General features: G+C 36.9%; 3 protein-coding genes across 5 annotated transcripts in view; 1 reads left to right on the top strand and 2 right to left on the bottom strand.

Moving 5' to 3' along the window:
* The window catches only part of CYSB (cystatin B), a 7,989-nt gene extending 6,231 nt beyond the window's left edge, over positions 1-1,758 (bottom strand). For both annotated transcript variants that reach the window (XM_006836159.4, XM_011622416.3), the window contains exons 1-2: positions 1,599-1,758; positions 375-591 (exon numbers count right to left, since the gene is read on the bottom strand). In XM_006836159.4, coding sequence (XP_006836222.3) covers positions 375-591; positions 1,599-1,703 — 322 coding nt within the window. In that variant the 5' untranslated portion in view covers positions 1,704-1,758. The remainder of the gene's footprint in view (positions 1-374; positions 592-1,598) is intronic.
* A 10,334-nt stretch (positions 1,759-12,092) lies between these two features.
* LOC18427102 (protein transport protein SEC13 homolog B) lies at positions 12,093-38,450 on the top strand. Of its 2 annotated transcripts, XR_016048846.1 has the most exons (3): positions 12,093-13,202; positions 30,211-30,392; positions 38,176-38,450. XR_016048846.1 is itself a non-coding variant. In XM_006836158.4 (2 exons), the coding sequence occupies exon 1, from the start codon at positions 12,288-12,290 to the stop codon at positions 13,194-13,196; it is 909 nt and encodes a 302-aa protein (XP_006836221.1). In that variant the 5' UTR covers positions 12,093-12,287; the 3' UTR covers positions 13,197-13,202; positions 38,176-38,450. The 2 variants fall into 2 exon arrangements, 1 of the variants encoding a protein (XP_006836221.1); XM_006836158.4 differs by lacking the exon at positions 30,211-30,392.
* Positions 38,451-42,113: 3,663 nt separating this feature from the next.
* Positions 42,114-59,464, bottom strand: LOC18427100 (SNF1-related protein kinase catalytic subunit alpha KIN10). Its single transcript, XM_088857401.1, has 11 exons — positions 59,258-59,464; positions 56,563-56,753; positions 52,487-52,671; positions 52,146-52,328; positions 51,242-51,373; positions 50,645-50,830; positions 47,837-47,926; positions 47,670-47,753; positions 45,036-45,176; positions 44,280-44,516; positions 42,114-42,533 (listed from the first exon to the last, which is right to left on the bottom strand). The coding sequence occupies exons 2-11, from the start codon at positions 56,744-56,746 to the stop codon at positions 42,420-42,422; spliced, it is 1,536 nt and encodes a 511-aa protein (XP_088713527.1). The 5' UTR covers positions 56,747-56,753; positions 59,258-59,464; the 3' UTR covers positions 42,114-42,419.
* Positions 59,465-67,580: the final 8,116 nt, after the last annotated feature.

The following is a 67,580-nucleotide window of genomic DNA, read 5'->3' as shown; positions in this document are numbered from 1 at the left end:
CTTGACTTTTCTAGAGATTTGTACCAAATTTAATGGTGATCCTTTGGGTCCTACACACATGGGTGTGGGAGGGTCTCACAAGGTCATTTCCCTATATATATATATATATATATATATATATATATATATATATATATATATATATATATATATATATATATATATATATATCTCTCACAAGGTCATTTCCCTATATATATATATATATATATATATATATAACATGCACGCACACACAATGAAAACTAAATCGATAAATAGAAAATTATCATAAACAGAAGTATAATAAAAATTCAACAGAAAAAGGGAACTCAACTAAAAACCAAATGATATGATGGAAGAGACAAGAAAATAGAATCAGATTCGGTAATCACCTCTCTTAGCCCCCAGATCAGAGCTGGTAAGAGAGGAATCACCAACATGATTGAATTCTTTGAGCTCCTTGAAATTCTCCCATGGCTTCAGCCAGACCTTAGCCTCATAGAGCTTATTCTTCCCAGCGTCAATGGCCTCCAAGGTAAGATGGTACAGAGTACCAGCCACCACTTGCTCTTTCGCCTTTACAACTCTTGCAAACTCGAGAAGAGAATTCTGCACAACACAAAACATCAATGTAAAAGGCAAACGCCTTTAAACCTACACTTTCTGCAAATTCAATAAAAGCCTAATGCACTGATAAAACCAAACAAGGAACAAAAGCAACTGGAAAAAAAAATTGAAGAGGCAAGGACACGGAAATGGAATTGATTTCAATACTAATAGCATTAACCAAATTACAAAGAAAAAAAGATATGACCCAGTAACAAGACTAGGTGGAACAATGGATCACCATATAAAACTGAATGAAACATAACGAAATTACTTAAAATTGGAAAAATAAGGGTAGAAAACCCAGAGAAAACCACCGTTAAAATTGAAAAAAAAAACCTCGCCTTCCCGTTTTTCCCTTCTCAATTAGTTGATGGTGCAAAATCAAAATAAATGACGAGGAAAAACAAGAACCATCAATAAGTTTCCAATCAAGGATCTGAACTTGAGAGAGAGAGAAGGAGATAATACGCAAAAAAATGACAGCAGATCCGGGATATACAAGGAAATCACTTTAACAATGGAGACAAAGGAGAGAGAGAAGGAAAAACCCCAACAGATAGAGAGAGATCGAAATGAATAATGCAGATGGAGACCGATCATGGATGAATGACATGGATCAATAATGCAGATGGAGACCGATCATGGATGAATGACATGGAAAAAAGAGAGAAGAGAGAGCGAGAGCGAGAGCGAGAGCGAGAGCGAGAGCGAGAGCGAGAGCGAGAGCGAGAGCGAGAGAGAGAGAGAGAGAGAGAGTCATGGATGCAAGCAAAAAGAAGATACAGGACGAAGAAACCCAGATGAAATACCAAATAACATAATTCATAAGAGAACAAATTTGTAAACCCTAGACACAGGAACCCAAGAGAGATATACAGATCCCCAAACTCAAAAAGAGAAACTACAAGCGAAATAGACGCACGAGAAAACCAGACCACGAAGCCAGAACATGAAGAAGAAAGCAAAAAAAACCCAAAACAAAATATGTAGAGAGAGAGAGAGAGGACCGATTTCTTGTTGTGCTCCTGAACAGCGAATCGAGCAAGCTCTTCGATCTCAGCACTGTTCTGATTGCTACCCGTCACGTCCTTCAAGCCTCCAAGCGTAGACATGGCTCCCAAACTCTGCAACAAAATCACAACAACAACAGAAAAGGCAATCGATCTCATCTCTCTCTCTCTCTTCTCCCCCTTTTATGCCTTATGCCCCTCTCTCTCTGACTCTTCTTCCCCTTCTCTACCTCTCTTTCTCTCTCTACCACTTAAGATTCCACACCGTGTATTATTATTGCCTCTTCTCCGTAATCACTCTCTCTCTCTCTCTAGACTTCTATTCTCTCTCTAACTTTAAATCACTCTTTATTTTCTCTCTCTGTTCAGCTTCATGAATGAATAATCAAATCCCTTTTTATCTCTAAAAAACTAAACGTTTATTGATCACTCTCAATAAGTCTCAGAAATAATTACAAGCATCCACTCTCTCTCTAAAACTCTCCCTCTATCTCTCTCTCTTGTGTTTTCTCTCTCTAAAAACTCTCTCTCTCTCTAGCTTTGTGTGATCTTTCTCTCTAAAACATTAATGAAACCTTACCTTGCTTTGTCAATTTCCTCTACAATATTCAATTTTATCCAATCTACTTTATTTTTTTGGCTTGGTTTGTACGCATGGCCGCCACATGGATTCGTTATTAATTGTTAACTTTATCTTAGACGTTTTGAGTTTCTCACCTTTCTTGGGAAATAAAAATAAATTTTATTAAATTTTGTAAAAAATAATTTTTAAAAAATTTGGCATTAATTAAATATCAAGTTTTTATATGGCTTAGGCTATTTGAAAACTAAATAAAGCCTCACCTTAAATTTTCGTCTAAAAAACACTTTTGGTCACAAAAATAAGTATTGATGACTCTAAACTCAATTTCCAACACCAACAATAAAAATTTGAAACTCATATAATTGTACCGATCTTGTGAATCTTTGAATACTTATTTTTAGGGTAAAATTGATAACTTAGATAAATTGTTATAAAATATATATTATTTTTAGAGTTTAAAATCCCAATTTTAACACTTTTGGTCATAGAAATCTTTATGATGTCTCTAAAATCAATTTTCAACATTGACAATAATATTTGAAACTATAAATATATAATGATTTTGCAAAATTATGAACACTTATATTTAGGACGAAATGAACTATCTAGATAACTTGTTACAATACAGTATTTTCAGAACTTGAAATCCAAATTTTTTTCATAATCATAACGTTCAAGCATCGATGATCGATGTAAAGCTTTTCCAATGTTCAAACTGCAATTTTTGATGAGTTATGATGTGAGGCTTTACTTAATTTGAAAGGGTTGCAGCCCCATCAGACCATTTTCCTTAATTAAATGATACGTTTCAAATCCAATATTTATTGGTTGGATCGTCGAGGTCAAAATTGGATTCCATATTGTCGGATCCATACGAATTTAGGATCACATAAATATTAAAAAAAATTAAAATAGGGGTTTATGGTCCTAGTAATTTAGAAGACCTAATAAAATATTATATCAAATTAATAATAGTAAAAAAAAAGAAATGGGGGTTATAGAGGGGAGTAGGTCAATATTAATACCTTCTCGTAATTAGTTTGGCCCCAACTGATTCCTGATCAGGATTGGCGATACATGATCTAGAGCATTGGAATTTGAAATATTATTAAATACTAAATGGTATTAGTATATGCCGTATTCGAAAACCCCTACTCGGCCCATGTCCAATCCAAGTACTTGGCCCGAGTATGAGTAGCATATTGTCTCTAATATTATCACAATAAAACATAGTATGTGTGAGTTATTGACCTTAAACAATTAAAGTAGAATACGGTCTGTACAAGATTTTAACATTAACTAATCAAAGTAAGGTTCACACTTGATAATTGTTGAAGAGTGCATTTTCAGTGTTGGAAACCCTAAGGAAGCCTTGAAATCTATTTTCAATCCTAATTATAAAATCAATGGTGCAAAAATGGGTTGAATGAGCAAATTTATAAAGACTCGAAAGCCTTTAAAATAGACGGTCTATGTAATGTATTACAAGATGCATTATATCCAATACTTTAAATCTTTTTTTTCTGTTTTTCAAATCTATACATCTCGAGATCGAGATGATGAATTGGACGGTCCAGATACATCCATCTCTCTATGTTTCCCCACTAAGATATCTAGTAAATGGGGACATTGTGACATTAAAAGATTGCAAGACCTAGAAAGTTTGCTTTGACAATTAGTTATAAAAAGATGGCTATATCCCCCAACGATAAGATATTTTGACTTCCTTTCTTGAATAATAATAATAATAATAATAATAATAATAATAATAATAATAAGTTTAGATATTAACCACGGTTGACATCATTCCGAAAATTTTGTAGAGGCATTGGGCGCCATTATATATTTTTGAGAGAGAGTTTAATTAATTTACCAATAGTAGGGTCCTATAAAATTATCGTATTAAGGATAATTTATTCAAATATCAAAAATGAACTATTCAATATTCTACTCATTTTTTATTGCATGGTTTCTAAATACCAATCATATAATGGGTGGAAAAGCTGCAACGCTCTTCTAGGTACGAACGAGTGTACTATGGTCCCTGGGGAGCACGTACTGTACACTTACTCCCTTGGGTGTAGAAAATTAATTTGGGATTTTTTTTAAAAAGAAAAAATTAGGGAACTACCTACTTTTTATATATAGTTTTATATCACTTAGATATCATCATTCAAAACAATCATTAATAACATTTCAAGGGCTACTTTTTCTTGCTTGTTTCACTTAGGTACCAACTTAAATAAATTTTAAAAAATCCTAAGCAGCCATTGTGTTTGCATTGAAAATGAGGAACAATCAGGTATTTCAGCAATTTGACCTTCCAAGAGGCCCCAACGTAATAACAAAAAATGTCCATTATTGTTCCTTATACAAATAAATAACACACTAGCAATAAAATTAAGTATAGCATGAAGTTGCATCCCAAAATTTGGGTCTTAAAACACCCATAAATCGAGTTTTACTCAAGGGAGTAAATGGATGGTATACACGAGTATAAATATTAAAATAAAATTCTTAATTATTATAAATAGATATTAAGTTTGGCTTATTTTATTTATGAAAAAAATTTATATAAGGTTGCAACCTTAAAATGTATAATTATATATACATCTCAAAAATCCATCGGAAAAGGTTGTTTGATCTTTAAATAATTTATAATTGATCATCTCGACATCGAGATGTATGAATATGAAAAAAAAAAAAAAAAAAAAGATTTTGAGTCCTAAAAATAATGCATATCCCATTATCTAGACCGTCCATTTTCAAGATTTTCATATGGATATATATCTATTTGATTTTAACCATTTTTTAAATTTAAAATCTTGATAACCATTTTTAGATTTTGAGATAATCCTAATAACTTTTGTCACCAAAATTATATGTTATTATACAATTTGGAGGTATGCCTGGATCGTTTACTCTTGCAACCTTATAGAAACCACAAACTTATTTATTAGCAAAGCATGTAAGGCACATACTTCGTAGCCAAGGAAAAGACTTTTTGACTATGAGCCGCATGTGGGCCACGAGTAAGAAGCCACTACCATTGGCCGCACAAGGGAAGTAGCATAAGAGAATTTTTTGAGCCAAAAGATTTCATATTCCCTCAGTCGTCTATATTGTTCATTTATTCCCTTGGACAAAACACATGCTAAAATTATTTTCCGGATCCCAAAATTTGGAGATGGAATATCTAGAACCCATTGATCAACCTCATAGAAAAATTAATAAAACTATCACTTTTTAAGTGACTAAAAGAAATGACATTCTAAGATTGCCAAGGAACTGTCCAATTTTTTGTGGGAAATTCTAGAGTTCAATAACTCAAAATTTAATTATTTTTCTTTAAAAATAATCATCAAGTGATGTTTAGATGGATGCCAAAATTTTGAATAAAAATAATTTGTTTTGTTGGAGAGAGTGTTTATACAGTATAATCCTACACGAGCATGCGATACAACGCTCATTTAATAAAACCACTTATTTTGGTAGGAGTTATAATCATACAGCCCATTGGATATGCAATCATGCAGCTAGGGATGTCTCACTGACCAAGCTGCTTAAATTATTTTGAGAAAAATAAGAAAAAATATATCTGTGCACTTTATTTTGAGGTTCCTTTTCCAAACAGACCAAGGTTTAAAAATATTTATGATAGAGATATCACATAATATATCTTACTTTCGTATCAACTTTATCCTTTTTGACCATACTTTTTTTAGCCCAAACAAAATTAAAAAATATTAATCTTTTTTAAACCCATCTCTTTTAACCATACATTTTTAGCTCAAACAAAATTAAAAAATATGCTTCATTTTTTAAAAAACTAGTGAGTGAGGAGGGGTTTAAAAATAATAAATCTTCCTTAATTTTGTTTGTGCGAACAAAGTGTGGTCAAAAGGGATAAAATTGATCCAAAGAATAAAAAATACTTTATATGATTTCTAGGCCTTCATAATTATTTTCAAACCATCTATTGAGAAAATGAAACTTCAAGATAACGTGTGCGAATATATTTTCCCCAAAAAAAAAACTTTACAGCAAATCGTTAACTATTAGATTTTATAACTTATGGCTAAGTATCAAACCATAAATGTATATTTTTAGTAGGAAATGAAGATAAGAGTCCAGGGAGAAAGCTGAGGAAGTTGGCTTTCTTTGCATCTAAGTTTCCTTAAAGTCTTTGCTTCAATAATTATCTATCCATAAAATGCACATGTTTTGACTATCTCCCTTATGCATGGAGACCTTTTGAGAAAGGGAAACTCTCCATTGCATCTTGTGGACAGTAGCACAAGCACAGTCAATTAAGATCTATACAGTTTTTTAGTTTCAAATGTTATTGTCAATATGTTGAAAATTGATTGTAGAGGTTTTTGTTGCTGAAAGTACTTTTTGGATAAATATTTTTGGTGAGGTTTTATTTTATTTTCATAAAGCCTATGCCTTATAAAAACGTCATTATTTAATAAAGAGAATGGATGCTGTCAATCCACGGGCTGACTGCTACAGTGTCAGCTAATAGCTCAAATTGAATGTGGACCGATTTGATAGTCACGACTTTATTTCGTATTTTAATTTTATTTTTTTCTACAAATCCAAATCATTTGAAATTTTAGGCATATATTCTACTCGTTAAGGCGCACCTAATAAAAATATAAAAAATAAATAATTCATACAATATAAATTGACCAAAATACCCTAAAAAAAAATCTAGGGGTATTTTGGTCAATTTATATTTTTCGAATTATTTTTTAATATTTTTATTAGATTCTGATATTTTTTAAGAATAGACAATCAAAATTTCAAGTGATTTGGATTTGTATAAAAAAAAAATAATTCAAATACAAAATGAGATCACTATTTGATTGGGCTCAGATTCAATCTGGACTGGTGACTGACACTATAGTTGTCAGCCTGTAGAGTGACATGATCTTTTCCTTTTAATAAAACCATTCTTTTGGTATAGAGCATACATGCCATTGGATATACATGCACCTAAAGATGTCTCATTGACCAAGCTTAAATTCTTTCGTAAAAAATAAACTTTGAAACACAATTTTTTTTGTTTTTGAACAGTAACTTGGAAACATATCTTTAACTGTCATATTTCATAACTTATGGCTGAGGGTTATCACAACCAGCTTTTAGCAAATGCTTCTTCTTTGTATCATCGAGCCTTATGATGAAATCTCATATTCTATTATTACCAAAAGGTAGGAGCCCAAATTCCCACCGACATATATATATATATATATATATATATATATATATATATATATATATATATATATATATATATATTTTGTATCACAGTCTAAATGTGCATTTTTAGTAGGAAATTATGAACCTAACCATCTTAAAGTCCATGTTTCAATAAATTAACTCTCTCTCTATTACGTGCACACTATTTGACCCTCTTCTCTTATACATGGAGACCTTTTGAGAAAAGGAAAGTCTCCCTTGTGCATCATGTGGACTGTTGCATTTATAATGGTTTATATTAAAGGAAACTATATGATGAGAGCATTTACTTTTGATACAACTATACAAGATGGTGACAATCATTATCAACTATTGGATGTGAGATTGGATGGTGGTGATGTGGTACTAATTGAGAACAAAAAGTTCAAAAGTTGTAATACATTTTAATACGTTAGATTTCACCTCCAATGGTTAAGAAAGGTTGTGACTTTGTTGTACAAAAAATGAATGGCCTTATAACATACAATCTCATTATATTAGATAGAGTCACATCTAACAGTCACAAAATGAGTGTTGTATTTCATTTTTTAATTTTATTTTTATTTTTAAATAATATTTATTTAAAATTTCAGATAAATATGTGTTTTTATATGACACACTAAACAAAAATAAAAAATTTTTGAACAAAAATGAAAATTTTTTTGAACAAAAATGACCTTAAATTATTTTAGGGTTATTTTGGTCAACTTTTTTATTTATTTATTTATTTATTTATTTGATAAATCATATTGAACGTATCTATATCTAAAATTTTCGATAATATTATTTTCAAATAAAACATAAAACTCTTATTGGTCATTTATTACACTGGTTTCAATCTGAACCATTGAAGGTGCTTGTGCATCCTTCAAGCATTCGCATATTGCAGACAACCAAGACACTAATAACATCATTTTGAAAAAAGAGCAAGCCTTTTGAAGTGCTCCAAAAGGTTTACATGCAGCTTTATCACTCTTCAGATCCTCCAAAGGATTTACTCACAACTCTCCTGTTTCTCTTTCAAAATCAAAACCCTCCAAAAGACACCAACTCTCTTTTTCTCGCTCTCAAAAGGATCACATGCAACTCCTTTATCTCTCCTATCACGCACAATTCTATCTCTCCCGAAGCCCTCCGAAATATTCATTAGTATTTTTAGTTTTAAAAAAATATTATGAAATATTTCAAAATAATGTATTTATTAATATTATTTTTTAAAGTTTTTTATAACGAGAAAAAAAATAGTAGATTTTAGTCCCACTTTGAATAATAGGATGGAATTAGAGTAATATGGAACACTCCCATGATTTATATGTGTGCGACAAATGATAGTGTTGGTACTTGTGCGGAGCACATGAACATGAGTAGGTACAAGTCATGACTTATACGTGTGGCTGCTATCTAGTCTTGCGTGTTCCATGCCATAGGTCAGTTTACTGTTGCTTTCTCCCTCATCCTTGGTTTGATTTGGATTTTTTAGTAAGTAATATAAAGTAATTCATCAGTTTGAAACAATTAAGAATTTTCAATCCAATCTCTAAAAAAAAAAAAACTAATTATGAATTTTATTAAATTTTAAAAAAATGTATTGCTGTATTTTTATTAGATTATCCTATTTTTAAAAAACCCACATTCAAAATTTCAAGTGATTTTGATTTACATAAAAAATAAAAAATAAAAAATAAAAAACGAAATGTAATCGTGATCGTTAGATTGGCCCAGATTGAATTTGGGCCATTGGGTTCATATGTAGTTGTAAGCTAGTGGGCCTATGCTAGTTTTTTTCTATTATAATTATATTTTTAGGTGGTACTATAATTGTAAACGATTAATTAAAGTCAAAGTTTCATATTTTGTTGAGGACCCGGTTTTTATGTGGTCAACCCCGCATATGTAGAAATGCGGGCCTCTTAATAAATCTATTTTTTAGATGGATTTTAATACTTAATTTTTAAGGACATGTAATCTCTAACATGTAGACCATAAATATGAAAAAATAAATAAATTTTTAAAACTAAAAATAATAATTATAGTAAGTAAACATTTTGACTATTAGTTTCCATTGTCTTCAAATGGGACACCTACTTCTTACTTGCATCCATCTTTAAGATGGATGATTAATACTTTCTAGTTTGTATATGTAAAAATGCGGTCCAACACGCATGAAACAATTTATCTTTTGTTAATGAGAAGTTTCTTGGTTATTACTTTTGACTCTTAGAACATAGGTGGCAATACTAAGTCATGACCAATCTAACCACCCGAAATGCTGGATAGATAATTTAAAACCTAAATCACATTTGTAGTCCCTTAATAACTAAAAATGGTTATAATTTAATTTTAATTGGTATGTTGACTATTTTTTTTTTCAATTGGAGATGAATTTTAAAGAATATAATCTCTTAAAAATGAAAAGTATAAAAGGTGATAATTTATTTTTGGTACAAGAAAAATCACATTTACTATTGTTTGTCATAATTAAAATTGAGTAATTATGAGAATGTTTGACGACACTCAAAGCTCAAAAAAAAATTCTTGAACTTCTCGAGATACCTCAAGCCATATTTAAAATCCAATGGCTAGCAGTAATTGTTACCTTCTTATGACAGAGATAAACAGTCTCATAGTATGCAATTTTTTAAAAAATTATGTTCATAAATTAATATATGCGGTTTGTATAGAGCCGAGGCTCTGAACAATCAAAGTAAAACACACCTTCAAATAGAGTCCAGAAATATGGTTTCAATATTGAAAATCTTTGTAAGAGCCTTAAAATATATTTTTATCTTTAAATAGAAAATTTAAAGCTTAAAAAATAGTATAGATCGAGTAGATATATAAAAACTTGAAAATATTGAAAATTGGCGGTCTAAAAATGCGCTACAAGATGCACTATTTAAAAAACTTGAAATCTATTTTTTTTCATATTTGGGCATCAAAACAACCTCTTCTAGAGAAATTTTTGAGTTAGGCTCTAATATAATTGTTTAAAGCCTCAACTCTATATATTTTATTTCCTAAATTAATTATTCTAGTTATGGTTTAAAGTTTTTAAATTAAGGTCATAAAATTAAATTATTTATGAAATTTTTTAAAATATGAGTGCTTTTATAATTTTAAACAAAAAAGTAAAATGCCATTCAATCGGAACAAATTATTCACTCATAAATACTTCAATTTTTTTTGAAGAAATTCTATAACAAAAAATGGTTACAAAAAGCACAACTTTAATTTTGTAAAATTATTATTTTTCCTTAATATTGAATTATAATTTCTATTAATTATAAATTAATAAAAATTAATTTGTCCTTACTTTTGAGTAAAATTTTGAAAGTACAATGCAGGTAATGACCCATTTTGTTTTGGACCTGTTTTCTACGCTGTTAGGCCTGCATATATAGAAATGCGGGCCTATTAACAAAATATATTTTTGAGTTGGATGCTGGACTTAATTTTTAAAGACATGCAATTTTTAAGATGGAGGTCATGAATATGAAAAAATAAATAAATTTTTAAAACTAAAAATAATAATTATAGTAAAAAAATAATTTGGACCGTTAATTTCCATTATTTTTAGATGGAACACCTACTTAAGATGGATGCTTCATACTCCTTTGTTTTTAGATGCACGCTCCATTGTTTTTAGATGGAATTCCAACTTGAGATGGATGCTTCACACTTTTTGGACCTAAGCAGTCATGCTGTCCAGCCCGCATAAAACAAATTTTTTTTTGTTTTTAATGAATAAATTCTATAAATTTGTGTGATTTTTTTTATTTTTTTATTTTTTTTAAATACTTACCAATCAATTCAAGATGACATCAAAACGCCCAATTTTTTAACTTTGATATTGTGTACCAATTAATGATACTTGTTTTGTTAATTTTGATTGTATTACTTATTTGTTATTATTATTTGTAACTTTTTTCAGGTGTACAGTAGCGAGAAGTATGACACCCAAAAGCGAGAAGTATGACACCCAAAAGTGAAGCGTGCTTCAGTGTATGGAAAAACATTAAATTTGTACTTCAATATCGAAAAGCTAAAATATATTGTACGCCTATATGAGTATAATATCTATTTACTCCACCAAGTAAATCGAGTATGTTTTTATTGATAATCTCAATAAAAATAAAATTTTAATGAAAAAAAATCTAGTTGCAACTTTAAACATTCCAATTAAAATCAAGTAGATCTATAAACACATAAAAATCTTGAAAATGGACGGTCTTGATAATGTGTTGTCAGATACACTATTTATGGGACTCAAATTTTTTTTTTTTTTTTTTTTTCCATATTCATGCATCTCGATGTCGAGATGATAAATTAGAAGGTTTTTTAACAACATTAAAACAATATTTTTTGACGGATTTTAAAAGTGCATCATTAATTCTACATTTTAAGGTTGCAACCTTATATAAACTTTTTCTTAAAGATAATCCTAAGATTTTATACATCAAAATTTAAATTTAACTTTTTTTTCTTGTTTTTCCTTTGGAGAATAAAATGGTTAGGTAGTTACCAAAATTTCAGAAAAAAAAAAAAAAAAAATCGACAACTAGGTTTCTTACCAAGGGAGTAGACATACAATGCTCCCGCGGGAGCGCGGAAGCATAGTACACGCGCTCAAACCAAAAACATGAAGAAACAGAAGGAAATGAGATCTACAGGGCGTCTTCAATTTTTCTCCCTCTCTTTTCTTCCTCGGTTACCACCTGCAACAAACAAATTGCAGAGAGAGAGAGAGTGCCAATCCGAAACAAAGAGAAAAAACCCTAGCATTTTCAGATCCATCTTGTCTCAGAGAGGAGAGGGGCAAACGGTTGCCCTAACCTTAACATAATCCTCTGTTAAACATGCCTTCACTGAAGATCGAGACCGGGCACCAGGACGTGGTCCATGATGTGGCCATGGATTACTACGGGAAGCGCTTGGCGACTGCTTCTTCGGATGCGACGATCAAGATCATTGGCGTGGCCGCCTCATCGCAGCAGCACCTCGCCACCCTCAGCGGCCACCAGGGCCCTGTATGGCAGGTCGCTTGGGCCCATCCGAAGTTCGGCTCCCTCCTTGCCTCCTGCTCCTATGATGGCAAGGTCATCATCTGGAAGGAGGGCACCTCCAATGACTGGTCCCAATTTTACGTGTTCTCTGATCACAAGGCATCTGTGAATTCCATTGCGTGGGCACCGCATGAAATCGGACTCTGCATTGCGTGCGGCTCCTCTGATGGAACGATCTCTATACTATCAGCAGGCCCTGATGGGTCCTGGGATGCCTCCCGCATCGAGCAGGCACACCCAGTTGGCGTGACCTCGGTCTCATGGGCTCCCGCCGGCCTCCCCGGCTCCCTTGTGGGCCCCAATTGGGGCAGTGAGATCGTCCACAAGCTAGCATCTGGTGGCTGTGATAACACGGTGAAGATTTGGAAGCTTGACAATGGGACTTGGAAGATGGACTGCTTTCCCGCACTGCAGATGCATGCGGATTGGGTGAGGGATGTGGCATGGGCCCCGAACCTGGGGCTGCCGAAGTCCACCATCGCGAGTGCATCCCAGGACGGGACGGTGGTGATTTGGACGGTGGGGAAGGAAGGGGAGCAGTGGGAAGGAAAGCTTTTGAAGGACTTCAACACGCCGGTGTGGAGGGTTTCATGGTCATTGACGGGGAACATCCTTGCGGTTGCTGATGGTAACAACAATGTTACACTTTGGAAAGAGGCAGTCGATGGGGAATGGCAGCAGGTCACCACTGTGGAGCCCTAGATCAAGGTCCATTTTCTTCTTTTTCCCTTGTTTTATCAATTTTGGGAAGAATTTGAATTGGGGTTGTTATTTTTTTTTTTCAAGGGAAATTTATCAAAATACACATAACACTTGAACTAACATTTTACTGTTATCTTATTTTCATAAAAAGTTTCAAAACCAATTTTGATGTGTTATTTGATTGTCAATTTGAATTTTGATGAAAAGAATAATAGGTAATTTGAAATTAGATAAAAAATCATGGGTAAGATGCAAAATAGTTCAAATCACAAGTGTAGTCTTATTAAATTCCCTTTTCTTATTGGATTGGCTTGGACCTCTGGTTTGTAGATTGTATATATATATATAATTTTTTTTTTTTTGTACAATTTTATTATGGGTTGAGTCGATTTAGTGGGTATGGAGTGAATGAATAGTGTATTTTGATCGTGTGAATGCTGATGGGGAGCATAAACTGATGGCAGGTTTTAAGGTGATTGCATGCTGTTTAGGGTTTTGATTTCTATCAATTTTCTCATTCTTAATCCTTAATACTCTCAAAATAGTAAATCAATTCATGTCTAGAATTTGAGGCTTTGATTATGCAAAGCAAGGAGGAGGGTTGTGTTAGGTAGGGCAACCATTGTAAAACTTTGCCAAATCTTGACAAGAAGAATGAATACATTCTAAGGAATTTAGTTGTGGCTTCAATAGGTGATAAGACAAGGGAAAGTAAACTTAGGTGGGCTAGTCATATGTACTGTACACCTAATACAACACCAGTTAGGAGATGCGATTTAGTTTAAGTGGAAGTCTCAAAAAGGGCTAGGGGAAAGCCCCAAAAGGACATGGATGGAAGTAGTGGGAAAAGATATGGTAGTTTTACTGAGGGTATGACCTTGATAAAGTAGAGCAAGATTCATGTAGCAGATCCCAAATAGTTGGGATAATGCTTGGATGATGATAATTACGTAAAGGATTTATTGTTATTTGGATTTTCTTTTTTTGAGATAAGAAATTTAAGTCAAAGAATATATACCATATATTAAATTGTTCAACTTTAATGATGACTTATAAACTCCTTCCATGCTAGAATCAGCTTTCTCATTGCCCTTTTTCTATGAGTGGTAGAAGGAGACCCTGAGATTGTTGGTTCTTTCAAAGCATATCTTCAAACATATTATAGAAATGCTATGGATACTCTAGTTGACCTTGCAATGAAATCACTTGAACCTCCCTCGATGATTATATTGTGCAGCGAATGGTATATTTGCCACATTATATTGTGCAGTAAATGATGTATTTATTTCTTTAATGCTCACTTGACGAATACTACGGGTTTCGAGTCATATTGATTACTTAACTGCTAAAGAAAATTATGTACAGACCTTATTTGGGGGGCTCAATTACCATTTGTGGGGGGTCACTTGCTCAATATTATGAGGACCCCCCCTCGTGGCCTTTTTTCCCCTAAGTTGCCCCCTTGTCAGGCAATGAAAACATTGGACAAGGGTTTTTTTCTCTCCTCAAGTCACCAATGCTGTCCGGCGTTTGCATTGTCGGATAACACTTTCTCCCACTTCTCAAGGAAATTGCCACGTAGGTAGCACTTCATTGGCTGCCCCTCTCTCTCTAGCACATATTTAGCACTCTCTCTCTAGCATGTAGTTAGCCCTCTATCTCTCTCTTTTAATCCCAGCACCTTTATCATCATAGACCCTAACCTTAGGTTAACGTCGATTCCCATGCCATTTTTCAGATGATAAAACTCATTTCCTGTCGAGTTTTTTGGCCACTGAGCCTTAAATTTCAAGGAAATTAATTTTGGCTGCTGCTTTAGAATTTGCAGAGGTTACTGCTTCTTTAGCAACATATGTCTCATCCATTGTTGCTATTGGACACGAATAGGACCTAAATCAAAGAAACCCAAGAGGCAAAATCTCTCAAAACTTAAATATTTCTGAAGTGCGATCAAGCACTGGAATGGCCTTTGATGAAAGAAACACAAGAATCGGCACCAAAAACGAGAAATTTAGCCGATGAAGAGCTTACCTTTCTCTGGTGGATACTTCCTACATTTATGATAAACAAGCGAGGAGAGAGGGAGAGATTTGGAAGATTGGGCAAATGTGTTGGAGAGAGAGAGAACTGAGACAAAAAAGAGTTCGTTAGAGAGAAATGGGAGAAAATGTTATTCGGCAATGCAAACACCAGACGACATTGGTGACTTAGGAAAAAAAAACCCCTGTTCGGTGTTTTCATTGCCGGACAGGGGGGCAACTTAGGAAAAAAACAAGAGGCTGAAGGAGGGGGGGGGGGCAGGGTGGTGCTTGTAATATTAGGCAAAGGACCCCCCATCCCAAATAAGGGCAGTACGTAATTTGCTCTCAATGCTATGACGATCTCTACTCACAGGTAATAAGAATCATGCAGATATTGTGTGCATAAAAAGGATTTGCATTTAGCCAATGAAATGATTTGCAAATAGCTAATGCATAAAAATGATTTATGCATTACGAAGGAGTACTCATCTATGCGGGAACTACTACAGTAATGGGGACCCAAACTTTCTCCAAAATTTATTTTTTCTTTTTAAAATGAAAACATTTAAGTTCCTGGGGCGGCCTAGGAACCCAAATTCTCTGAACATTTTTGTCGATTATTGCTCCTGGTGATCCCTATTCACTATTAACTATTTACAACATAGTATATATTATATAGTACTCATTTATATATTTAATATATAAGTTATAAGTCAATAATATTTAATATATGTTACTTATTTATATATTTAATATATAACATATAAATAATATATTATTTTATATTATACTATATTATATAACATTAGATAATGTATGTGTAATATAATACATAATATTAGTATCATTAATATTATAATATATATCATATTATATATATGATATATAATATACGACCTATTAACATATACTTATATTATATATAATATTATGTTAACATAATATTATACTATATATTGATATTTATATATAAATATATAATAAGGAAAATATCCCCTTATCCCCTATTTTTAACTTCTATATCTCATGAGACCCAAGAATTGAAAATATTGCTTACAAGCAAAAGGCCTCCATCTTTTCTATCTTACAACCCCCTAAACCTATTTGACCATGTATTATTGACCTCAACAACTCATGAGATGACTCCCATCCCTCAAAACCTAACCCTCCATCTAACCAGTTAACCTACGCCCTCTCTCTCTCTAAACCCGTTAACCTACGCCCTTCATTTGTCTCTCTATCAGATAATTAATTTAATGCCCATCTCTGACTCTCCCTCTCTCTTTGCTTTCTTTAAAGGTTTCTTTGCTAGAGGCCTCTATCTCTAGACTCTCTACCCAACCACTCCCTCTTCTTGCCCAAAACCACACCTCTCTCTCTCTCAAACTACCCAGTCTCTCTCTCTAACTAACCCAGAACCCAATCACTATCTCCTGCAATTCAGAGCCATGCCTTATTTCTTCTAGCTCTTTAGCCTTTCTTTCCTTTCTCTACAATCCACTGAAGTCCGACAAATTTACCTCAACAACAAGCAATTGTCCTGCAACGCTAAAGTTTCCAACAACCTTGGCTACACTTGCAATGGTATCAAAACCTTCCTCTCAACCCACCTTCAATTCCCCTGTCTCCATCTCCTATCTCCTGAACTCTGATGCCCTGCGAAACCTTCCTCTTCTTTAGCTCTCAACTCACCTTCAATTCCACTGTCTCCATCGCCTATCTCTTGAACTCTGATGCCCAAGAAATTGCAAAAAGAAATTGGCATACTAAGACAAATTTCTAGGACTTTAAACCTCTCCTACAGTAGATTTTTAGGTAGAATCCCTGAAACTTTAGGAAATCTCCCCATTTTTGTTAGCTTGGATCTGACCCACAATGACTTGAGTGGCCGCTTCTGGCCGCTGGAAACTTGGTAAACCAAGGACCAACTTCTTTTTCCAGGAACCGTAATTTTTGTGGCTTCCCTTTAAATAAGCCATGTGAAGTTTAAGAGGTCGCGATTTTGGCCGGAAATTTGATGCTGATTTTGGCCGAAAATTTCAGAGGTCCCTTTAAATAAGCCAAAAAAGGTGACACCAAAGCGAAGGCAAGGCCCAATGGTACTAATTTGGGCCGGAAATTTGGCCGGAGCCACTGCTCTCATCATCTTGGCAGCGTTTTTTTACCATAAAAGTAGAGGGGGTTGCCGAAAAAGTGAGAAGGGGGGAGAAAGCGGGGGTTTAAGGGTTATGGATGAAGGGGTTGTGTATGGTTTGGAGAGGGAAAATGGGGGTTTGTGTATAAAGTGGTGGTGGCGGACGGGTGGCGCTTGCGTTTTAGAGAGTGGCGGACGGTGGTGGCTAAGTTTAGAGAGAGAGAGGGAGAGACTGAGTGCTCGCGGTTTAGAGAGTGGTGGATTGTGGTGCTAAGTTTAGAGAGAGAAAGGGAGAGATTGAGTTTAGAGAGAGATGGCGTAGGTTAGAGGTTAAGTTTTGAGGAAAGGGAGTCATTTCATAAGTTGTTGAGGTCAATAATATATGGTCAAATGGGTTTAGGGGGCTGTAAGATAGAAAAGATGGAGGCCTTTTGCTTACAAGTAATATTTTCAATTCTTGGGTCTCATGAGATATAGAAGTTAAAAATAGGGGATAAGGGGTTATTTTCCTTATATAATATAATATATATTTATGTTTATTTATAAATATAATATATATATATAATACATATTTATGATATATATAATATAATATAAAATATGTATATAAATTATATTATATTATATTTGATATATATTTATATAATAAATATATATATATATATATAATATAATATATAAATATCATATATTGTATTATATATTTATATTTATATTTATATTATTACTGTCTATTAACGGCAAGCATATTTCTCCTTTGCCTTTTTTTATTTTTAGAAAAAACTGCAAGCATTTGATGACCTTTTGTTATTTGTTCTTTATGTAGAAAAAAACAGTAAGCACATTAAAAAACCTTTTTGTCTTTTTTGGTGGGTGCAATATTGGGGTGGAGGGTGGAGAATATTATCAATACCTCCATGCGCTCTAGTCAGACCATCTCAAACCCTCCAAACCTTCACTCAACCTATTCACCATGGTCTCCAATTCCAAATTTTTTTTCTTCATATAAATCTCTCTCTTCCTTAGATATACATTTGTTGCATCAGTATGGGTGAAGTTGATCCATATAGACTCACCTGGGTCACCCTCGTATAACCCCATTATGGATCCAGATGTCCTTGTCACACTAGCCTTGAGCAAGTGCAAAGCGTGTCTGGTCACACTAGCTGTCGATTAGTCCAACGCCCACCTGGACTTGGTGTCCCGGTCCATTGTGCATGTCTTCAACGATCTATTCATTATCAACACTCGCATTGGTAACCCATCAGGCGGGTACTCCTTGGTGATGGACATGGGCAGGAACATTATTTAGACGCAGTGTGAGCCATGCAATGTATGCTTTCAGTGGAAGGGACCCAGGTATATCAAAGGGAAGTCGCATAGTTATCATCAAATTACATGTCAAATGACGGAGTGCAGGGATGTAAATAGTAATTGCAACGGATATTGTTATTACATGGCCACATATGCTGATGGATTCATTTCATTGTGATACTATGCCACTGAGACCTTCAGGTTTGAGAGAGGCAATGCCGATGCCAATGGTGGTTCGTCGTCTTTCCAAAACTAAAATTTGGATGTAGGCACCTGAATCGCGTGTTGTTTGGCTCGCCCATAGGGCCGTCGGGACTATTGGGGATGGGGGACGGGCCCTCATCCCTCATCGGCCAAGTGGGTCAGTAAACTCAGTTCAGATTCTCTTACTATTTTACGGAAGGACCTGTGTGCTCCTTGGTCCTTGGGCCATGCCCAAGGACGCCCCCAATGGTAGCTAGCATCACGCTTCACCAACTTCCCTCAGCCCCTATCTGGCACGTCCTCGACCTCACCGACATTAGCATTGGGATGGTCAGACTCAGAATACCCCTCGGTACATCCAACTCCCGACAACTGGAAAAAGCGTTTGTCACTGACTCGGGCTCTCTACTATGTTTTTTTTCGAGAACCTTGGCCCAAAGTGTGCAAACCATGCGAATCGTGGTGGGCTCGAAGTTGGTGGAGATGAATGACGTTCGATATCCATAGTGCTCATTATGGGGGACCCAAACAGCCTCCCCCAATTTACATTTCACTTTGAATTATGAAGAGAGTGGAGGGTAAATCCAAGAAACATGTATCCAAGAAACATGTTTATGAATGTATGATTTATTTAATATCAAAAGGCTACGATATACACCCTACCATGGAAACATAATGATCTATCTAGGTAGAGTTACAATTTGTAGTAGCAAAAGAAACTCGGCTTCTCTTGAGATCGTACTCTACGTATGTGTTCCACTGGGCGTGTGCACCCAGGATGCCGATGTTTCCACGAAACAATATTCTGAGGCACCTCTTGGCGCCTCCTACATTCATAAGCATGTTTTGTGGGTACACCCTCCACTTTCTCCATATAGATAGATCCTTATGTTTCCATGGTGGGTGTACTCAGGAAACATGTTTATGAATGTAGAAGGCACCAAGAGGTGCCTCAGAATATTGTTTCATGGAAACATCGGCATCCTGGGTGCGTACGCCCAGTGGAACACATATGTAGAGTACAATCTCAAGAGAAGTCGAGTTTCTTTGCTACTACAAATTGTAACTCTATTTAGATAGATCCTTATGTTTCCATAGTGGGCTGTATATTGTAGCTTTTTGATATTTAAATAAATCATACGTTCATAAACTGGTACACCCTCCACTCTCTCCATAATTCAAAGTGCAATGTGAATTGGGGGAAGCTGTTTGGGTCCCCCATAATATAGCACAGTGGATATCGACCATCATTTGTCTCCACGAACTTCGAGCCGTCACGATTAGCGTGGTTTGCAGCACACTTTGGGCCAAGGATGTCAGGGGAAAACATAGTGGAAAGCCCGAGTCAGTGACAAACACTTTTTCCGATTGTTTGGGGTTGAATGTGTCGAGGGCTATTTTGAGTTTGATTGACCCTATGCTAATGTCGGTGAGGTCGATGATGTACCAGGTAGAGGTCGAGGGAAGTTGGTGAAACGTGATGCTGACTACCAGTGCAGGGCCAAGGACCAAGGAGCTCACAAGTCTTTTTGTAAAACAGTAAGAGAATCTGAACTGAGCTTGTTGGCCCACTTGGCCGATGAAGTATGAGGGCCTGGTCCCCCATCCCCAACAGCTCCGATGTCCCCATTGGCGAGCCAAACGACACGCGATTGAGGTGCCCGCATCCGAATTTCATTTTTGGAAAGATGACGAACCCACCATTGGTATTGGAATCGCCTCTCTCAAGCCAGAAGGTCTCAATGGCATAGTATCTCAATGAAATGGATCTATCAGCATATGTGGTCATGTAACAACAGTCTCCGCTGCAGTCACTACTTACATCCCTGCAATGATAACTATGCGACTTCCCTTTGACATACCTTGGTCACTTCTGTTGAAATCATACATTGCATGGCACACACTGCGTCTAAATAATGTTGCTGCCCATGTCCATCATCAAGGAGTACTTGTCGAATGGGTTACTAATGCGGGCGTTAATAATGAATAGACCGTTGAAGACATGTAAGATGGATCGGGACACTAGGTCCAAGTGAGCGTTTGGACTGATCAATGGCTAGCGTGACTAGGCGCGCTTTGGACTTGTTCAGGGCTAATGTGGCGATGACATCCGGATCCAAATTGGGGTTTTACGAGGGTGTCCCAGGTGAGTCTATATGGATCAACTTCACCCATACCGATACAGCAAATGTACAATCGAGGAAGAGAGATTAGTATGAGAAAAGAAAATTTGGAATTGGAGGTCATGGTGAATACGTTGAGTGAAGATTGGAGGACTTGAGATGGTCTGACTAGAGCGCATGGAGGTATTAATAATATTCTCTAATCTCCACCCCAATAATCCGCCCATCAAAAAAAACAAAAAGGTTGCTTAATGTGCGTCCCGTTTTTTCTAAATAAAGAATAAAAAACATAAGGTCATCAAATGCTTGCGGTTTTTTTCTAAAAATAAAAAATGGCAAAGGAGAAATATGCTTGCCGTTAATAGATAGTAATAATATAAATATATAACATTACTTGAGGTCATCGACACCTCTAAAAATTGTTCAGCTTCTTGTGTATGTTGTCCATGTTCATAGTTTATATAAAAATGCATTCTTGATTCATATGAAAATGCATTCTTGATAATTCATTTGGAAAAAGTTCATGGTGGCTATGAGAAAATTAATCCATGGTCTACCAAGTGTAATAATATTAGAACTTTCTTTATTAAATTTTTTTGTCATTGGGGTGTGCTCTGTAAGGAATATCCAGCGGGCAAGTTTTTTTAATCTGATGAATCTCAAGTTTTTTCTTCTACTTGGTTTTATGCACCATTTGTAGCTAATGATCTGTATCTCTTAGGTGATGGTACGGACGCTATGCACTCTAAATACATATGCAAAGTGGTTCAAGGCCGTCTAGGTTACCTCGTTTGATTCCTAGGTTCCTTCAAGAGCTTGGGATCCTTTGTGGTAGATGTGCACATGTCAATGTGGGTGGATTTGCTTATGTGCCTGGGTGCAAGTATCTGTACTTGTGTATAAAAATATAATGTCTCATCATAAAAATAACATACTATTATCATTGCTCTTATTGGTAACTAAATTTCACTTGTTATGGAGTACAAAATTTTGCTGGAATTCTCCAAAGTCATCAGAGTACGGATGACTCAATAAGAATCAAAACTGAGTCTATGTATGTGAGATTCAGACAGCTCTACACTAAACACTGGCACTGTAACTGTTCAGTCTTTTTTGGTCGCCCATTCCTTTTCCAAAACATCTGTTTATCAAACCTCTCGGCTGACATGTTGGGGGTGTATTCATAGTCGACTACACATGCACCATATTTCTTCAAACACATTATGTAAACCCATATTCACTCAGCCCATCTGACTGCATTGCTGGGGTCTCCCTCTATAATAACTGAATTGCATGTGTGGTTCAAATTCTTAAGACCAACTAGCAGAGCCTATACCTACATTTCATTCGGATTATCACTGCTGATTCAACCTGGATAAATCCTCAATATTTGTCCCTGGCAATCCTTCATAACTCCTCCAAGACCAACGAGGTATCTGCTCGTCTTGCTACTTCCCTCAAAATTTAGCTTAATTATGTCCACAGAAGGAGGAAACCAATCCGTTGCTTCACTGTTTTCTAATGGCTTCTAATACACCATTTGGTGACCATTGGCTCTCAAAATCTTCCAGAGAATAGCCTTTGAACTCTTTTCTAGCTCTTGCCCAAGAAATAATTAATATCTTGAGGTTTTCTTTCGCCCCATTCATCGCCAGTTTTTTATTTTTGAAGCATTCCCTTATTTAACCATATTATCCACAGTACTGCTAGGATAGTTGGCTGCCAGAGTATCAATTGTTTTTGGCAATTATGGAATAAACCACTGCATAAAGAGTGTACCAATTGATGATGGCTGTACCCATGCAAAACCCAACTGCTTTAACAAAATGGCCCACATCCCAATTGCCTTGGCCGACTTCTTTTCTATCCTCGTTGTACATTAGACATATATCAGTTATGATCAGTCCTCTGCTTATCCAATGGCTGACAGTTAGCATCCTATCGTGGATCACAAGCCACGCAAAGGCTTGCTTGTTGACAAGCCAGGGATACTTCAAACTGTAATTATAACATCGCTTTCCACTGAAGACCGGGTTATGGCTTGATATATTGATTTGACTGAAAATTGCCCGTTGGAATTTGGGAATGATATGAGCTGATCATCTATGTCAGGCCTGAAAAAGATCCCTTGTAAGCCAACAAGTTCTTGAATACATGGGTATTGAGAAATGGGCACAGATTATGTGGGGAGAACCTAATGTTACATGCAGGAACTTGTCCAATGGGGATGTTCTGTTCTCCTTCCCATCCCTGACTCTGGCGCAGAAAGCAGTGGAAAACCAATCCAAACTTACCTTTAAAAAGGCCAAGCTTTCCCTAAAGCCCTGGTCTCCCAAGGTAGGATCCTCAGCCTCTTCCAAATTCTGGGTTACCTTCAAAAATATTCCTCTGCATGCTTGGCTCCCTTTACTTTTAGAAAACTTGCTCAAAAGTGTGGCAGGCTCATTTCCATCAACTGGAAGTCTCTGGAATTTCTCCCGCTGGGTTCAATGCAAGTTCTACTGGAGACTCTTAATCCTTCAGCTCTACCCTAAAAAATCTGGATAGGAATCTTGGTACCCAATCCTTGTTGGCTGGTCGTCGGCAGCTTGGGACCTCCCTACTCAGAAGGGCAACAAGATGACAGAACAGTGGACGGTGGTCCACCGGAAAATAGACGGAGGCCACCGGGAATGATCAACCCAAGGTGCCCATCTCTCACTAGAAGGTTACGACACGTGTCCACTCAGTCAGGCTTCAACAATTGCCCCCTGCCTGGAGCCCGTTCGAACCACCTTGATGATGTCAGTGAGATCCAACCGTTAGATCTCACTCTTAATGAGTCTGCGACAGCCGACTACCTGTTGAAATCTCCTACTCACCCCACTCCTGGCCATCATGGTGACCCCTCCCATCCCGAGGTCTCTTCGACACTTGTCCAGCCCCATTCACAGGTGTCCTCTCCTGTGACCTCTGTAAAGGTTCCTGATGTCCCATCACCGACTAGTTCTAACCCCTTGGCAAATAACCTCCTACCCCTCGAGTACTCCTCTCCCTCCTCTCGTCAGTCAGTCTTATCTGACCCCTCTTCCCCCTTCCCCGAAAGATCTCCCTCTGGATCCTCTGATTTTGAAGTCCTCCCCTGCCTTGCCAGAGCCCCTTGGAGCTGCTGCTGTCCCCTTTCTAAAGGAGGCCATCCCATCGTGTGATGTCCCCCCCAACTGCCCCCCTCCCTCGTTTATCTACAGTGAGCCTTCCCCAATGTCCCCACCCTTTCAGAGCTTCAGGTATCCCTTCCTCTCTTCTAAGGAGGCAGAGCAGAGAACTCCCCCACGAAAGTAGAACCTCTTTTCAGCGACAGAGGCCACAGATGAAGGTAGAGGTGACCCAACGGCTAACCTCTCTCCTATTGCTCTGAACCTTCCCCTCCGTGAACCCCCTTATTGACCTGTTCGTCTGCTCCTTGTCTACCTGCTGCCTATCCCCCTTGCCCCCTCCTGCATCCCTGGAAATGGAATGGTGGATTCATGATGATCCTCACCTATTGCCCTTCGCTGCTAAACCTGGAGGCAATAGGTGCTTATCTTTCCCATTACCTTCCTTTTCACCCTGAATTGTCCCCCATATCAAGGGTTAGCTCCTCCCTTATTTCTTTCTACCGCATTCATGGCCACCCCCTTATCCCTCGTACAGTCTTCCCCATCATCGACAAGCATCTTCCACATTTCCACCTAGCTCTTAACCCCTCCTACATCATGGGCCACATTATTGAATCAGGGGCTTTCTCTTCTAGTGCTCCTCTTCCCCTCGTCTTTCCCCCAACCTGTTTTGACCCTTTACCACTTCGTCAACCTTCCCCTACTACACCTCCCCCTACCCCTTATGAACCTTTATGCTTCATGACTTACAACTTAACCGAACCTCTGTATCAGGGACTAACCCAACGTCTGTATCAGGGACCACCTAACCTCTCCAATCCCCTTAACCCCCAACCTGCTCTGTACACTATTCCCCGCCTCTCCTCCTTTTACGAAGGCTCCTACCCCTGCTTCAACGCACCACAGGAACCTAAGGATCTGCAGCAGTCGACTACTGGGAATGAGGAATTGGCCAAGCAAGACAGCATCGATGACATCAGCTTTGAGCAATCCAAAGAAAAGGTCAAGTTTTCTTCAAAGTTATGGGTTTTAAATTCTCGGATTCTCACCACCAGCTGCTCCTCTCTTTGGATTCTACCTTGGGGGATAATGGACAGAGGAGGAAAAAAGTCTACAGAGAACTGATCAACCTTTTTTCCTCCATTAACCCCGAGCATCTCTATCCCTTGGACCTGTCCACCGAGGCCACTGCAGTAACTGATAGGTCCCCAGCCAGGAGATCACCCAGACTTGCAGAGCAACACCCACCAACCTTGCCTAGATGAAGATCTTAACTTGGAATATCAGGGGACTTGGCCACACCTCTAAACAAAAAGCAGTCGGAGACCTGTGTGCCAAGTCGAAACCCTCCTTATTGACTATTTTAGAAACCAAACAACCTGATCCTGACCTTTGCTCTGTTAGAAAAGTGTGGGGTACGTCACCATGCCTATGGATCTCTCGCCCAGTTCTAGGGGCCTCAGGAGGGATCTGGGTGATTTGGGACACCACGGAACACTCTCTGACTTCCACTCACATAGGTGATTTTTCAGTCATGGTCCTCCTCTCCAGGAGAACTGACCACCTTAAGTGGAAGTTCACTACTGTGTACTGCCCCAACAGGTCAGCTCTGAGACCAAAATTTTGGGAAGAAATTGAAGAAATCGCCAACCTTCCTCACCCCATCTGGTGTCTGGGGGGGTGATTTCAATATCACTAGATGGTCTTTTGAAAGAAACTCCTCTTCCCAAGTCACCACATCCATGTATGAATTCTCCGATCTCATTTCCAGACTCAAAATAATTGAAATTCCACTTCTAGGGAATCAATTCACTTGGTTGGACCATAGAGCCCAACCCACTCTATCTAAATTGGACAGATTCTTAGTCTCCCCCTTTTGGGATGAAACTTTCCAGGGTCTCACGCCTTTACTCTCCCTAAACCCATTTCAGATCATTGCCCCATACTTTTCAATACCCAATCTGGCCCTAGAGGACCCAAACCCTTTCGTTTTGAACTGGCTTGGACCTTAGAAAAAGCTGACAACACTCATTGATTCTTGGTGGCAAGCTTTCTCAAATCAAGTCTCTGACAGAACTGGTTTTAGGCTTCAGAAAAAGTTGCAGCTCCTCAAAAAATCTATTATTTCATGGAAATCCTCCCTGTACGGAAACTTCTCAGTGTCTAAAAGATCTCAGCTGGAGATTATCCAGAACCTAGATAAGATTGAGGAATCCAGAGATTTGTCCCATGACGAAGCCAACCTCAGACAAAAACCAAAATATAATGCCTCACCACTCTCAAAAAGGAAGGACTATTTTGGTATCAAAGGTCTAGAGTCACTTGGCTGAAGTCAGGGGACCTAAATACCAAGTACTTCCATAAAATAGCAAGTAGTAGACGCCAAACTAATCTGATCCAAACCATCAAAGTTGGAGAGGTGCTGCTTGATTCGGATAGTGAGATTGAAGGGTTTTATCTCACGTTAGTAACCTTTACTCTGACCCTAACCTACCCAGACCCTCTATGGAAGACTTTGTGTTCAAAACCCTTCCTGCTGAGAAAGCTGTGTGGATTGAGCGCCCCTTCTTTGATGAAGAAATTGAGAAGGCAGTCAAAGACCTGGTCCCTGACAAGGCTCCTGGACCCGATGGATTCCCTATGGCTCTGTCCAAAACCTATTGGACCACGTTTAAGGAAGATTTTAAGATTTTCTTCGAGGAATTATATGAGAGAGGCATTCTAAATAAAGCCATCAATGCCACCTTCCTCGTTATGGTACCCAAAATTGAAGGAGCAGAGAACATTAAGGACTTTAGACCTATTAGCCTCCTTAATTCTTCCTACAAAATCCTCTCAAAAGTCCTTGCCTTCGGATTAAAACAGGTCCTAAATCTAGTTATCTCCCCATCCCAGTCAGCTTACAGATCCTAGATGGAGTTCTGGTAGCCCATGAATGTATCCACTCACGCCATAAAAGGTAAAAACCAGGCCTTATCTTCAAGATCGTTTGGGAAAAAGCTTACGATCACGTTGATTGGTCAATCCTTGATCAAACCTTACACAAGATGGGTTTTGGAGAGAGATGGAGGAAATGGATGAAAGGGTGCTACTCTAGGCCCTTTTTCTCGGTCCTCATCAATGGTTCCCCTAAGGGATTCTTCCCTGCCTCAAGGGGGCTTAGACAAGGAGACCCATTATCCCCCTTCCTATTTACCATAATGGGAGAAGTTTCAGTCAGTCCATTTCCAGATTATACCAGGCTAGATTACTATCTGGTTTCAAAGCAAGTAGAGCAGGCCCAATAGTGTCTCACCTGCAATACGCAGATGACACACTGGTTTTCCTTGATGCTAATGAGAGGGAGACCCTTAACCTTAAAATTTTCCTAGCTTGCTTTGAAATAGCTACTGGTTTTAAGGTCAATATGGCTAAGTCAAAAATGATTGGAGTTAGCCTAAATGCATCCCAAACAAGAAGCTTTATCCTAGGGTGGGAATGCGCGGTAGAAGACCTCCCCACTGCTTACCTGGGACTCCCACTAGGCCTTGGTAGACCCAAAAAACAGATGTGGGCCCAGGTGGTTGATAGAATAGATAGAAGGCTAACTAGGTGGAAAGGGCGTTACCTATCTTTGCTAGGTAGATGCACACTTATCAAAGCCTCTTTAGCAAATACACCCATCTTCTTCATGTCGCTATATCAGATTCCAGTTCCTATAGCTAAGAGGATCGAACAGCTTATGAGAAACTTTTTGTGGTCTGGTTCGGCAGAGACCACAAAACGACGGGAGGTTTGGGGATTAGAGACTTAAGGAAACAAAACTTGGGCTTGCTGGGAAAATGGTAGTGGAGGCTAGCTTATCACGAGAACCAACAATGGGCTCTGGTGATAAAAAGCAAACACAACCTCCCTTCTTCAAAGTGGCTGACACCTGCCTTTGGGCCAGGTATATGGAAACCTTTAAGATCCATCCTCCCAAGCTTTAGAGAGCACATTAGATTCCATGCAAGAGGAGGAAGTAGAGTGAGGTTCTGGGAGGACAAGTGGCTAGCCTCCTTAACACTCAAACAGATTCTCCTCACTTTACGTTCTTTCTAATTACAAAGAATCCACAATAGAGGAGGTCATGACCAACTCACGTAGCAGAAGGACTTGGAGTCCATCTTTTAGAAGGTCGCTATCTTAGGACGAACTTATTGCCTTCTCTTCTCTAAGCTTGGAATTGCATGGAGTCTTCCTTGCTCAGTCAGGGAAAGACTCGATGATATGGACTCCTTCCCCATCAGGAAGATTCTCTGTTAAATCTTTTTATAAGGTTCTAGTAGAGGGGAATGACAATTCTGACATCTCAAGCAAAGCATGGGACTCTATAGCTCCACCAAGGGCCCAATTCTTCCAATGGCTTGCAACTCTAGGAAAACCCCTAACCATTGATAATCTCCAGAATAAAGGCTTTCAAATACCTAACAGATGTGTAATGTGCTTAGAAGAGGAAGAAAATTTTACACACCTGTTATTACACTGCAAGTTGGCCTTTGCTATTTGGAGCAAATCCAGTTGTTTAGTTTGATGTGGGTGATTCCACCTTCTATTCCGTCTTTGATAGCCCAATCTTTCGAGGAAAAATGGAGAAAATCAGGTAAAATTCTGTGGAAAGCATCCTTAGCGGCTACCCTATGGCATCTATGGAAGGAAAGAAACTCTAGAACTTTTCAAGGGGAAAAGAACTCCACCTTCACTCTCTTCCATAAAATAACAGACTCTGTTATTTTTTGGGCAACCCACCATAAATTGTTCACGGGAATCTTGACATCTTCCTTTTTACGAGATTGGAGTAATCTTCTATTCTTCACCCATCATAAAAGTGAAATCAATCCCAGATGGACCCCTCCCCTAGAAGGTCAGATTAAACTCAATTTTGATGGGTGCTCTTTAGGTAACCCTAGTCCTGCAGGCATTGGAGGAGTGTTTAGAAACTTTGAAGGAACTATCCTCCTTTCGTTCTCGGAGTTCATAGGAACAAAAGACTCACAAACAGCAGAAGCTTTGGCCCTTCTAACTGGAATCAAACATTTTAACCTTATGTGGGGTAGAATCCTGCTCATAGAAGGAGACGCCAAGAATATCATAACCTGGGGATCTGGGAAAAGCGACCCACCTTGGTATTTGAGTCACATTTTTTATGAGATTAACACTTATGTAGGGACCTGGATGTCACGTGGCAGCATACCCGAAGGACCACAAACGCAACCGCAGATGCACTCGCTAAAGGAGCAGCACGCCAATCTTCTTCACAGAGTGCTTAGTTTAGATAGACTATGCACAAGGGCATCTATACGCCCTCCATCCTTTTGTCTGCTTTTGGATATGGGCAGTTCTATAAACTCCACCATGTAAACTACTTTAATGTAGAGTTCAACTTGTGACTGGATTGCTCTTGGTCCTCCCCTCAGGAACCACGATACAGGTTGGGCTAAGCTTAGAGCCCAACTGTATCGAACTTTATGTACTATGTACTGTGTTTCGAGTTTATTATTTTCAGGTAACAGTTATAAAAAAAAAAACAAGTTCTTGAATACTTCGATTTTATTCTATTGAGGGCTCTCGTAAGACAGGGAATTGAAGCTCTTTTGAAGCCCCTCCCCCTCATTGGCCTCCAATATGTCTGGGTTCTAGGCCAATACAAAAAGCTTAATGTAGCCAAAACTCAGGAGTTGTTCCCCTATCCATGTAGCCTTGTATCTGTCCAAAATCTGGTTTCTTCCCATTTCCAACCATAATTCTGATTTTGCTCATTGATGGGTATCTACATCCATTATCCCTCTCCATCTGCCCGAGTGTCTGGCACCTCCATGGTATGATTTACAGACCATCTGAGTTCATTCTCCCATATTTGGTCTTGTTTACTTGTTTCCAAACTTGGGATAATTGAGTGCCAAACCCCTCAACCACCATTTGGCCAGCAGTGTCTGATTCATTTTTTCGATTCTTTTGATTCCTAGCCCCCCCCTCTCTTTAAGTTTTTAGTTTGCATGCACAGTCAGTAGAGACTCCCCCAGAGAAGATGACTCATGAGTTTTTGAATTTGTTTTGCTACAGAAGAAGGGCAAACAAGAACATATAATAAATAGGCAGGTTTGAGACAGCAGATTTTATGAGGGAATTGCGCGCTCCCATCGTCAAGAACTGAACATTCCTGGATGCTAAATTTTCTGTGAAGTCTTTCATTGACTCATCACCATTGTGCATTGGCTGGCTTGCCTGTGCATGCCGCACGTAAGGTATTTATTGGGTAACTTACACATCAGATATCCCACACATTTTGCTGGGCCTTTAAAATCTTCTTCAGGGACTAATACACGTGTAATTCTTGTTTTCAACATGTTTATTCTAATCCTTGAAGCTACCTAAAAGCATATTTAAAATAGTTACAATTTCCTCATTTGCTTTGTGTTAGCTTCACAGACATTCTGCAGATGACGCACTGTTGGAGACAGGCGAACAGTTGAATCCTGTCATTAGTCCACTATTATTTTTGTATTTTAGGATGCTGTGTTAGTTTTATTTTTTGAATTTTAACTCACCTTATTAAATATTTTATAAAATAATCTAATTTAAAAGGATCTTTACAAGTTGAATCCGTAAAAGATCATGTTATGTTACTATACTAGGCTGTGGGGCCTCCTACCAGCCATATATTTAGGACTTCTGTTTGGCATTGGCAAGTTAAGAAAACCGCTGTGGGATCCCATCGGGGAAGAATTTGACTCTTTAAGTTGGCAGGGTGGAAGGGTAGGTTCCTCTCGATGGCGGGCAGTCTAACTCTCATCATGGTCACCCTCTCAAATGTTCCCCCCCATCTGCTAGATGGTACTTTTTCAGATTGCTATTTCTATTGCTGCGCATCTCTAGTGAAAGATGTGAAATTTTCTGTGGTTGGGAGAGAATGACAAGCACGAAAGTTCACCTCCTGTTTGGGAAAAGGTCTACCTACCTAAGAAACAGGGTGGCGTAGGCGCCGTCTCCATTTAGGCAGCAGCCCTGCTAGGAAAATGGTGGTGGCGTTCTGCCCCCTAACACAGCTACCAATTGGCAATTGCAGCAAGTTTATGCCAGAAATACCATATAAACTTCCTTTATTGGCTGCCCAGTGAGCTGTAGTAGATCATGAGGGGTGTGGTGCTCGCTACTATTGTTTTTGGACCAATTCTGCTCCAATGGTCGGTTCAGAGTGAGATGGTGCTCTTGATTGAAATTTTGGACCGACCTATGGATTGGAAACTCTCATCTGCGGGAAAGCTTCAACAATCTTTAGTTGCTGGCCAGGGACAGTGATGCTTGGGTTTCAGATCTCTTTGAACTATTAGGAAAGGGTGTGGAGCCCAAACGTTAGAAGACCCTTGCTGAACCAGGAAGTTTCTTCACTCCAGTCCCTTCTTACCGCCCTACAAGCTATACATACTTACCACTGCCGGGGTCAATACTTATTTGGATGGCTTCATCATCTGGTAAGTTTTTGGTACCATCCTTCTATGCCAAGCTCTTTCTGCACCCCTCCACCCCTCATGTAGCTTCCTGTTCTTGCATTCCTGCCATTCCCCTGAAATCTAAGTTTTCTGCTGGTTGCTGATTTCTGAGTGGGTCCTCATGGTTGACCAATGTGCAAAGCTGCAACCTATGAGCACCTCTTTTTGCTCTGTGATTGGGCTTCCAGCATCTGCGCCCATCTCCTCCACCTTTTCATACGGCATTGGGTATTGCCATCCTCCATCCCATCCCTGTTCCAGAGTTTCTTGTCTCTACTTCCTTTAGAGAGCAGCAATGACAATTATTTGGGCCATTTAGAAGGAAAGGAACCTGAGAATTTTCGTGGGAAGAGAAAACTCGGCCACGAGTATAATGGATAGGATCAAGGCTACAGTTATCTTTTGGGTCACAAACTCTAAAAGGTCCAGACACTTTGCTACCAGTGACTTTCTTTGACTGGTAAGCCACATTGGGAACCTCGGTGCCCCACATTCCTCGATCCTTACTATGGCGCCCCCCAGGACCTGGTTCTCTTAAGCTCAACGATGGTTGCTCCCCCTGCAATCCAGGTCTGGCTGGTTTTGGTGGCCTTTTTAGAGATCACCGTGGCAACATGTTACTATCTTAGTCTGTGTCCATTGGCAACACAGATTCCACTACCGCTGAGGCTGTAGCCCTTTTAAAAGGGATCATATGGGTTAGGGTGGACTGGTTTGATTGTTTAGTGGTGGAAGGGAAACTCCAAACACCTCATATCCTGGGCCAAGATGGATTCCTCATGTCCTTGGCGGCTCAACCACATTTCTTACATATTTTTTACCTTTACAGGCTTATGCATATCTTCTTTCGACATACATGGCACGACAAACCATGATGCTTATAAACCTGCTAAAGCTGGAGTGTGTTCTAGTTCAGAACTAGATACTTCGACCGGTGGAACCTCCTTGGCAATGTATTGAGCTCGGCTTCCACTTTTTGTATTTTGAACAGCAATCTCTCTTTTGTACGCTGTGTTGTGCATGGTTTATCAACCATTTTTTTATAGCAGTATAGATTCTGTTAGAAGGCTTTTTTTTTTGGAAGCTGCAATGAGCAACCGTTCTATGGGCTGCCTGATTCCTTTTTGTAACTCTTTTACATTTACATCTTCAAAAAAAAACCGACATAATTAGTTTGATATAAAAAATATTGCAAGAATACACACACATATGAATAATTCAAGGAAGGAATAACAACAAAGAGGCCTTTGTCAAGCTGGGTGGCACCTAAAATGGTAAATTATCCGGAAACCTTGTTGCATCACGGCATAGTACAGTCATCCATATCAACCCTTTGATCTGCCAATAAGACATGATATATCAGCAAAACCATATTCTATCAATAATGTTCTTTATCTTATTGAAGATTTATGCATATCTTCCTGGGTTTAGAGTATGTCCTCTAGTTGCTCAAATAACGTCCCAACCAAAGGGTTGTTTAGCTTCCAACTTGCCTTCTCTTAAGGGGCCGATAAATCACTACGCTAACCCATCCTTATTATGGAACCTTCCTCGAATTCTAGCTGGACAAAGTTACCTTCCATTTGTCTGTTAATGGCACCAAATTCTGGTGATTGATTTGGGCAAGTATTCTCAAATAGTCTAGGAGTTCTAATTTGATCCTATCCATTGTTGTTTCTTAAGTTCCTGCAATGCACAACCTCTTCTAGGTCCTAGCTATCTAGAACTGATTTTAGAGTTCCTAAGTTGTACTGATTCTGTCTTCTTGAAATGACAACAGAAGCACGGCCACTATCTTTATGTTACTTTTGTCTAACGTTAGTTGGCCCAAACAAGAGTTGTGTAACCCATGTACTTCAGACAAACCTAGCTAACATTTTGTGAGGGCTTACTAAACTTTCACTGGATATGGAGGTCTCAATTAGCTTCTTCCCACTCCTTACAGAAAAGCACATATTTTCTGATATAAATCCCAATGTTGAAGATGTTCTAGCCTTGTGAAAAACACATATTTTCCCTCCTTATTGAAGATGTTCTAGCCTGGGAAAAACACATATTTTCCCTCCTTATTGGATCCTTGGGAAGCCATCGACTCTAGACCAAACACCAGAATGCTTCCATCACATTGCCAAATAGTTGGGCCTGCAAAACATTAATGGGTTTGTCCAGGTCATGTCTCAACCATAATCCTTTGGCTCTCTAGCGTTGTAACTGAGCTTCCAGCCCTTGTTTCTCCACTGTTGAGGAGTGTAACATGGATGGATGAACACACCTCCTAAAAACTCCTGAGCATTGCCCTTTATCAGAAAAAAAACTCCTTAGCATTCCCTTAGTGTTAGGACTCACTAACACTTGTATTGCTTTCGTTGAACATATGGATGGTCTGTTGGTACTTGGTTGGGTGTTGGGAGGAAGAGATTCACGTGAGCTCTTATGGATGTGATTTTGTCGGCATGTCAAGAAACACTTGCTTGATGGAGACTCACTCGTATTTTTGTGGGAATGCTATGACATTAATAGCTTTCTCATCATCATCATTCATCATTATTTTAGCTTTTTCCCAATTAATTGGGGTCGGCTACATGAATCTTGATTCTCCATTATGCTATATTAAAGGCCATATCCTTAGTGAGGCCATAAGTTCCCATATTTTTTTATACTACTTCCAACCACATCCTTTTAGGCCACCCTTTACATTTTTTAGTCCTTCCACTTGAACTAATTCACACATCCTAATAGGTGCTATACTTGGTCAGCACCACACATGGCCAGCCCACCTAAGTCTACTCTCTCTCATTTTATCGCCTATTGGTGCCACGCCTAAATTCTCTCGAATAGATTCATTGTGAATTCTATCCCTTCTTGTCTTGCTACTCATCCATCTTAACATCCTCATCTCCGCTACACTCATTCTATGGGTATATTGTTTTTTGTCTGTCCAACATTCTACCCGGTAGAGCAAAGCTGGTCTCACTTGTGTCCTATAGAACTTGCCCTTCAGCCTCATTGGTATGTAGCGATCACAAAAAATTCTAGTTGCACATCTCCACTTCGCCCACCCAACTCTAATCATGTGTGCGACATCTTTCTCGATCTCTCTATTTTCCTAGATTATCGACCCAAGATATCGAAAGTGCGGTCTTTTTGTACTTCTTGGCCATCAATCTTAACTACTTCCTCATCTCTACTCCTATTATTACTAAATTTACATCCATATACTATGTTTTAGTCCTATTAATTTTAAAACCTTTGGATTATAGAGCATCCCTCCAAAGTTCTAACTTTGTGTTGATACCGTTTCAGGTCTCATTAATCAAAACTATGTTATCTGCGAATAACATGCTCCACAGTACCTCATTCTGCAGGTGCCTAGTTAAGTCGTTCATAACTAAGACAAAGAGGTACGGGCTCAATGCTGACATTTGATGTAGACCTATTGTCATTGAAAACTCACTCGTCTCTCCACTAGTTGTTCGTACACAAGTAACCGCTTCATCATACATATCTCTCACCAAGTTGATGTAGTGTCTAGAGATGCCTTTCTTTTCCAACACCTGCCAAATCAAATCATAAGTATGAAGGTCTTTTCCCCTCGCCCTAAACTTCTCAATCAGTTGCCTAAGTATGAAAATAGCCTCAGTTGTTGACCTTCTTGGCATAAAGCTAAATTTATTTTCAGATATACTCATTTCATGCCTTAATCGTTGCTCAATGACTCTCTCCCAAAGATTCATAGTATGGCTCATAAGCTTGATCTCTTGATACTTTGCACAATTTTGTATTTCTCATTTGCTCTTGTAAATAGGTACTACAATACCTTTCCTCCATTCGTCTGACATTTTCATTGTTCTCAACACTTGGTTGAACAACTTTATCAACCAGTGAATGCCAATTTTCCCCATGCACTTACAAATCTCTATCGGGATATCATCTGGTCCTAAAGCCTTTCCTATCTTCATCCTTTTCAAAGCTTTTTTCACTTCCGACACCTTAATCCTATGAATGTATCTATGACCTCCGCCGTCACAAAAGCCAATGCTGAAGCTAATGTATTAGCTCAAGAACATGTTTGTTAGATTGCCCTCCAATTGGATTTGGAGCATTAGTCTTCATCCTACATTTTATTTTCTTTAGTGAATCCACCATGCGTGGGTTCAATCCCCGTCGTTCGCCCGACTTGTTCTATTTACGACGACGAAGAATGAAACTATCACTATATTTCTTCTTTTTCCTACTTCCAAGTGCGGGATAACCCCAAGGAGTCAAGAGTTGTCCCCTTATATTATTAATCCTCATTACCTAATACAAAAAGTGCTTCAGCACTCAATTCCGTTATCGAGCAACATCCCTCCAAGAAAAGTTGGTTAAAATGCTTAGTTCCAAGTTTAAAGTACTTCATGCCAATTCAATGCTAGACTTCACTCTTAATCCTTGACCACATGACAGGCTGTTGGGATCATTGTCTTTTTCTCTGAACCGCTGGACTAGGGACTACGAAGAAAAGATGAATTAATCTCAAGTACATGCGAATGAAAGGTGGTTAAGAAACATAGAATCGCTGCCTTTGGGGTGGGGGAACTCCTCTAAGAACTCATGATATTATTTGGTTTTGACGGTATTCGCCTATTCTCTAGATGGGTTACCATCTTCGCATCTTTTCAAGGCATGAGACTCGATTGCTCTCCATGTTAGCCCTGTCCACGTTGTTTATCGAGGATTCGTTATCACGAACCGCCTCTCCAATCCATCATTTTTTATGCAAGAAAGGTACAGCTTTATTTGACAACTAGGTTGTATGTAATCCCTAGATCCTTGTGTTGCTTCTATGAGAATGGGAAATGTCTAAACTAGTATTTACAACCTGGTTGGGCCTTTCTTGAGTAACAATGCAGGGCGGGCCAAGTTGAAATCGAATCTTTTGTTTGAAAAAAATTAATAAAACAAAGGGAAATGGGCAGGTACACTCCATGACCTTTGGCCCAGGCTTGGCCATGTCACCAGTCTATGTCTGGGCTAAGCCCTTGGTCCAGATAACTCTCCAAACCATCGATTTTCACTTGAGCAAGGTACATCATTTTTTGACAACTAGATGGTACTGCAAATCCTCACATCCTTCTGCTTCTTCTTGTGCAAATGGAATATGTCTAAACTAGTTTTACGACCCAGTTGGGCCTCTCGAGTAATAGTGCAAAGCTACACCTCGCTTCCATTTCCATTCAAGAGTTTATATTTTTTGTCCATGCCTTTTTTAGACCTTAAAAAATGGACTTAATCCGATCCTTAGGACCACGTTGAAGATTGATCACTTCATAGAGGCCAATTGGTAACCCCACTTCTAAAAAGGCCTACTACAGTCTACTTCTTTACCACATCATTTAAGGATGGCGTTTTTGCATATAGAGCTTCTGCCCTGTGGATAGCCTATATTTTTTGGTAGTTTGTACTTAACTCATTATTAAGTTAAGGTTAACATTCTCAAAAAAATTTGGTAACCCCACTCTTCACTACTAAAAATGGAGTATCTCGTTGGGAGCTTCACTGCTGTTGGCTACCAATTTTATCGTCTCGTAGTTCCGGTTGCAGGTCATTTTCATCGCCATGGGCATCACAGGCAAAGCATCCTGCTCCAGTTTTTTCTTCAAACCTTAAAATTTTATGGGCAGGAGGCCCTGAAGTAATAAGCCATGGTGTCTCTCATTATTTGGTCAGAACTCAAGTCATGGTACTGGAGTTCTCCTAATTGTTGGCTCTTTGCAAGCTCTGCTTCCGAGGAAGTGACCAAGGTTCATCGCTTTAGGCCTATATGATCATTTGATTCCCGAATCCTTTAAAGGGTGGGTTCATTTAATATTCTATTCTCAATCATGTCATTTGGCTTTCCTCTGGATTACTGCAACACACACATGAACTCTTGTATGCATGCGTACATGATGATCTGAGTCTCAATGCTTCTTATCTCGCATAAGATTGCCTACAGAATATGTAAAATATGGTGACATATATGAATGTTCATCATCATATTCTGCAAAATTTTAGTCAGTTAGTAGGGTCTTCTGACTTATTGAACTTCAAAGAATTTTGGAAAGTGTTGCATTTATTGATTTTTGTAATGATGACCTTATACTTCACACTTTCTACAGTAGATATTCTCGTGTTGATCATAGAATGTTGTGATTTTATTTGGTTCTTTAGGATGAATGCTCTTGTATGCTATGCATGTGTCCAACTATGTTTGCATGTGACATGTACATTTCATTCTGTCAGTTATAGGAAACAAAACTAGAAAGTGTCCATGTTCTCGACACATGCATCCAAGTAGCAACAGACTCCTAAATTCTTGTATCAGAAGAACATAGTGGAATCACACATTTTCCTTTGCGGGTATCTACATATTTTCAGTTTCCTTCTAAGATTCTTAGATAAGGAACACTGGGTTTTCAGCCTCTCTTGGTCGATGTTGAGCTCATCCAGATGTTTTCCCGGTTCGCCTGTTAGAGGTTTTTCTTGACTTGTAACATATATTTTTGGTTTGTGATAGGCTTATTGGAGTTTTGGATGGTCGCAGAAGAGTTATTGATTCGGTGTGTGGATGACATGATCATTTGCAGCTAGGAGTGCTATGCATACTTCCGAGCGTTGAGTCTCAATGATCCCTAGAAAAAATGTATGCACTTGGGATGTTTTCAATTTTTGATAGATTTTGTTGGAATTTATGGGATTCATGTTGCATTTTTAGTGTAATTTCTTGAATTCTACAGAAGATATTTTAAAGCTTATTTATGAAAGCCAAAAGCTTTTCCCACAGGGATAAAATCCCCATCTAGGATTAATGTGGACCCCAATTTTTGGGGATGTATCCTCTTCAACGCCATAGATTAACTTCTCTAAAAACAAAAACAAAAAAATCCTCATTGCACTATGCACTTGAAAAAAAATAATGTCTCGAGATTGAATAGGGAACTTCTAATTTCGAGAGGGTGAGATTTGTGTTTGAATACTCAAGTTTCAAATTTTTTCTTTGGAGAATAATCATCTTAGGCGGTTCTTGAATTTTCAAATTGAAAAAACCAGCATTGTCAAATTTGCTTCGCTTCGGCCGAAGTCTTTGGATTTTAGGTCTAGATCGAAGCGAAGCGAAGCCTGATGCTGCCGCTTTGGTCAAATTCGGGTTTGCTTTGGGCAGATGTGGCCAAAGCTTTGGCTTCTTCAGCCTAAGCAAAGAAATATCTATATAGAAGTATTTTTAAAATTTTATTTATTATTTTTAATTTTTAATTTTTTTTATATACAAATATGTAATTCATTTATATTGAATAAAAAAAGTCTGAAATCTTCCCCAAGCACCTAAGTACCTAATTGCTTTATTTTTAACTCCAAAACGAATTTCACAACATTGGAGAAAAGGTTCTTAGGTCTTCTGACTGCGGGAGTAGATGTATGCTGAAAGAAATTGGACGATGCTCTCTTTCTCTCCAAGGAGAGAGATCTGATGGCAATCGAGCCAACAAAAATAATCGAAGTCTGAAACTATGAATCGTCTATTAGATTGAAATTGGCTAATAATTAATTTAAGTGGTTTCTTTTTTATTTTATATCTGGTTTAATATTTGAAAGAGTGGATTTCTGAATTTATATGGATGTGGGGACTGTTGTGAGATGTTGACAAGAAGGTTGGTTGTATAGCTATGGTTGTCATGTTCTATTGGCCTCTGCCATTCTATGAAGCTCTTTCTTTTTGCGTATGACATGGCCGCATCTACAAATTCGGAACTTAATTTGAAAGCCATATTTCAGCCCGGATGTTTTATAGTCGAATTTGGTTTGTTTCCTATGCAAAATTTGGATTTATATGGACATTGGTAATTTTGATGGCCGGATGGCACGATTGTATTTCCTATTTCGGTTCCTCTTCATATTTTCATCTGAACAATGCTTATTTGAATGCATAAAATTTGAATTTTATTTTATATATGCTTGAGAATAAAGTAGTAGGAAAAACCACTATCCTTTTGAATTTTGTAAAGGCAATGGGAAGAATAAGAACCACAAGTCACTTTTTTTAGTGGAGCTATGTTTCAGTCTTTTTGTAACAGAGAGGAAGCATAGCAAAGCTTTAGGGTTCATCAAGAACAAAATGGATTTCTACCAACTCCAATGGATAACATAAATAGAAGGGTGTGGTTTCTATAAGGTTGTGGCAGTAAACAGTCAAAGTAAGGCGTACTGTCAAATAGTATCGAAAGATGTTTCAATTCTGAATAAATTCTAATTATAAAATTTAAAGGTTCTAAAATAGTGTAGATCAAGTAGATCTATCAACACTAGAAAATCTTGAAATTTGATGGTCCAAAAAATACATTATAATATGCATTATTTCCAAAACTTGAAATCCATCTTAAGGTTGACGATCGATGTGAGGATTTTTGGACATCGAAACTACTTCTTTTAACGAATTTTTGAGGTGTGCCTTAATTTGTACAAGGCTTAGCCCTTATATAAACTTTTTCCTAAATCTATAAACTTTTTCTCAATTCAAATGAATCTGTGCTTTGTGCTACTTTTTGTAATAATAACTTTCTTTTTTTCTTCCGATTTTGTGTCATGTCAAAGGGCATATGTAGCTTGTAGTGGCATATGGTCGATTCTATCATCATTTTTAGAGGACATTTTTGTATTTTGGCTGAGTATTTGACTAGTGTTTTTTAAGTTGTGTAGCCTTAGGCCTTATGGTGGATTACATGAGTGAATCTTGTAAGTACTTGGATATGTTTACACTCATGAAAATTGTGAAAAAATCGGATGCGATGGTCATGGTAAAATTAGGGTTGGCAACGGGTCGAGTCGGGGTCCTTCGGGACCTGGACCCAAAAAAACTATTATGGGACCCAAACTCGAAAATATAATGCGAGACCCGGATCCAGACCCAGACCCAACCGAAACCTATTGGATAGGACTAAAAAATTAAAACATCTATGTATTTAAACATATTCTAATGTATTTTCATAAATCTGGAATGTGGGACCTAGATCCTGACCCGAACCCGAATAGTGTTTGGGTCCAAATCGACCCCCCAGGTCCATTTTTTAGACTCATACCTGGACCCAGCTCAGGACCGGGTCCATTGCCACCCTAAAATACTTGCCCTTGGGCTGCCTGCCAAAAACAAAAAAAAAAAAATTGGATAGGCCAATTTTCTAAAGAATAATGATCCTTTAAGACACTCCCACATGGGGTGTGTAAGACCCTAAATGATCACCATTAAATTTTGACACAGATCTCTAAAAAAATTATCACATGAGTGTAGGACTTGACTTTTCTAAAAATCTAGGCCAAATTTAATGCTGATCCTTTGAAATCCTACACATAGATGTAGTCATTTTTCTTTTTTAAAATAGGACAATTGTTTCATGCATGCTAGACCGTATTTCTACATTCGTAGTCCAGAAAGTGTAAAACATCAATTTCAAAGATGGATACAAGTAGGTGTTCCATCTAAAAACAATGGAAACTAGCGATCCAAATGTTTTTCTTCCTGAAATTATTATTTCTTGTTTTTAAAATTTACTTATTTTTCATATTCATAATCTCCACGTTAGAGATTATATGTCCTTAAAAATTAAGTACTAAAATCCATCTCAAAAATAGATTTATTAAAAAACCTGCATTTCTACTTGGACCGGGCCCTCTAAAATATATTATTTTCAAATAAAAAAAGCTTGTACTATTATAGATAGGCTATGGTACAAAAGAAAACGTGGGTTCCAAATAAATTAGTGAATAAATTACATGTAATTTAATAATCTACTTTTTATTTTTCAAAATCTGAACCGAACATTTCGTTTTACTTACAGTAGATGCCGGATGATTTTGAAGTCACGGTCACATAGAACAAATATCAATTTGTTGTCATGATGAAATCTTAATGAAGAGTTACAATCGGCTTATTTCCAAGTCGCCCAATTTCCAAATCATCAAATACATTCACATAAAGTTCATAGCATTGTTGTCAAATTCGCTTCACATTGCAAAGCTTTAGGATTTTAGGTCCAGACCGAAACGAAACCTGATGTTGTCTACTTCAGGCCGAAACACTGAATTGCTTCATTTTTCTCACCAAACCAAGAAAAACTCCAAAGCGAATCTAACAACATTGGTTCATGGACATCCTCGAATTCCCGAAAGATTATCAAACATAATCTGGTTGATTCCAAGTATTAAAATACCCGGCTTTTAGCGCATTAGTTTCAAGTTATCCCAATTTCTAGAGCATTAGTTTCAAGTTATCAAACAGGTTACTAGTCTATGGTGACATTGAAGATTATGAGAGCTTGAAATTTTGGTTTAGCTATAAAAAGATGGTTCTTGTCACTGATAGCATGAGATTCTGATATCCCCACTGTTTTAAAATCCGGCGATCCAGATCAAGAATCCGGATCTAGAAGATGAACTAGACACCAAGTGCCAAAGCATAACCCATGAACAAAAAGTCCACAAATTCATAAAATTGGGCGGATTTGGGAAAAACCAGGCGCCCCAAGTCTTAAGAGAGAGAAACTGCCCACATCCCCTTCCACGCCTCAATACACAGTTCACTCAATTATGTAACAACATAAAAATTAAAATAAACGAAAAGCGGGGAAATTAAAGCTCCCCCCACCAGTTATTAAACCATGCCAAGCTTTTGGTAGCTAAGCATAATTATAGTAGAGTTGTACATTCATTTTCTCTCTCTAAGATTTATACAAAGAAATACAATGCAGTTTTTGAGTACTGACCCATAAGTCATAGAACTCGGAGTTGTGCGAAGAAGGCAGCGCATAAATCCAGAAAAAGAAAGGGTGGGCCGTAAACCCTCTGGAGATCAAGGAGATATTTCTCTTCCCTGGTCTTGTAGAGCTGCAATTTGGGGAAACACCAAATAAATGTGTGTGTGAGAGAGAGAGAGAGAGAGAGAGAGAGATTTTCAAGCACAGTCAGCTTGATTGCTTTTTCCATTATTTAGGAGCATGTTTCACAGGTATATCATTCCTTTGGGGAGGGGGAGGGGGAGGGGGAGGGGGAGGGGGAGGGGGGAGAGAGAGACATTTGAACTTTTCAATCTTAATCAAACTGGAGGGGGGAGAGAGAGACATTTGAAATTTTCAATCTTAATCAAACTGGAGGGGGGAGAGAGATTTGAACTTTTCAATCTTAAACAAATTAGAGGGGGAAGAGAGAGCTTTGAACTTTTCAATCTTAATCAAACTGATTCTCTTTCCATATGTTATGAACATTTGTTTTGCAGTTGCCATTATTTCTAAGGGCTGAACTGAGAAAGAGAGAGAGAGAGAGATGAATTTTTCAATTTTTTTTTTTTTTTACAAGCATAAAAAAAAAATTGACAAGCTATGTTCAAATATTTCAAAATTAATAAAATGAATCCTCTGCCAGAAATATGTGCAGTTATCATTCCTAAGGACTAATATTGTATGCATGAGAAATGATATCATGTAACTATGCCATTATAATATAATGAAACCGCACTTCTAAAAAGCCATATTTGTGGTATTTGAATAACCCAAAATTTTGCACACACAATCTTTCATCTCAATAATTAATCTCAAAAAAAAAAAAAACATTTGCACCCTATATATGGTCAAAATAAGCCCCCTCCAACAATGAATCTAAACCGTCCATTAGATGAATTTCAAGATCTAGGCCTTTATGAATTCAAAATATATATATTTTTAATGTTGTTAATCTAATGATAATAAAGTTATCTAAAAAAATTGGAAAAAAAATAAAAATCCTTCTAAAGCCTAAATCTAAATATCTCACCAAAATGAACGGCCTAAGTTAATTGGGATAAAAACACTTTCTAGGTTGTGTTTTCAATTTTTTTTTTTTTTTTTTTTTTTGTGATTGTTCATTAGAATGAAAAGAGTGTATATTTTAAAATTGGGTGTGGTATATATAGAGCCGAGGCTCTAATAAATCAAAGAAAAGCACACTTTCAAATAGTGTCGAGAAATGTAGTTTAAATTCTGGAAATCTTTGTGATAGTCCTAAAATATATTTTCATTTTTTAATTATAAAATTTAAAACTTCAAAAATAAAAAATAGTGTAGATCGAGCTGCGGTTTATATAGAGCTGAGGCTCTAATCAATCAAAGAAAAGCACACTTTCAAATAGTGTTGAGAATGTAGTTTCAATACTGGAAATCTTTGTGATAGCCTTAAAATATATTTTCATCTTTAATTATAAAACTTAAAGCTTCAAAATAAAAAATAGTGTAGATCGAGCAAATCTATGGAAACTTGAAAATCTTGAAAATTGACGGTCCAAAAATGTGTTACAAGATGCACTATTTTCAAAACTTGAAATCCATTTTTTTCTCATTTCCATGCATCTTGATGTTGAGATGACCAATTTGAGGATATTTGGGTATCAAACAACCTCTTTTGAGTGAAATTTTTGAGGTGGGCTCTAATTTGATTGTTTAGAGCTTCGGCTCTATATAAATTTTTTCCTTTAAAATTTGGGTCAAACAAATGGACCTAACATAGGTTTTGAAGATCATTTCATTATATTAATATACAACTATAGTGTGAAATCACTCCCCTAGTGGTGGGTTGGGGGGGAGGGGGAGAGAGAGAGATTACCTGAAGCTCAAACTTGAGCACATTGGGTGATCCAACTGCGACACCATCATTTTCAATAATGGCTGGTTCATCTCCAAAGATGTGGTTAGAGTCAAGGGAGTTCTCAATACCATTTTCAGGCTGACCTGGTAACCATCTACATTTCATGTTGTAGTGGCCTATCTTCTTCCAAGCCACATTCAACTCTTGGAGAGCTTTCAGGACCTCAGTCATTATCTCTTTGGGCTGAGCCCGAGACTGTAAAGTTACCCAACGGATCAGAAACAACTGCCTTTTCAGTGATAGTTATCTATCTAGAATGGTCGTATTTCTCAAAGTAATCAATCATAAATGTAATCGAAACCAAGAATTCAATCAACCATAAACGCAAGGTCTTTTGCAAAACTCAAATAGCAAAAGATTGACATTAAGATAGTTAAAAACCAGTTTTAAAATAGTTATGAATTCAGTGATTTATGTCTCTAGAATGGCAACAACTTAAAGACCACCTCCACCAATTCGATCATCTTTCTAGAATGGAATTAAGCCCACTGCATATCTAAAATTGCATTCTTTCAGAGTAATCAATGGGTCAGAAACTGCGATCAATTGTTTCTTTAAACCTCTGGAAGGCACCCAGTCATTCTCTCTGAAAGGCATTTTTTACCGTGTAACAAAAGAAGCCCAAAAGGTTGTGTATAATTCCAACTCTCAAATGGTAAACAATAAAATTAAAGATATCCAAAGAAGTAGAAAGAGCTGAAACACATAGATGACCTGAAGTCCAAGAGCCCACTTCCTTTCGGTTGGGTGTTGTGGCCTAGAACCAATACCTTGATGGTCCATATATCCAGGCAACCGGTGGCCTGCAGTGGAAGGAGCAGGATCACCCGGATGCATACGAGTAAAACCACATTCCTGAACAACCATAATTAAAAGGCACAAAAATTAATTCTCAAAAAAGAAAACTCCAAGCAAAATTAAATATAGATGATGGACAAGAAAGGAAACACATAAAATACATGTAGATATGAATGTAAGAAACGGCATTTTTTCCCAGGTGAGAGAAACCGAAAGGAAGGGAAATCTAAGTTTCTTACAAGTCATAACCAATAAAAATTGATGGTGAACAAATTATATTTCTACATATATCTTTGGACGCTCCGAAATGTGAATGCTTAAGATGTTTGAAAGGAAATATTTAAACAAACATTAGAATCCAAATAGAAACCAGAGGACATCACATTTAGGGCCAAATTCGCATGTGCACACCATATCAAAAACATAGGCTTTATATTATACTGGGCACTTAACAATTTCAGAGGTTTAATCCCCTGTAACAATTTACACGGGCTAAATAAAAGGAAAAATGAGCCGAATACCTTTGATTATGGCCTTGAAACCTATACATTCGTTTCTAAGGAAGAAAATATACAAACATATCAAATGAAAAAGATAACATCAAGGGCATATTGGCCCATATACTTGTGGATGTATGCAAGGATATTATCCTTCAAGTCTAGTCTTTCTAAGAAAACATGACTCAAGTGGATCATAGAAGATGATTATCTCACTCTCTTTTCCCACTCTTTAATTCTTATTGAAGTAAAACCCCACAAGAATGCTTATCTCTATTAGACTGTGTCTATCGAAAATATGCGACCCCCTCTTCAATCAAGAGATTCCCTTTTTATACTATTATAGTTTTTCAAGGGATAACCAAGTAATTTCCCATCTTTGAATCTTCACCCTTCATCTTCATCTTGGGCTTTATCCCCTCATTTGAATCACAGAATCTTCAAGGCGTAATTCTTATCTTCATAACGTCGATACCTTTCATGTTTATCTTTTCATGTTGCTAATCTTACTGTTTGGGTTGTTCATGCAGGTATCTCTTGATGATGATCATTGATACTCATCTTGAATTTCAAACATTTGAACCTCATGATCTTGCGGGAGCAAAATCAGGAATCTGTCATTGTTGTCAATAGATTGCAACCACTTCAATTGTTCAACTTAATCCATGCCACACCTTTTATGGGTGGTAAAGCAATGAGTCAAGAATCTAACGGCTTTGCTTTCATGAGAAACCCGAAACCCCCCTCGTATCGAGGAAGAAATCCCCATTTTGGTAACCGAATGTCGCACAGTCCATAAAGCTTTTAAGGCCTTAACTGTAGAGCGATGAGGATGATGGGTTAAGCCATCTTCGGGAAGCTTTAAACTGTCGATATATGATGATGATGGGTTAAGCCATCTTTAAGCAGCTTTAAACTGTCGATTGATATGATGATGGGTTAAGCCATCACTGGGCAGCTTTAAACTACCAAGATATGAGGATGTTGGGTTAAGTCATCTCCGAGCAGCTTTAAACTGTTGAGATATGAGGATGATGGGTTAATCCATCTCCGAGTAGCTTTAAACTGCAAATTGATATGATATGGGTTAAGTCATCACTTGGCAGCTTTAAACTATCGAGATATGAGGATGATGGGTTAAGCCATCTTCAAGCAGCTTTAAACTGCCGAGATATGAAACTTCAAGGAGGAGGGTTGTAATGCCTCAAACATGGATCCTTGAGAGTTTCGGCTTAATTTCATAACACAAAGCTCTGGGGTGTCAATCAAGGCATATCTCATCTGACGGTGGATACGGATACAGGTTAAGCCAAGTCCCAATATCGCCCAAGTTATGTCATTTGAGGCATATAAGACCTCAACAAAATATCTTTGAGGGACATATGTGAACAGGTGTCACCAAGAACCATGCTCATATTGTTTGTTAAAGCATCTATCCAGCGTGTGTTACCGACTCCGCTCCATACTTAACATCTTCAATCAAGCGTTCGTTTAGAACGCACTTAGTCTTTGTATGGGGACTGATAATGACTTCTCAATCATTCGCGCCCCAATCTCCATTGGTTGTTCATTGGAATGTATCTAGTTTGTATAAGACTATAAGTACACCCAACACTCTTTTCCCCCCTTTTTCCCAGTTTTTACTTTTTTCAGTTATCCTCTTTGCTCCCTCCCTCCATTTTCAACCATTTCCTTCAATTTCACCCATTTTCATTATAACCCATTTTCATTATACTGAATACATTATTTCGGTATATATAATTCTTACACATTCATTTTTATCCTTCAAACTAATTCATGTGTCATAAATATTTTATCCACTCCTACTGTAAAGAGAGAAAGCAAGCAAGAAAATCAGAGAATCCTTGAGAAAACAGAGAAAGAATGATGATCCTGGTGATTAATGTTTAAATCCTGGTCAAGATTGTCCATCCATGCAGAGATATGCAACAAGGAATAGATAAGGGATATGATATTATCACAAAGTAAAAACTCTCCATGGTAACTTGCTGATTGTCTAAAAAGAAAATAAGTTATCTTAAAATTAACTCACCATAACTTCCTGAAATTCAGCTCCCAGGTAGCCACTGGAAATTCGAAAACGATTGTCCAAAAGTAAAAAATAAGCAACAGTTGCCTGGCAAAAGAGGTCGAGAACACTAAGAGATCAGAAAGTCAAGCGCCAAATACAAAACTAAGAAACATCATGTCTAAGACTACCTCATTCTGTGCTCTGCTCCGGAGAGATTCAATTAGTTGGTTCCGGTCAAACCCCATTTTAACAACCTCTTGAAGGATATCCTCATCAATCTGAAAATTAAAAGATGTATAGAAGGGTTAGGAGCTGTGGAAAGAAGGAAAATTCACCACAACAATATTGAGGTTGTAGTCATGTACACAAAAACAAAAGGGAAAGCATAACATTATCCAACAGACTCTGGTTTTGTGTAGTCCAATGAACTATACTTATCCAAAATGCAATTCTAACACAACCGCTGGATCATCTGGGACATCAAATGGCAATATTACAAGGAGCCATGCGATGTCAGTATAATAATGACTCGTACCCTAATATGCTAAGGTTTCAACTTTCAAGTAATCCTTAAGTTGGTCACCTTGATTTAGGGTTATGAGCATAATCAAATTTTTTCTCCAGCTTACAAATAGGTTAGTACTCGCTCATTCACCTCAAACTTCATTCAGTTCCTGTGTATTTTACATAACCATCATCAAATAACTTTACTTTTTAGTTTGACTCCGTATGGGACTCATTTCTCTAATGTTATTTATAAAAGGGTGTGGTTTGTAAAAGCTTGCCACCTTAAACAATCCAATTAAGGCGCACCTCCAAATTTTAGCATAACATGTAATTTTCGTGTAAAAAATTCTTCCGAATATCTGAAAATATATTTTCATCTCTAATTATAAAATCTTAAACTCCAAAAATGGTTAAAATCAAGTAGATTTATTAATATATGAAAATCTTGAAAAGGGATGGTCTAGATAATCTGTTGCAAGATGCACTATATCTGTGACTCAAATTCTTTTTTTTATATATATATTCATGCATCTCGATGTCAAGATGATCAATTAGAAGGTTTTTCAACATTAAAATAACATTTTCTGGTACATTTTTGAGGTGCATCTTTAATTCTACATTTTAAGGTTGCAACTTTAAATAAACTTTTTCCTTTATAAAATAACTTGCAAAATGATGTTGTTGTCTCAAAAAATCCCTATTTAGCATCTAGCGAGATCCAATTAAAGAGAAAACCAATGGCAGATAGGTCCTCGAGAATAACTTTCTCAATAGAGACATCCACAAAAAGTTTACACAATACTGAGAGGATACCTCCAATGTTCTGCAAAACTTCCTCTAGGAGCCTTACAACTCACAATAGAATAAATCCTGTTACTAGGTCCTAGTTCCTCGCTCTCTTGAACTCCACCAAATCGCCGCCCAAAAGGTAATATGCTTATTTTGATTTCCTGTCTTGCCTTTTGCACTGCCACGCCTGTATTTTATTCATAGTTTCAAAAAGCGCTAGGCGGGTCCTAGACGGCCTGGGGGGTCCAAGCTGCCCAACACCTAGCCTAGAACCTGGGCGGCCCAGTTGAATCTAAAAAGGCTACAGTTATATATTGTATAAAATATAAGAATTAGGTATTTAGGGCACATCAAAATTCAAAGTATACTACACATTAGCACACACTCCGTAAGCATAACCATAAGTCGGTCCATATCCAATTCAAACTTAAAATTTACCAACCAAATTACCAAACCAAAGTTACCAAATACCAAACTAATGGAACTACAAATCCACTATGTACAAGACTACAATAACACTACGAAGAGGAAGAAAACAAAAATGAAAGTAATACTTGAAAACTTAAAAGAATCTTCAATAGTTCAATCAATATTCAAAGTTTAATCATTATTCAACATCTCAAAGAAAATGTAGCCATATTCCAACCAGAATCACCACTCCTATTAGATCCCGAAGAAGACATCTCAAAATAATATAACGTATACAAGCAATAAAAAAAATCACTTACTTTGATTGCTCAATCTCCTAACTTCCACCTTATAGATGCTTCTAAGGAATCAAAATCTTCTAAAGAAAAACCCCAATAGATTTATAAAACATCAAAAATTAAATCTAATACCAATGGGTGATGTTTTGATCAATTTCTCATAACTTTGAGAAACCCTTCGATCTTAAAAAAATCACCAAAAACTAGTTTTTTGGGGGCTCTCTCTCTCTAAAATGGACTCTAATGAGTTTTAGATTTCAAATGAACCTAAAACCCTCATTTTTGGCCCCTTGGAATAAAAAAAATTGGACAAAAATAGCCCCCACCGAAACCTTTTTCCACCTCTGGGCAGTGCGCTATACCTAGGCGGCCACCTAGGTGGTTTCATGGGCGCCTACCTAGGCGCCCAGGAACCTCTGCTTTTGTTGGGCGCCTAGGCCTGGGCGATGTGCCCAGGTCCCCCAAATCTGCCTCGACGGCCGCCCAGGCGCTGGGCGGCCCGCTTTTTGAAACACTGATTTTGTTACTTCTTATTGCATAACCCAATAAGTCACTAGAGGGAGGCTCTGCTCATGAATAATCAATGCCAGGAGCTGCTGCAGTTAGGAAGACTAGTTCTCAAAAGCCCAAAGCTAAAACCCCTCTGCAAACTCATAAGGCATCAACCCAGAGTTTTCCTTCTAACAATAAATGCCGGTTTAGTTTTTAATCCACATGGAAGCTTTCATTTTAGCATAATTTTTTTCCTTGGAACTAAGTATGACCCGTGTTGGAGACAATTCTAACCATAACACACAATTGATTTGATTTAAATTCCTGGTCATGTGGGAGGATTTTATGCAAAAATGCCTAAGAGCAAACATTTAACTGGTAACACAGTGAAATCTAGCTGAGATGGCAAGACTGATTAAAGTTTTAGAAAGATAATCAATTTCCCCTAATTAGTAAAATAATCATAAAAAGACCCTCAAGAGTGGAAAAATTCAATCCTGCCTTTTTAGCCTGTTGCTGTGTGTCAGGTGGAGGCACAGCCAAATAGCGGGGCAAATGAGCTTGGAACCAAGGATGCTGTCTGATCTCAGGTATTGTCATCCGTTTCATTGGGTCAACTACGAGCATTCTTGGAATCAGGTCCCGTGCTAAGGGTGACAAATGACTTGGAAGAGTATATATCCCACCCTAAAGGACAAGAATAGAGAACAGCAATTTAGCAACTGATCCATTTTGTACATGGAGATATACCAGATAATAACAAGCTAACAACATTTACAAAGTAAATAAGAAGGGAAAGTATAGAGTATAGTTGATGGACTATGGAAATTGAGGTCCAATGGGCTCCTAAACCTCCAACAAAATGATGGATGATGATGCCAGAGAGTGGGACTCACAATTGAGGGCCATGTCCTTTTTTGGTTGTGTCCCACTCTCTCTCTCTCCATCACCATGATTGCACTTTGAATTGTCATGATCCCAATGGACTGTTTCCTCCTGGTCCATTGGACAGTAATTTACTAAGCCAAATATGTGCCTGTGTGTACGTACATACTAATCCAAATAAGAAAACCATTCAAATAGGAACATGGTGCATACCTTAATCTTCTTGAATAAAGTTGGGATATTTTCATCATCAAATGGAAGAGTCCCACAAAGAAGGGCATACAAAATAACCCCACAGCTCCAAACATCAACTTCAGGACCAGCATATAATTTACCCGAGATAACCTGTACAAGAGGAAAATAAAGTTGACCTGAACTGAGAAACAGATTGAAATGTGGCATCTACTTCGAATATAGGATGGTATGCCCTACACAGTGTTGCATGTAGTTTCCAAACAGTAAAATACATGTCACCTCAACTGTCCATTGTTGAGATGAATGTTCCTCCACCAAAGGGAGCACAGAGTGGATAACCAATTTGTATCAACCATCTGTAGTCAACAACAGATGGTTAAGGTGTATGGCAGTGTGTCAAATTAAATGCATCAGGGCATGTTTTAGTGTGCCGAATTAAATGCATCAGGGCATGTTTTGTCCTTAAAATACACCAGTCTGCACAATTTGCAGTAGACAAAATGGATGCTTCCTGGTGAGACATACTGGTCCTTGTGGATTTCACCATTTGACATTTGGGATATTCGAGTTATATGATACAGGGTACTCAAAAATGGCTCATCCACCATCTATTACCAATGAAGAGACGTGAAGATTAACCATGGGAGGGCCCAATAGGGGCAGTTACACAGTTACAGTAGTCTAAATTGTCACTGTCTGTATTGGATAGGGAATACCCTTTTCAATCATCGTACCATCCTCAATTCTATTACAGTATACCAACCCTTCATTTTTTTCAATTTTTAACAAAGGTGAGTCCCATCCATCTTCCCCATTATCTTTTCAGTTATTATAATTATCTGCTCTACTTTTTTATATATTAATAGTAAACGAGCATTCAATAAGGATCTCTAATATTTTAGTAGCCATCCATAACCCATACCTCTGGAGCAGCATAGTTTGGGCTTCCACAGCTTGTTTTCAGAAAATGCCCATCACGCATCACATTGCTCAGGCCAAAATCTGCAATCTTTACATTCCACTTAGAATCCAAGAGCAGATTCTCTGGCTTAAGATCCCGATGAACTATCATATTCCTATGGCAGTATTCCACACCTGAAATAATCTGTCTCCAAGCAAACATATTTTGCATTAAAATCTTTAAAAAGAAACAGGAAAAAAACAAAAAAAGTAAATACAATGTATATCCTTAAGAAAAATACATTAGCAGAATATCATATCAGTCCAATGCTTAGTCCTTGACAAAGAAAGTTGGTAAGGTACCTGCTGAAAGAAACCCCGAGCCTCCTCCTCCTGGAGTCTACCCTTCTCCACAATAAAATCAAATAGCTCCCCGCACTTCACATACTCCATAACAACATATATATCAGATGTTGTTTCTATAACCTCATAGAGTCGGATAATGTGGGGATGCATGAATAATCTCAATATTTTTATTTCTCGTCTCACTGCAAGAGCACTTTAAAGTATCAAGAAAGACACTGCTTAAAAGGCTCTATAACAATCATAGTAGAAAGCCAAAATCAATACAGTACCAGAAGCACATGCTCGTTTGAGTAAATACATCAAATTTTCTGAATATTGAAAAAGTGAGTGTGACACCATATTTCCGCTTTCAGATAAAGTTGGTCTCAGTCAAATACTGGATAAGGCCCTTCTAGCACAAATTACTCTCATACCCTTTTTATTCTGATGTCTGGAAAATTGGACAACAGTCGGAAGAAAGTAATGCCAACTCTTTCCTTTTGCATTAGTAAATTAACTAGTAAAAAATGTAGATTGATTCCTTCTTAAATGAATGCCCTCCATGCCCATTTTCCTATAAAACAAAAAATGAATTCAATATACTCCTAACATAGATCAAGTTCGTCCTAAATTTTGAAAACCCGACCAAAATACACACTAACAAAAGAAATTAGTAGAATATAGTCAATGGCACTAAGAAAAAGAAGGCATAACAGGCAAAACATTGGAAATAGGCATTTAATTACTATCCAGAAACTCCAATGTTTTATTTTCAAATTGGCACATCAATCACTGCCATGCTGCTTATTTTTTTTTGGGAAATTTTATCAAATCACACCTGAGAGATCAACTTTTTAAGATTTCACCCATCCAACAATTTCCAACAATTTATGACCTATAATGATGTCTCCTAGAATAAGCTACTTAAAATTTGATCAAAAGAATGATGGGCGTGCAACAGAGGCCATTGTGGGGCCCGTTAATAAAAAAGCATTTCAAAAAAAAATATTGGGCTATATGAGATCAGATCAAAACAACCAAATATGTTAAATAGTTCTCTTAGGGGCGAAATCATAAATTTCCTAGAATTTTTCCTGGTAAAAACTGACAATGAATTGGAGAAATTCAAAATAAGTACAAAAAATGAGAGGTATCTGTTAGGATAAAATTTTGAGTGTATTTTAGAGATGGCCAACCTTTGATTGATGCTAACTTCCATGATAAACCACTGCATTGAGTGGGGTAAATAGGGAAAGAAATAATACTGACAACACACTTAGTATTATAGTGTACACACCCATGATTTCTCATGTCTTCTGAAATTACTCAACTATGTTTTATTTTAAAATGTCACAAACAAATACCATTAAAATGTCACAAACAAATACCACGCATTCTACTTATAATTGTTTCAATATATATTTGACCGTATAAAACACAATTTGGGAATTGTTGCCTTTTAGAGTATTTATAATCATCATTCTGTTCATTGTCACCATACCAACTCGATTCTCAGACGTGATAGAAAGCATGAAGGTGATCCTACCAACACATCAACAAGGACCGGTGGTGTGAGTTAGTTCAGCGGAAAGCTAAAAAAGGGCAAGGAGTAGGCCCAAAAGGACATGGTTGGAAGTTGTGAGAAAATATATGGGGATTTGTGTGGAGACCAGAATTCGTGTAGCCGACCCCAATTAGTTGGGAAAAGGCTCTGATGATGATGATGATTATGTTCTTTGTCAGAGTATTTATTTCTTAAGTCAATGTTTGTATCATTTATTTGATGAACAAAGAAATTTTGCTAGAATAGAATAGAATATAAGCAAGACCCTAGGGCAGACTAATGTACAAATGTGAAAGACCAAAAATAAGTAGAAGAGACAAAGAGAAAAGGGATAGAGAACGGAAGAATCGAGAGAGGAGGGGGTGGGGGGGGGGGGAGAGGAAGAGAGAAAGAGAACGAAGAAGAAGGGGGGAAGATCTCAAGGTGACGTCCCAACCCCAGGGACAGATCTAGAAGCTACAATACAAAAACTCTGGTCGCACCCTTGCCCACCCTTTCATTGATAATACATCAGCCTTCCTGTGAAATAACATCATAGTCCCCCATGAAATGACATCAACCTCCTCATTAAACCGCCAAGGGAGAGGCAAAATATCTCGCTTGTTGCTACTACTAAAGGCCTGTGAAAGAACATCATAGTCCCCCATGAAATGACATCAACCTCCTCATTTGTCCCCCAGGGGAGACGGAAGATATCTCGTTACCACTACAAATGTCAAAGATCACCATGAAAAACATCAAGTAGATCCACAAAGCCAATCCCTCCTTCGAGGCCCATCAAAAGACGTTAAAACAGCCTCCCTCATAGCCTAATTGAAACCCTATCTCAAAATGACACAAATGCATGCCTTTCAAAAACTCTCGTCGCCAATTCTGTCAAATCACAATGCCTTTCAAACACTCTCGTCGCCAATTCTGTCAAATCACAATGCCTTTCAAAAACTCTCGTCGCCAATTCTGTCAAATCACAATGGTTCAACTCAGGAAAACTCATTGAGTCAACTCGATTCGCCCACTTCCTCAAATTTATAAATGAAAAACTCAGAGAGCCCGAGGTTTTTGTTACATATAATTATCTGTTTCATTCGAATAGCAGTTCCCAATGTAGTAGCGCTGTTATGTCCCTTGGCGACAAGCTGGGTTTAGGAATTTATTATGGACATAGTTTTTCTCCGAATTCTTCAAAAGAATTTGATAAATTCACCCAATTCTTTCAGAGTTTATTTAACTCGGCGAGTTAACCAGATTTGGCATTTGATTCTATCACCAAGTTCAAGTTTCTAAATGCTGGTTCTAACTTTAATGCCATCCATATTCCAAAAAACTATCTCTATTCCAGATGGGGGCAGATTGCCCCAGGAAGAATCATCAAAGTTCAACTTTATCACACCACAATTAGGGAGATACCAGCCTACCAAAGGCAATACCATGTCCCATCAGCTAAAAAAATCCATCAATCCACAACATGTGAACTCAGGCTGTCACCACAAAAGTAATACAGGTGTCCTGAATCCCTTCTCTGAGAGTGGAAACCAAGATCCCACTAACCCTAAAAGTGTGATTGTTGCATTCCTTCCACATAGCAAGAGTGCAAGACTACAAAGCTACTACACATCAGCTTGCCCTTCGATGGTAACGACAAGGAAAATCACACCCAAAGAAATCCCTTCACGACACAGCATGACCCACTCCAGCCTTAAAGAGGCTGAACATACAGGGCAAACATTTGTCACTACCTTACAATGAGTTAATAGGTTTCACATTGACTCTGACGTCAATGTTCACATGTACAAAAAGAATTTTTCTTTTGCATATTATATGTTTGTTTTATGCTTTTTTATTCCTCTTTAAATTAATAAAATGTGGCTTTTATTCTTATTCACTATGTTTATTGGCTAAGTCATGTAGTTTTAATATTGAATTATTTTGGTCTCGCTCTCTCTCAAAAGCTCAAATATCACATTGGTTGAATACTAGTTTGCATGTGTTCATGCTTGAATATACATACATAGGGACATGCATGCATGTAGACGTACAAACAAATAAAAAAGTAACAAACACATATGCACGCAGGGGTATACATGCAAAAATGCATGTAATTCATCCAAATTTAAAATAATAACGGATAATAAAAATGTACAAGTGCCTATATGCATCAATTGCATGGTTCAATCCTATTATTCTTTTACTGTCATTTCAATCTTATTATTCTTTTACTGTCACTTCAATCTTATTATTACAAACTGCACAATGAGACAAATGCAATAACGACAAGCCCACCAGAAAACCTGTCAATATCCTTACCTTACAAAGTATGCCTGTACTCTATGGAGCAATGACACAAATAACACTAAGTAATTTAAACATGGGCATCAATATTCATTGTTTCACCAGTCCTCGAGTCAGCCACCATGGTCAATCTCAGGTTTATTACTACAAAATCAAAATTTCCAAACCTAACAAATACATACAATTTCCTAAGTTTAGTTCACGAATCTAGTCCAGCTGGAACCACTAAAACATGCCATACCTTTGTCTTCCATTTCCATGCTCCTTATCTTCCTTCGGTTCAGGATCTTGATAGCAACTTTATGCCCTGTTAGAACATGCTCCGCAATTTTGACTTTACCAAATGATCCAATGCCAAGTGTCTTCCCAAGCCTATAGTTGGGTAAAATTGTTTCAACGCTGCTTCCCCCCCTTGGTCCATCCATTTTCCTACTAAGAAACATTAAGAAATGTTTAAACAACTATTTACATTGAAAGAAGTTGGTAGTAATAAACAGAGAATATGAAAAGCAGATTCGAGAGAGCATTAACAAATGCATGTAAATGATGCCATAACAAATAAATATACATCCAAGTCAGAACATACACTTGAAGATGTGGTACACACACACATCATAATGAGTGTAAATGCACATGTGCTCATGTATGAGCGTGTTGTGGGCAGTGGGGTGGGCATTCAGTTCAAGCCACTTGCCAGAGAGATATACTGCTTTTAGTGATGAAAAATCACCGCCAGCGGGTAAATTATCACTTTGCCAAGCTGTACCGTGTCTAAACATGGGAGGGAGGACGAGACACCAAAATTTGTATTAGGGATATCTTAAAACTCAAGCCCTTTTGCTTTGCCTAAGAAAAATTTCCCCACATTGGAGAAAGACGGCTAAGGAATGATAACTTTTTACAGCGTTAAAAGGAGCCTCCATTAAAGTCATGATCTTTCCCACATCAATTTGTGCATAAGGGAACAAAACATCCCTGATCCAAAGATTTGTGTAAGCAACTAAACATGGACAGTCAGTACAGAAATAAACTTTTCTTTCATGGGGGGTGCAACAAAATAAAACAACGGCATCTTTGAAAATTTTTAATAAATAAAACAACCAACTAAGCCAGTTACTTGCAGAGTAGGACATTGCCTCCAGAATGTCGGGGACTCTGAGTATGAGATATATATACTAGACTCTGATCCAAAGATTTGTGTAAGCAACTAAACATGGACAGTCAGTACACAAATATACTTTTCTTTCATGGGGGGTGCAACAAAATAAAACAACCGCATCTTTGAAAATATTTAATAAATAAAACAACCCACTAAGCCAGTTACTTGCAGAGTAGGACATTGCCTCCAAAATGTCGGGGAATCTGAGTATGAGATATGTATACTAGACTTGAATATCGATAATGAGATAATCATAGCTTAACCGCCTGCTCATACCCAATAAAGAACAATATGCTTATGTGCAAAAATCGGTCCTTACAGTGCCATCAATTAGAAATTGTAATTAGAACATACAGCTTACAGGAATGCCTACTTCTACTTTTACAGGATATAAGATTGGTAAGATGTCTAAGTGAAACTCTTCCTTTGTGACCCTTGTCGACCAAAAAATGTGTATGAAGGCGATGAGATGATATAGGGAAGGTAGGTAGAAGTCACCCCACCACACACTCATTGAAATGCGTACCTCTCTAAGAGGAATCTAAATCTGTTGCATAACAGTCATAAAACAATATTGCCAGAGGTATGCATAGATGAACTCATAATGGCAAGTTCTTAGCAGTGCAGTTCTAGCTTCTATATTTCTTTTTTATTGGATAAAGAGCTAAATAAATTCTAGATAATAAATTTTTAATACATAAAAATACTAATCCACAAGTGGCAACACTCCTTCATAGCGCTTAACATATGAAAACATAACCCAAGGTTCTATCTATTATTGCTAATCATCAGAAGTTATCAAAGAAATTTACCGTTCTCTTTTTATCCAAAATTTTATTTATTTTTATTTTTATTTTTTTACGTTTTTGGTTTCAGAGTTATCAAAATAAAAATCTCATACAGCCAAGTTTGAATTTCATATTTTATAACTCAAAGACTCAATAGTAGGGGGCAAACACTCTTTTGCAATCATCAAAACAAGTTACACAATTAAATATGTTTTATAAATAATTTCCTGCTCAAATGTGTGCACAATGATTTGTATCAAAAGGTACAACGACAGCAAGATGCATGCATCATTTTTTAATGAAAAAGCATAGAACAAAGCAGACTCGGCAAATAGCTAAAGTACCAATATAAAAAATAATAAGGAAAAACAGACATAACGAAGAGCAAACTAAAGAGAAATCATGTGAAGAGAATGAATCAGCAATAGAGATAATGGACACCCAAGAAAGATTAATTCTGACCAAACTAGTAATCCAAATTCAGGTTTCAAGTGTCATGTATATTTCTCTTGGATCGCATATAGTGCACAGACACCATTACAACCAATTATCACCAAAAGGAAAGCAATATTTAAACAAAATTTAAATAATACTCACATGGTAATCCATGCAATGAACCACAATCAATTGAATCTATCAAAATAATCACACATTACCAACTTAACAAACTACAATAAACTAGACTGAAACCAGACAACACAAAATGCAGAGAAATTGAAAACATGAAATAAAATCAATATCCATGCATGTCAAAAATGGTGATTCAGCTGCTCAAACTTATGGGAAATAAGTGATAAAAAAAAAGAGCAACAGGATTTTTAGAGATTTGAGGGCAAATCAAGGATAATGGATTTTATTGAACCAAACAATACAAAAAATAAGCCTTGCCAATAAAAATCAATAATTCAAAATTCAATCTAAGAAGTATTAAAAAGTAAAGCAGACTATCCCAAAAACTCAACAAATTTAAAGAAATAATCGGAACAAACCTAATAAAATCCTCAAATTTTCAGGATAGAAAAGAAGACCCTAACTCCCTATTCCATAACCAAACAAATGAAATAGAAGAAAAGCAACAAGCAAATGGGAACCTAACAGATGGGATAATAAAAAGCCCTAGAATCACAGCGAAGGCGGAAAACCCTAGAATTGTGCAGGGGACATGGAATGCGTACCTGTTCTTGCAGCAGTGGTCTGGAACCGTAGCCCGTTGTTCAGCTGGAAAATATAATCAACGAAGAGAGAGAGAGTTCCTGGGCCCTCAACGGTCCCTTTCTTGATGAACGGTGATGACTACCTTTATATTATTTGAATACAACTTAGAGAGCGAAAGTTTATTCCATTTATTTGAGGAGGAGAGAGGGAGATTATTTAATTATTTAATATTAATTTATTTAGATTATTTAATTGTGTAATATTCTTTTATATAACTTTTAAACGGCCACATTGGAAATGCTGATGATGAAAGGGGAGCAGGAAAAAAAAAGTGGGCACTGAAGGCTACGTTTTGATGCAGTTTGTATGAATAGTCATGTGTCCATTGTGCTTCATAGTCGTGTATTCGATATAGTGCTCCTGTTTATTTTTAATTGAAAAGGCCTTGGTTTATGAGAGAATTCCGATGATGTCCTTCGAAAAATGACCCTTGCAAATGTTTTTGGGGCTTAGCAAATACAAGCTATAGAGATAGGCTTTCTCCACAAAAAAAAAATGCCATTGATATCATAACTCCAATTAAACAAATTCTCTCTCTCTCTCTCTCAATTGGGTGATAAAAGATCTCTCTCTCTCTAAATTGGATGATAGATAGGGGTGGCAACGGATCGAATCTAGCTATATTTGGACCCGAATAGTATTCGGGTCAAGGTTTTGGACCAAGACCCGATCCATCGGGTCCAAAAATTGGACCTATACCTAAACGTGTTGTGTCTTGAGTCGACCCGTTGGATCCCTGATCTAGTCAAGTACATTGCCACTTTATGACTATGAGCTTCCTACCTCTTTTTTCACCATTTTTTTATCATCATATGCCCATATTTTTGGCAACAATGTCACAATCACTTGCTATTGGATTCAAGCAGCCTGATTTATCGTTTAATAGCTAAAAATGATTGCGAGTTCTTATTATATACAATTGTTAATGGGTATGGTTTCTATAAGGTTGCAACATTAAACAATCTGATTAAGACGCACTTCCAAATTTTATTATGACATGCAATTTTGATGTTTTTTTTTTTTTGGATTATAGAAAAATATATTTTTATATCTAATTATAAAATTTAAAACTCTAAAATTTGTTAAAATCAAGTAGATCTATAAACATACGGAAAGCTTGAAAATTGACGCTCTAGAATCTAGATAATGTGTTGCAAGATGCACTATTTTTGGGACTCAAAATCTTTTTCTTTTTCCTTTTTTTCCTTTTCATATTCATATATCTCGATGTCAAGATTATCAATTAGAAGATTTTTCATCATTCAAACAACATTCTCCGATCGATTTTTTAGGTACATATGTAATTCTACATTTTAAGGTTGCAACATTATATAAACTTTTATCATCTTTAATATACTTAAACGAATAGAATTTAAAGTAAAGTATTTTATCTCCAACAGTTTAAGAGTAAGGGTCAGGTCCTGCTGGATCCAAACCCAAACTCGAATGGTGTTTGTGTCAAGATTTTGAACCCGAACTTGACCCATCGCGTCTAAAAATTGGACCCATTCTCGACCCATTGTCTGGTCTACCCGTCGGGTCCAAAGTCTAGTCGCATCCATTGCGAAGATCTCTCTCACCGTCAATCAATCATATTTTTTAAATAATATTTAGACTTCGAAGAGAGAAACTATGGTGCATGATAGTGATTTTTTATCTTTGCTCTTGCATTTTATTACTAGGCTGACGTGGCTCTCTATCATTGCTTACATGTTATTTTATTTTATTTGAAAGCTTCATGTGCACCTTTTCTCATTTGAAGAAAATCAAAGTCTTGGGGGGCCTAGCCATTAAATTCATTGTCTTAATTTAGGTATTGGGTTGTCATTGTTATTAAAATATTTGACACTTGGAGCATCTATTTTTCATAAATCATGCATGCACCGAAAATATCAAGGTAATTAACATGCCATTCACTTTTCCTAAAAATTAGTATTTTAGACCCTTAGATACATTTGGCTCATTAGCATCAATTTGCATCACTATCTTAGGTTTGAGACCCTTTTATCTTTTAAGAAAATATCTGACACTTGAGCATTTGTTTCTCTTATTTTGGAAAAAATTAAACCGTTTATTTCAAAGGGATCCAAATAGGGCCATAGCCATTAATTTCATTGTATTAATTTAGGTATTGGGTTGTTATTGATTTAGAAAATATTTGACACTTGGAGCACCTATTTTTCATAAATCATGCATGCACCTAAAATATAAAGGTAATTAACATGCCATTAATCTTTCCTATAAATTAATATTTTATACCCTCTTAGATACATTTGACTCATTAGCATCAATTTGCATCACTATCTTAGGTCTGAGACCCTTTATCTTTTCGAAAAATATCTCGATACTTTAGCATTTGTGTCGCTTATTTTCGAAAAAGCTAAACCGTTGCTTTCACAAGGATTCAAACGGGCCTAGATGCATTACGTTTGTTGCCTTAATTTAGGTTTAGGGCCCATTATGGTTTCAAAAAGTATCAGATACTTTGATCATTAATTTTTCATAAATCATGCATGCACCAAAAAAATAATTGTAATTTACATGCCATTAAATTTTCGTTTAAGTTAGTATTCTTGACCTTTTTAGCTTTTCAGAAAATATCTGACATATATCTCATGAATTATACAAGTACCTAAAATATCAAGGTAATATACAGTCATTTAAGTTGTTCCTGAAAATCACTCCCTCTTGGATATATTTGGTTCATTAGGTTTAAGCCCCTTTAATGTTTCAGAAAATGTCAAACACTTGGAGCACATGCATTCCATATACTTAAAATATCAAGGTAATAAATAGGCCTGAAAATTATCCCAATATTTGACACATATATTTTTTACCTAGGTGGCGCCACCATAAAATTTACCCAGTTATATGTGAAATACTTGTGTAATTAATAGGATAGTACCACATTATTTTTAAACAAGAAAAAAAAAATAGCCATTTACAATAACCAAAATTTTATTTTAACTTTTTACAGTAAGGATAATATGGGTTTCTCAAGAAAAAAAAAGTGTTGCCATTTATTTTGGGAAAACTTTGTGTGCACCTTTTTAAATTTTGGATATTGCTTTCATACAAAACCAGAATTTGCAATACTCTGCAATCCAAACAAAGCCATAGACACACTGGGTTCACTGCCTTTTTCTAGGTCCAAGGTCGTTATTGTTCTAGAAAATATTAAAACGTGTGTTTTATAAAGCATGTATTTCCCAAAAATATAAAGGTAATAAATAGGCCAATTATATTTTTCAAAAAAGTGTATTTTACATCTTCTAGATGCATTTGGTTCATTGACTTATTTTAAGCTTAAGGCCCTGAATTATTTCAGAAAATAACCCTTTTATATTTTTGGAAAAATTAGACTCATGCTTTTCAAAAGCCAGATTTGAAAACCTAAGATCCAATGGGGCCTTAAATACATGGGACTGATTGCCTTATTTTAGGTTCGAAGTTGTTATACTTTTAGAACATATTAGACAAATGGAGCACCTATTTCTAATTCATGCATATAGTTAAAATGTAAATATAATAGGAGTATCTATATTATGCTCCTGTGGGTTCTCACTGTGGATCTACTCCCTCAATCAAAAGGCTTACATGAGATGAATTTTCCAGTTTGAAACTTTGGAAACTGCCTAAGAACCACTAGATGAGCATTTTCAAAATAGATTTTTGAATTCTAAGTTATTTGATACTTAGATCTCGCTTAAAAATTGGACTGTCTGCGCTCAATCTTTAGCCATTATTTTTTTCTAGTACATAGTGAGTGCAATTAGCTTTTTTTCCATTGAAGTAGTCTATGGATGATGAAGTTGCATCCAAAAAAATGAGGGTCCTAAAATTTTCCTATATTGAATTAGACCCGAGGGAATAAATAGATAGTATACTTCTGCAAGAGCATAAAATATTTTGGCATGCAATAAATAGCCAGTTGGGTTATTCTCAAAAATATTATTTTACCCCTTCTCATGTACATCGTGTTCATTGTTTTATTTTAGGCACAGAGCTTGTTTCTTACCTTGACCATAATATTATCTACAAAATTTGTATCTTGGCTTAGCATTTTATCCCCAATTTACAATACCCAACATTTGTGTTTTGTATGTTGGGGTAAAATGTAAATAAAAAAAGAAAAAGAAGAAGAAGAAAAAAAATAATAATAATAAAAGAGAAAGAGAATTATCTATTTATTGAATTTTGTGGGGTGGGTACCACACATCTAGTCTTTTGTGTTTTAAGCGTTGTACATGACCATTGCGAACGCATGGTCATGAAAATCATCGCCCTTCAATCCATACCTTAGAGGGTGATGGATAAAAAGTTAGTTTCCATATAGCATGAGATTGACTTCATCGCGGATCTAGATCTCCCCCCTCCATGGCCGTCCAACCCATACCACTAGTGTCCTGTTCTCACAACGATGAAAAGATATTGGATCTCAATCACAATTAATAGCATATTCTTAACCATCTATTTTCACATCTAATGACTAATAAAATCTATTTTCATATCTAATGGCTAATAACGATTATGATTTTCTTGTACTACTAACAATAGTATTACACATACTTCTTTTTTTTAAAGTTCTTTTCCTATTTTTTAAGAGAAAATAACATTGAGATTGTATACACTGAGACTATTTACCATTGATATAAGGAGGTCACAATTATTTATGACTATCTGATGTGAATATGATGGCTTGAGTGTGTCACAAAGTTCGTGATTTTTTTTTTTTTTGAATTTTGAGTTTGGCAAATGAAATAAATGCAGCATTCTAATTTTTCACCCAATGGTAATATTAATTGTGACTATCTTGTACCAAAGGTAAATGGTCTCCGTATATATATTATAAAAAAAACAACATATACAAAGCAACAACATTGCCCAGTTTACTCCAAAATTACTTACCTTTTGTACTTCTTAAAAAACACATCATGAACAACTCCCAAATACCTAGACTTTGTGAACTTGGGACCTCGCTTTATCGCCGTCCCTTTTGGCCGAGCCTTCATCCTAACTCACCAAGAATGAGGATCAAAATCAACCTCTACCTTACAATTGTAGTCCTGCAGAATCACACTATTAGATACAGGGAAAAGACGAGAGGTACAGGACGCTGGAAATGGAAATATCACGTAGTCCGCGGTACCAAAAATTCATGTGTTCTATGGGCGAAAAGACCACGTCAAGTGATTTTATTTTTAAAACTGAAACTTTGCAAATTCTTTTTCATTCATTTACTACGATCAAATTTTATATTTAAAAAAATAAATTTTGGAGCTCAAAATATGCTCCAAATCACCTCCAATCCTCCAGATTGATTGTGGACCGTCCATTTGACGTACTATTAAGATCTAGGAAAAAAATTTCATGAGCCAGTGGGGCAAGAGCCCACTGACTTACAAGCATCCATCCTAAAAATGGACGTTATTTAAAGTGTATTATCCATAAATATGATATGAACAGTGCATAAAATATATATATATTCATTTTAAAAATTTATTTTTCTTTTTATATTTATGATCATCTTGGCCTAGATGATGAATCTATAAAAATAATTAGAAAAAAAAACATTTAAAATAAATTTTAGTGGGGGACTGCATATGCATATGAGTCGGCCAACTCATAGAAACCCCATCCTTAGATCTAAGGTAGGTTTCAATAACTCAAAATCTACTATTATCATTATTATTGTTATGTTTGCTATTATTATTATCATCGTCATCATCATCATCATTATTGAGTTTGTCCACGATTTGAATCAATAGATGATTAAAAAACAATCAAATCGAGAAAAGTTTGCCGACGCATGATCCTCATGCCCGAAGATTATAATGCCCGTGGAACGTGGAAAATGTGCCTGCCGATCACGCAACCCCCGGAACCCGGAACACCGAACACGGATCACGTGCACATTCCGATACCGCAGGACCATGCTAGTAGCACCCAAACTGGAAACTTTCCACTTCCTACATAATTGTGAGCATGCATGCGAGAAGAGAGAGAGAGAGAGACTGGTTTTAGAGGAAAAGCTTGAAACGTACCTTGCAAATGCTGATGATTCAATGAGAGCAATGGAACAAAAGGGGACACCAAAAACTTCCAATTTATGCAAGTAAAATTCTATAAATAGGTCTTTGTACATGATGACCCTATAGACATGTGTTTAGTGTGGTACTCTATGCTAATAACCTCAATTTGTGTGAGAATTTCAACAAAGCCCACTAGAGCTTCAATCAACGGTGGAGATGGAACATACTCTAAACCCCCCCTCCCCCACTCTCTCTCTCATTCTCAATCTCACTCTCCCTCTCACTCTCACTCTCACACACACAAATACATGCATATGTGCGCTTGCAAACACACCCACATACTTGTGGGTACATGTACTAAAAAATATTAATCCTCTTTTTCGAAGGGAACCCCCACCGGGTCTCTCTCCTCTATAGTTCAAATGTTAGGCTAAAAGATTATATGCTTCCATTAGAGATATCTTACACACACACAAATGCATGCACACATGTACTCGCAAACACACCCACGTGCTTGTGGCTACATATACTGAAAAAGAATATTCCTTTTTTTGGGAGGGAAACCCCGTGGGTCTCTCCCCCTATAATTCAAATATTAGGTCAAGAGATTATTTGCTTCCACCGGAGCTATCTTACATTCACTCTCTTTAAGTATAAAAGCTTATTTTTTGAGATATAAGCTCTTCAGCCTAGAGACCAACCTCGGGATAAAATAATAATAATAATAAATAAAATAAATCACATGCCCTGTGCAAGTGCTTGAGAAAAACAGTCCTGGTATTGAACAAAAATTGTGAAACTTTTCGATGGTTAAATCTAAGCTTTTAAGAACTCAAAACCCTTATTTCTTTTCTTATTTATTGTAAGAAAAAAAATTTCTAAAGTGAAATTTCAATTTTGACGCAAAAAGTTCCTCCTAAGTGGGTCTTTTACTTTTAGAGAGTAAATATACAGTAGGGTCCTATAGGATACTCTATATGTGCTCAAACATCAATTATCCATCCTCATTTTCCCAATATCTATGAGAGAAATACCATGCCTATCTTACGTGTACATGCATTGAGAACAAATTCCTTGTTTTATTTATTCTTTGTGTAAAGTATTTATCTTTAAAGAATATAACTTTGTGGGCCTTTTCTACAACCAATAAAAAAAGGGAAATTTTCCGAACCATATTTAACATCTTATCAAAATATACCTAGAATATCAACTATGATAATCGTGACTATGTGTACTCTAATGGGTTTTTTTTGAGTTTATCAGTTGCTTTTTTATTTAAAGAAGAAAAAACAAGTAAATAAAAAAAGGAAAGAGAGAGAAATTGCACATGCACTAATTAGCAATTGATTTTGTGAGTGTGTCAAGTTGGGGGATTGGGAGTCTTACATAATAGTAATTTGGAAAAATAGCTTCATATCCCTTATTTTTAGGTTTCATTTATCAATAAACCCAAGAGTTTAAAAGATATCTTTTAACCCTTATGCCACTTTAAACCAATTTTTTAACCTAAACGAAATGTGAGGACATGCTCTTTCTAAACCCAATCATTTATCTCTCTTTACTTATATATCCCAAACTTATCTCGTTATCCCTCTTCTTGCCTACCTTTTTCTATCTCCCTCCTCCTGTATTTCTCAAACACCTCTCTCTCTCTCTCATCCAGGTAATCTCTCACATCCATGAAGCCTTTCTCTCTCAATAGAAGTTTGGAAAGATGGCTTTTAGGAAAAGCATGTATTTTTATATTTGTTTGGCCTAAATAAACAGGTTTAAATTAGCTCAAAGGGTTAGAAGAAATCAAATTTATAATTATTATGCCCCAATATATCTTTTAAAACATTAGGTCTATGGTGAAATGAAACTTAAAATAAGGGGTATGGAGATATTTTCCCTGGTAATTTTTCTTAGTATATAAGAGAACATTTCAAATAAGGGTGTGGTTTGTATAAGGTTGCAATCTTAAACAATCAAATTAAGGCGCACATCCAATTTTTACTATAAATATAATTTTGGTGTAAAACATTAGGAAAACATATTTATAACCCCTCTTTTTAGATTTTATTTC

The sequence above is a fragment of the Amborella trichopoda genome, chromosome 1 (genome assembly GCF_054954075.1).
Source record: "Amborella trichopoda isolate Santa Cruz 75 chromosome 1, AtrichopodaSantaCruz75HAP2 v2.0, whole genome shotgun sequence".
Taxonomy (NCBI): Eukaryota; Viridiplantae; Streptophyta; class Magnoliopsida; order Amborellales; family Amborellaceae; genus Amborella; species Amborella trichopoda.
This window is presented reverse-complemented; position numbering and strand designations above follow the sequence as displayed.

Coding starts and splice junctions, on each gene's coding strand:
- LOC18427102 (XM_006836158.4), top strand. CDS start 12,288: ATGCCTTCACTGAAGATCGAGACCGGGCACCAGGACGTGGTCCATGAT.
- LOC18427100 (XM_088857401.1), bottom strand. CDS start 56,746: ATGGATGGACCAAGGGGGGGAAGCAGCGTTGAAACAATTTTACCCAAC. Junction 51,374..52,145: donor CAAACTATGCTGCTCCAGAG/GTATGGGTTATG, acceptor CCTCTTGTACAG/GTTATCTCGGGTAAATTATA. Junction 45,177..47,669: donor CTGAATTTCAGGAAGTTATG/GTGAGTTAATTT, acceptor ATGGTTGTTCAG/GAATGTGGTTTTACTCGTAT.